This window comes from Citrus sinensis, chromosome 8 (genome assembly GCF_022201045.2).
Source record: "Citrus sinensis cultivar Valencia sweet orange chromosome 8, DVS_A1.0, whole genome shotgun sequence".
In the NCBI taxonomy this organism is placed as follows: Eukaryota; Viridiplantae; Streptophyta; class Magnoliopsida; order Sapindales; family Rutaceae; genus Citrus; species Citrus sinensis.
In genome coordinates this window covers 14,064,389-14,131,369 of record NC_068563.1, presented here as the reverse complement: position 1 = coordinate 14,131,369, position 66,981 = coordinate 14,064,389, and the positions used below count along the sequence as shown (strand labels likewise).

General features: G+C 31.8%; 1 protein-coding gene and 1 pseudogene across 1 annotated transcript; one reads left to right on the top strand and one right to left on the bottom strand.

The window, feature by feature from the left end:
- The first annotated feature begins 12,252 nt into the window (after nucleotides 1–12,252).
- On the top strand, nucleotides 12,253–48,862 carry LOC102626075 (uncharacterized; annotated as a pseudogene).
- A 4,889-nt stretch (nucleotides 48,863–53,751) lies between these two features.
- Nucleotides 53,752–55,859, bottom strand: LOC102628432 (hypothetical protein). The gene is made up of 2 exons (XM_006478515.4): nucleotides 55,276–55,859; nucleotides 53,752–54,515 (listed from the first exon to the last, which is right to left on the bottom strand). The coding sequence occupies exons 1-2, from the start codon at nucleotides 55,587–55,589 to the stop codon at nucleotides 54,053–54,055; spliced, it is 777 nt and encodes a 258-aa protein (XP_006478578.2). The 5' UTR covers nucleotides 55,590–55,859; the 3' UTR covers nucleotides 53,752–54,052.
- Between the last annotated feature and the right edge of the window lie 11,122 nt (nucleotides 55,860–66,981).

Here is a 66,981-nt window from a genome sequence, read left to right as displayed (position 1 = left end):
AATTAAAAAATATTTGAAAAGATCAGTGCTTGAGAGAAAAAAGAAAGTATAACAATATTTTAGGATTGAATAAAAATTATAATGTATGATTTTCTTTTAATTATAACCTACCGATATTAGGTAAAAAAAAAATTATTAACCAACATCATAATTGACAAAATAAAAATTATTGAATAAAAATTAAAAAATATTTATATATAATGGAGATTGAGGTGGGGATGGGTGGAGTACAAAACCAAATCTCACCCAATTAAGAATTTGAAAATTATTTTTCTCTCATTCCCCACCTCATTCTCTAAAAATTATTTAAAATTTACCTCATTTGTGGTAAGGACCTATGGGGCTCTAAACCCGTGAAGGATTTCGTCATTCCTATATTGCACTATTGTCATTATGATTGATGTTATTATTATTATTAAAAATTAATTAGTTTTATTGTTTAATTATTATTATTATCATTAATATCACTATTATTATTAATAAAATTATTAATTTTATTATTATTATTATTTTTAACAACAATTATTTTAAATAAATAATAATAATAATAATCACAATTATTATAATAAATAATGACAATAATCAATTAAGGTTATTTTAGTAACTTGTCCTAATTCATTCTGATTTCAAGACAAAGTAAACACATCAATAATATGATTTATTTTGAATATGATTACTACCAATAAAGTAACTAATGCATTTTGATTCTTAATATATGTTCTGATTCCAGCCTATTCTGATTCCATTCCACTCTGATTTCAGTTTATTCCAATTACTGATTAGTAACCGCACCATTAATTTATATTTATTAATTTTTTTCTATGGGTGTTAACAACAACGTATCTAGCTAGTATGCCGTAGCAATAACAATTTTGGCCTAACGACAACATTTTCTAAATAATTTTTAAGATATTTATTGATTACATAATGGAGTGATTAAATAAGTTAAATAAAAATAAAAATAATTTACCATTAATAGGTGAATGATATAAAAGATGAAATTTTTTAACTCTATGCTGATATGCTTTAAAAATCTAAAGCCATAATAAGTTAGAGTTACTTTCAAATATTTGGACAAAAAACACAAGGGAAATTTACAAAAATAACCCTAAAATTTTTCCATTTTTTGAATTTAGCCTCCAAACGTTTTCCTATTATAACTAGCCAATTACTAGTTTTTTGGACAAATAGTCCTCATCACTTTAAACAAATTTACAAACAAATGCCATTCTTGCAATCCACTCACACTCTCAACAAATCACCAAATCCCATTAAATAAGTGTCGTATAACTAAAGATATAATCATCAATTGAGAATTGTGAAGCTTCTTGAGGTTAGTGTTTATTCTTGCACAATATGAACTTTTTATGTAAAGATTAATGTTACAAGATTCAAAATTGATATGTTTTTGTTGCACATGTTGTTATTTTTCATTTATTTTTTTATATATATTATTTTTCATTTATAAAACAATGGAATTTGTTATAGTTCATAGTTTGAGTAGAGAAATAAAAAAAAAATCATTGAAAATGCCTAAAATTCAACGTAAAAACAAAACCCAAATTTAGCGAGATAGGCTAATTTAGTGAGACAGTTAGTGTGACAGGTACCTATCGCACATAATTAGCTCTAAGTTTATGTGAGACAGGCACCTGTCCCACTGCCTGTTTCACTAAACTAGTTTGTCTCACTAAATTCTAGATATTTTCCAAAAGTCAAAACTTAGGCTACATGGGTCCGTTTTAAGCGTATTATATATTGTTTCAAATCTTGTGACGATACGAATCAAATCCAAAACCATATACTCTATTCTATGACATGGTCGAACAAAAAATTTGTTTGAATATAAGTAACACAGGCACTTATTGCACTATTGCGTATAATCATAGTATATGGAACATCCATATAAATTTGCCGCATATTCATTTTATCGTATTTTGTAGAGTAATCTTATTTCTTTTATTTTTTTAATGATTTTCAGGCTTAATGGATTCAATTATGCTTCAATTGTGTTACGACGGTTGCTGGGAGTCATTGGCAAATGACCATATGGAGTACGTGAATGCCAAGACTACAACTTTTTTGGTTCAGAAAGATTGTACGTTTGATAATTTTCTGGCAAGAGTGTATGAAGTTTTACCGATAAATACTAATGAATATAGTATGACGATGAAACAAGCTTTAAAGTCTAGTAATATAATCTATTGTGCATGTTCACTACCTATAGACATATTTAATGATGAAATGGTCAAGGTTGTGTTACATATAGCCTCTGATGTGGTCAACTACAGATGCATCTCTATATTTGTTACCATAACTCCTCAAGTTCCGACCCAAGATCTTGAGCCACTTGTAAAAACTAAAACTTCTTTTAGAGGTGTTACCACACTCGATGTCATTGCATCAACATTACACTCTACCCCAAAAAAATAATGACATCATTGATGATAACAACATTACATTAATTGATGTTGAAAAAGAGGTGTTACCACTAACGACATCGTTAGAGCAACAATACTCTTCATTCCATAAAAATAATTTTTGCAGTAATGATGATCATGTTGATGACACCAACAACACATAAGCTGATAATGCTTGTGTGAAACTATATAATAATATAAGGGGCACTAACTCCAATAGTCCAATTAATGATAAGGGCATCAGTCATTTCGATATTCCTATCAATAATGAGGATGAGCATTAATATGATATTCTTATTAATAATAGAGATAACTGACCTATTCCTCCAATAGCTCGTTTTAGAAGGAGGATAACAGTTAATCCCCTTATAAGTCTTGCTCTAATTTTGCCTTCAAACTTGATCACTCTAGACTTAGTTAGAAGTTGTAATTCTACTGATATTGGTGTTGGTAAGTTGTTTACTAAGAAAAATGAGTTAATACTTGAACTGCGCATAGTTGCCTTGAAGGATAAGTTTGATTTCAAGATTGCATGGTCCACAACGACACGATTTGAAGCCCATTGTTCTTTAGAATCATGTAAATAGCGTATTCGAGCAACGAGAGGTTCAAATGAGCAAAATGTTCCTTGGGTTGTAAGAAGAGTTGACAATGTACCCATTTTATTTTAATGAGCTGTTGTCTAGTGGTCTTCGTCAAGTAAGAAGTCAGGTTGTTGGTCATATTATCGTGGATAAAGTTTTCTGGAGTAAATGGATATACACTTCGAATCACATCAAAGCAGACATGCGGCAGGAATATGGTATCCAGTTAACATATCAGCAGGCATATCGGGCCAAAGAAGTTGGTCTTGAAATAGTACGAGGAAACTCTGCAGAGTCATACAACTTACTTCCCAAATACTCTTACGTTTTGACCAAAACAAATGAGGGTAAAGTTACTCACCTCGAGCGAGAGGGAAATGATAATTTTTTATGGTACTTTGTAGCTCTTGGATCTTCCATCAAGTGTTTCATGCAGTACATCAGGCTAGTGACTGCTGTAGATGGTACTCATCTAAAGGGGATATATTATGGAATCATGTTTGTGGCAACATGTCTAAATAGAAATAATTAACTGCATCCGTTAGCCATTAGGGTCATGGATTTAGATGCTCGGTAATGGTTTATCATGAAGTTACATGGAGTGAGTGGCAATAAGCCAAAGTTAGTAATTATCTCTATTGATGCATTGCCATTAAGAGAGCCATTCTGAAAGTATTTTGCATTGCTGCCCATGGTGTTTATTTTTACCATGTCAAAAGTAACACAAAGTCAAAATTAAATATGTCCAAAACTGTTTAAGATAATTTGAGCTTACCTTTATTAATATCGCGAAAGCATATGGGCTCGAAGAATTTAAAAAACAACTAGAGGGTTTGTGGATGCTCCACTCGGGTGTGGCTGATTACTTAGAGAATAATGTGGGTATGTGTGATTGGGCAAGGTCTGAGTTTGAAGCTAGGAGCTACAATATACTTACCACTATTATAGGAGAAAGCGTGAATTCTTTTATGAGGAAACAACAAAATTTTCTATTACTCATCTTGTTAATCACTTTAGAAAAAACATTGTAGCAATGATTTTATGATAGAAAAATTGTGGCCAAATTGATGAGTAATCGTCTAACAACATGGGCAGATGAGATAGTCACTGAGAAGAGAATTCTGGTTGAGAGAATGATCATTCGTCCTATGTCCCAGCATCAATTCCATGTTTTGGGTGGTGTTATTAAGGAAGGAATAATTGACATACATAACAAGACTTGCTCCTGTAGAGTATTCCAACTTGATCAACTTGTCTGTGCACATGGAATTGTTGTCTATCCGATCGTTCAAGTGGATTACATAAGCCTTTGTTCTAATTTTTACTTCAAAGAATTATTGGTCATGGCATATACACAACAAGTAGAGCCAGTTTGTGACATGGCAGACTGGAAAATTCCAGCAGAAATTCGGGATGTGAAGGTTAACCTACTGGTCGAAGCACCACCACCTGGTCATTATCTAAAGCTCAAAATACCTTCTATGAGGATGTAAACCAGAGGACTGTGAAATGTGGGCGGTGCAATAAATCAGGCCATAACAACAAGGGATGTAAGAATCCTATTGCGTCGAATCCAAATTGGTTGCATCATTCCAACTAATTATGTATTTTAAACTCTTATTTTTGGTGTATTGTACAATTATATATAATGAAGTATTTTATTTTATGTATAATTGCATATTAGCTAGTAAAATAGATCAAGAATTACTTATGACTAAACATATCAGTATAACAAAAAATTATATCTATTAGAATATATTATATCCATACATCAACATTCGAATGACTATAATGACTTATAATCTAACATCGCCATTAAATATATCCACAACAATTTTCTTCCTAAAGTACTGCCAGTGGTTATTATCAAAACCAAATATGAGCCCAAACATTAAATACCTTATAAACATCAACATAAAAGCGCCACAATCGTCATTTCTATGGTACATCCTTAACTATTCTGACTTTCCAAGAGTTGGCACTCTGCAGCTCATGTTAGATGTTGCAGAATCCAACATCTTGAAGACATAGAAAGAATCCAACATCTTAAAGTCATCAAAGGAAGATGACTTTAAATGGCTTGAATTGACATAAGTACATTTTATCGTCGCGAAATGTTCCTAACGAGTCATAAATCAACACCCTCTTCACGTGAAGGTCCGCTCGAGGTAGTATTTATTGATCGCCACCCAGGTTCACAAGAATGAATATCTACATATAAATAATATCATAAATTTATCATATTTGTTATGTCTAAAATCGTTTAAAAAATAAAGTCCATTGGATTGAGTAGTAATACGCACCACATCGATGTCAATGAACTATTTCGACATGATATCTTCTGCCCATCAATATAACTATTTAAGTTGTTGCTATATTGTAATGAATGGATATCACAATTACCGTTGTTCCATAATTGCTTCAAGAACATTAGTAGATATATTACACGAGGATTAAAACAAGACTTCAAGATATTAAGAGATAAGAAATTAAATCAATGATTATTAAGTTTCGCAAACTTATTACCTAAAAAAAGTGTCACTGATCAAGCAAAAATATGCGGTTTAGGAATAGAAACATGTCAATTTAGAACAAAGTAGAGTATAGAAGAAAGATGAATAATACTTCAAGAAATAACAACAATACTTTCCTCATCACTAAGCCACCCCTATTGAAGCATTGCTAAAGAGTGTTTCAAAGAATTTTTGCAATTGTTGGACGGGGGGATCCATGGTGATTCTACCAGCAGATCCCTAATCAAACTCTTGAAATAGCCTTAGATCTTCTAATCCCCTACGAGGATTTATATCCACACTCGTTTTTTCATCAATCTCATGGTCCGTTATTTCGAGTGTCGGTGGAGGCCTAACGTTTCTTACGCTCTTGAAAGGATAAGTAAAGACTACTAAAGACATATGATGATCTGTACAGACGTTCAAACTTACTTACGCCAGGAGGTGCCTTTATGAGAATTTGCACGCTGCCACCACTTATGTCCCTATAGAAACTATACATCGATATGAGGGTGTGATCATTATGATTGCCAGCATCAGTGTACAGTTCATAGTCATCCAGGGTTTGTTGATTTGCCAAGATGAACATATTAAACTAATATCAAATTTAAAACAAAAGAACACAACTATTGCATGTTAAATTTGCTCACTGTATACGAGCCTCCAATTGAAGAATCACCATATGAGTGTTGGAAGAACCATAATTAAATAAAGCCATAAATCTCATGACTGCTTCTTTATACTGTTGTTGTTCTTAGTGCTTCGCCTGAAAATCCGACCTAAGTTCATAAATGGAACACTCAATCTTGTCTATCTGTTGAATAAGATAATCATAACGGAACTTTGTCCTCAACTATTACTATAAAATAAAAAAATAATGAGAGAGCACTAAAATCAATTATATATGATGAAAGAAAATGATCTTTTAAATCAGAAAGTAACCTTTGAATCTTGTATGTCATCAGAATCGTGTTCGAATTCGTGATGGTCATCAGCGCAGCAAGCTCATTTTCAACAAGATTCAGTTGCATCTGTGTTGGGCTTATGATGTCATGATCTTCTTCTTTTGTCCTTGTAATGGGTGGCACATTGATTGAAGGTTGATGCTGCACAAAGTAACATTGAGAATGAGTAAATACCAAGGCAAAAAATTTCAAGTTTTGATTATCTTTTAAATTGTGATATGATGCATTAAAGGATACCCACATTACAGACCCAACTTCGAATATATGGAAAATAATCATCTACACTCTTCTTATTTTTTAAGGCTTTCTTCTTTGCATCCGTTTTAATGGCTTGTAAAATGTTTCCCTACTGCAAAGAATACCAAATTTTAAGTTAGTATAATCATCTAGTATTTAGTAATATGAAAAGTAGCTATATACATATATACATATATATTACTTTTATCATTGAAATATGAATACACTTCAGCAAAGTTTATCTTAGAAGAAGCCATGGGCTTCCACTACACAATCTGAGGAATCTTTTTTCTAGTTTTCACGGCTCACTCTGATGGCAATCCTCCGATCACTTCAAAAATCAATGCTTGCAATAAGGAAATATATAGAGTCATAAAACATGTCGTTAAATATTCATTATTGCAAAACTAAGTAATCAACAAGAAATTTTCTCCACACACCTACACTGTAGATGTAAAGTATAAACATTGTATTTTTCAATTGTATGCTTGGGTTTTTTGCAAGAGCCTTCTTAATTTCTTAGCTTTGCTGTTCACTGCATTGTTAAGACTTTGTTAGCCTAAAGGGCTACACATATTGTAATTTTGATGATAACAAACATGTGTCTTAAGTTATATGATAAATATTGTATTTCACATTTTCACTAGTTCTTGAAGTAAAATATTTATGCAAGTGAATCAAGTGAAATCAAGATCAAGACATTCAATGGACAACAGCTTGATCAAGAACAAAGTTTAGCCCAACGGAGTCATTATTGCGATAAATTCTTGTAAAGCTGGTATGATTTAATATATGCATGGTCTAGAATTTCTGAAGCTCAAGATTTTATTTAATAAATTATTACTTTTTATAAACCAAAAGGTTTTATATTTATAAGACAAGTTTTTTGTGGATTTGAGTGTTTTTAAAATCTTGGATTAAATTGAAAAAGTTTCAAGAACTTTGAAATTAGTGAGAATTATGAAAAGAACCTCTTTTGTAAAGTATGATAAAGTTTTGGGGCCACAACATAATTTTAGAAAGTTTTGGGCAATAACAAGTATTATTTAGAGATTCTGAAATTGGATTTGTTTGCAATTTTTATAACGGGCCATAGTCCAATTATCGAAATTTTTGGGTAAAAGCATTATTTGGGAAAATAAACTTACTGTAGCAAAATTCAAATTGCAATGGTAACTTGCACTGTACTTAGCGGTGAGCTGGCTAATCAAGAGGCTAGCCGCTTGCTTGCTGATTTTTTCCATAACGACTAATTTTTATGTCAAAACTATATAATTTTAAATCTAATTCATTTTTAAAGATTTTTGCAAGCATAAACAAGTGTAAACTACATATTTTGAGCTTCCAATTTACAAATCATGATAGATTAAATCTTCATTGAGCTATTATTTATATATCTATTCTAAAAGAGAGTACTTGTTGTAATTCTTGAATTCATTGTAAAATTTGTGAGTTTATAAGTGTGGGAAATACTTGAGTGAAGAGATTGATGATAATCTCTTGTTGTTAAGATCCATTGACACCTTGAAAGTCAATTGCAAACATTTGAAGCCTTGGGAAGTTTGGATAATAAAATCCTCAAGCTTGTTTTGCTTGGAGGCGTGGAATAGGTGGAGATTGTAGAACCACGTAAAATTCTTTGTGTTTGCTCTCTCTTCCGTTACTCTTTTATTTTTTAGTATTGTTAAATTTATTGTTTTTGATTTCATTAAGGCATTAGATTAAATTCTTGTGTAGTTTAATTAACTTAATTTTTAGAAACCCAATTCATGTCTCTTGGGTTGTTTAACTACTATTTCATTTAGTATCACAGCTTGGTTCTCTTATTAGGACTTAACCGTCTAGAGTAAAAGATTCATTGCAACCCAAAATGACTCAATCTTTAGGGAAGGATAGTCCACAACTAGACCACTATTTTTTTATGGTAATGACTATCCATATTGGAAAACTAAGATGAGAATTTATTTGCAAGCTTTCGATTATGAAATTTGGGAAGTTGTTTGTGACGGTCCATTCATGTCTATGACTAAAAATAAAGTAGGAGATGATATTCTAAAACCTTCAAGTCAATGGAGTGAGTTAGAAAAGAAAAATATATCTTTAAACTCTAAAGCAATGAATGCTTTGTTTTGTCCTCTTGATCATAAAGAATTTTAATAAAGTGTCTAGTTGTAAGAGTGCTAAGGAAATATGGAACAGTTGTCTATGAAGGGACAAATCAAATTAAAGAGTCTAAGATTAATAGATACACTCGACAATATGAATTGTTCCAAATGGAACAAAATGAGAGTGTGTATTCTATGTATACTAGGTTTACAGATATTGTGAGCACATTAGGAGCCCTAGGAAAAACGTTTTCGAACAACGACAAAGTTAAGAAAATTATTAAGAGAACTGTCATAGAGGAAGCTAAAGATTTAAACACTTTGCCTATTGATGATTTAATTAGTTCTCTTATTTCATATGAGGAAGATTTGTCAGTAGAAAAAGGCAATGAGGAAAAGAAGAAGAAAAACATTGCATTCAAAGCACTAAAACATGAGAGTGATGAAGACATGGTTATGATGGCCAGGAGGTTCAGAAAATTCTTTAAAAAAGCCGGTGAGAGGAAAAGATTCAGAAACTACAAGAACCAAAAGGACAAAAAGGAGTCAATTACTTATTATGAGTGCAAGAAGCCTGGACATATATGATCGGAATGTCCTCTTCTCAACAAGCTTAAGAAGAAGGCTATGGTAGCCACATAGGATGATAGCGATGGGAAAATAAGTGATGATGAAGAGGAACATGAGATGTCAAATCTAGCTCTCATGGCAATTGGAGATGAATTGTTTAACGAACTTGATGAAGTAAGTGATCCTACCTATGATGAATTATATGATACTTTTAAGGAATTGCACGATGATTGGATAAAAATTAGTAAAAAGAATGCATGCCTTAAAAAGAAAATACTAGAACTTTCAAATGAAAAGGATGCCCTAAAAAATGCAATGATTCATTAAATGAAAAGATCAAAGGATTGAAATTAGATAATGAAATGTTATTGATTGACACTAAAAAGTGTACATTTAATAAAGATAAAATTATTAGTTTTTCACTTATTGTGTCGATTAATGCGTTTATTATTTCTAAATTATTTTAATACTCCCCAAATATATTTTATGTTAAATTAATTCGTAATTTGTTAATTTTTATCTTGTAAATATTTTTCAGGAATAAAGATGGAATTGGAATTGAAAGCGAGAACAAAGAAGAACTACTGGAACACAATTGAGAAGATCTAATAATAAAAAAATTAAAAATTAAAAATTAAAAAAAGAACAAAAAGAGAAAAGAGTAAAAGCAACCAAAACATTGGTTGCCTGTGATGGTTAGGAGGCCATCACGCCTCCTGGCAATCACACTTCTCAACATTTATTTAAATTATAAAAAATAAAATAATAAAATAATAATAAATTAAATAAGAATCAAAAGAATAAAGATGAGGCAATTGTTGCCTATAAAAGCTGGAGAGCTATTTTGAGAGCTGAAGCCGAGAGAGAATAGAGTGCAGTTGAAGAATTTCTTTATTTTTTTATTTCTTTTCTTTTCTTGTTTCCGTTTGTATCAATTTTCTTTGTAATATATTTCAAAAAGTTTATCAAATAAAAAGAGTGTTATTTTTTCTTTCAATATGAGTAGCTAATTTTATTAAGCTGAGGTGAATGGTGAAACTCAATATTTTAAACTATTAATTATTATTATTTTCTCAAATGAGGTTTTAAGTTTATTTAATTCTTTTCTAATTATTTTTATATCATGTTAATGTATAAATCTCACTGAATTTTATGGTATTTTGACATAATGTCGACACATTATTATAGTGTGGCACATTAGATACTTTATTCTATATTTATCCACACACATAGAATTAAATGATATAATAATTAATTGGTATAAGTGAGGCAAAATATAAATAAGAGAGTATTAAAATTATAGTTTGAATACAGAGAGTGGATCCTAAACTTTAGCTTATTTTTAAATTGATTTCAAATAATTCATTTTTCCCACAATTAATTTGCTTAGTTTTACTAGATTTAAAACTCCCTGTGGTTCGACCCCGGTCTCACCGGGTTATATTATAACTGGACACTCTTATACTTGAGAGTAATACACTTTTGAGTCGTATTAAGTTTTTGGCGCCGTTGCCGGAGAGTTTTCTAAATTTGGTGTTAGTTTGTCTTTATTTTATTTTTATTTTATTTTTTTTTGTTTTGTCTTTACCATCTTTCCGTTATTCTATTTTATTCTCTTTTTGTAAAACTACAGTTAGCACCCCTCTTCTTTTCAAACCTTAACATTGTCCATAAAATTTGTGAGAAACTTCATCTTAGCCCAAAAACCCTTACAAATCAGTCCCCAAATCAAATTTATTTTTTTAAATTTCTGCAATTTACTTTCTGCATTTATTTTAAATGGTCGGTTCTACCACCTGACTGTTATTTAAATTTTGTTAATTTATGTATTTTTGTTTATATGGTTGGTTCTACCGCCTAACATTTTAATTTCACTTTGCTAATTTATTTACATGGTCGGTTCTATCGCCTATCATTTTAATTTTAGTTTATTTATTTTTGTACATTAATTTATTTAATTTTATGTTTTATTATATGGCTGGTTTTAAAATACTGCCTAAACTGTTTCTTTTAATTTCTTTGTTTATGGCTGGTTTCACTGCCTAATTTATTTATTTTATTTATCTTCAATTTGTTTATTTTTATTTTGCATTTTTTTTGCTTATTTAATTTCCAGTTTATTTTATTTCCACAATTTTCATTTAGTGTTTTTGCATCACTAGTCTAGCACACATCATTAGCATTGCATGCATCGTTGGTCTCGTACAAATAGTGGTAGATTAATTAGAAAATCACATTCACCACCCTTAAATATGACTGACATAGGAGCTGAAAATTTTTCGGAGCACGAAAATGACCAAGCCTTGCAAAATCTTCATGAACAACCTAGGACCCTTAGAGACTTCATGGATCTTACTAGAACAGGGTCACCATCATGCATAGTTTTCCCTCCTGATGCATCACGTTTTAATTTCAAACCTGGTATCATTCAACTTCTTCCTACTTTTCATGGTTTTGAGTCTGAAAATCCATATTTGCATTTAAGGGAATTTGAGGAAGTCTGTAACACATGTACTAATCAAAATTGTAGCATGAATATAATCAGGCTTAAGTTTTTTCCTTTCTCACTTAAGGATAAAGCTAAAACTTAGCTACAAAATCTTAGGTCAGAATCCATCAGAACTTGGGATGAAATGCAAGCACAATTTTTGAAAAAATTCTTCCCACCCCACAGAACAAATTCTTTCAAAAGACAAATCACCACTTTCACTCAAAAACCAGGAGAAACTCTCTACCAATGTTTGGATAGGTTTAAAGAACTACTTAACATTTGCCTACATCACGGTTTTGAAACATGGAGATTAGTGTCTTATTTTTACGAGGGATTAACATCACAAGGTAGACAAGTCGTTGAAATGATGTGTAATGGTGAGTTTAAGGATAAAAGTCTTGAAGATGCATTAGACTATCTTGACTATATAGCAGAAAATGCACAACACTGGGATACAATTGGGTCTTATGAGTCATCAAGTAAACCTCAGTCATCTCCATCTGGTGGAGGCATGCATAACCTTAGGGAAGACCATGATTTTCAAGCCAAATTTTCATCATTAGCTAGAAAAGTCGAAGCATTAAAGTCGAAAAAGAATGATCATGTAAAGTCTATTCAAAATATTTCATGTTATGTTTGCGATTCTACTGACCATTCTACGCAGGACTGTCTAACTTTGCCAACTCTGAGAGAAAGCTTACATGAACAAGTAAATGTCGTTTACAATTTCAAAAGGCTAAATCCAAATCCATACTCTCAAACTTACAACTCTGGTTGGAGAAACCACCCAAATTTCAGTTGGAGAAATGACAATCATGCATAACCTTCACAACCAGTTCCTCCACGTCAAAATTTTCAAAACTCCCAAAGTTACCCACCATATGTCCCACCACCAAGAAAAACTCTGGAAGACACATTGCGTTCGTTTATTGAAAAACAAGAGCCAATCAATAACCAAACGATGCAAACCTTAACCAATTTGACAGAAACTATCTCCAAACTTATATCTGCTCTGACCATACATGATAAAGGAAAGTTTCCTGCTCAACCTAAACCAAACCCCAAGAGTCAACAACATCCTCAAATGGGAAATTCAGGAAACCAAAATATGAGTCAAGTCAAATTAGTTATAACCCTTTATGGTGGTAAAGTGGTCGAAAAACACATTGTGGACCCTCGTGAAACTAGTAAAGATTCAATTTCAGAAAATAGGGAAGAGTCTATCAAACCTTTAACCCATGAAGAAATAACCAACTCTCCTCCTGTACCCCTATTTCCTCAAGCACTAATCAAGCCAAAGAAATCAATCCACAGTCCAGAAATTTATGAAGTTTTTAAACAAGTTAAGGTCAACATTCCTCTGCTGGATGTCATTAAACAGGTGCCTTCTTATGCTAAATTTTTGAAAGATCTGTGCACGGTGAAAAGGAAACATAAGGTGCAAAAGGGAGCTTTTCTAGCAGAACAGATAAGTTCTATTCTCTCAACCAATAGTGCTTTGAAATACAAGGATCCTGGTTGTCCAACTATTTCTTGCACTATTGGGGATCATAAAATTGGACATGCTTTACTTGATCTTGGTGCCAGTGTTAATTTGCTTCCTTACTCAGTGTACCAACAACTCAATCTCGGTCAGTTTAAACTAACTTCTACCACTCTTTTACTTGTTGATAGATCGATTAAGGTTCCAAAAGGAATAATTGAAGATGTATTAGTCCATGTCGATAAATTCATATATCATGTGGATTTTATTGTTTTGGAAACGGAACCAATTGCTAATGAATGCAAACAAATTCCTGTTATTTTGGGTCGACCATTTTTAGCTACTGCTAATGCTTTGATAAATTGCAGGAATGGATTAATGAATTTATCTTTCGGCAACATGACACTGGAACTCAATGTGTTCAACATGTGTAAACAACCTCACCACCAAGAAGATGATGATAATGAGAATGAGGAAATTGATCTTATCGAGCCAATCATTGAGGAACACATTCAGGATGAGAATTTTACAAACTTTGCTGAAATTTGTTTTGCTGATTCTTTTGAATCAAGTAAAGAATTAGATTGTGATACTGTTAACACATGCCCTACACTTGATTCTATGCAGGTACCTATAGACGACGATGACCAATCGAACTTTGAAGATACGGTGCAACCTGAAGAACCAAACGAAGAGGAAGCACCAGAGCTCGAATTAAAGTCCTTACCAAAAAAATTGAAGTATGCCTATCTTGGAGAGCAGCAGACATATCCGGTGGTAATTTCTTCTCAACTCACGCATGATCAAGAAGGTAAGTTGTTATCTGTACTGAAAAGGCACAAAACTGCATTTGGTTGGACCTTAAAAGACATAAAAGGCATTAATCATTTAATATGCACACACCGAATACACTTAGAGGAAAATGCCAAAATAACCCGTCAACCACAAAGAAGACTAAACCCTCATATGAAAGAAGTGGTAAAGAATGAGGTCCTTAAACTACTAGATGTAGGAATTATCTACCCTATCTCTAATAGTAAATGGGTAAGTCCAAGTCAAGCAGTACCAAAGAAATTTAGAATAACTGTTGTAGAAAATGAAAAAGGTGATGCAATCCCAACATGAATTCCATCTAGTTGGCGCATGTGCATTGATTACAGAAAATTAAATGATGCCACTAGAAAAGATCATTTTCCCCTTCCATTTCTAGACCAAATTCTCGAAAGAGTAGCTGGACATCCCTACTACTACTTTCTTGATGGCTACTCTGGTTATTATCAAATCCCTATAGCCTTAGAAGACCAGGAAAAGACCACATTCACATGCCCATTTGGAACATTTGCATTTAGGAGAATGCCCTTTGGACTTTGTAATGCTCTTGTAACATTTCAAAGGTGCATGCTAAGCATTTTTAGTGACATGGTTGAAAATTGTCTAGAGGTTTTTATGGATGATTTAACTGTATTTGGTAATTCTTTTGATACATGTCTTGATAATCGAGAAAACGTTTTGAAAAGGTGCAAAGAAAAAGGACTAGTTTTAAATTGGGAAAAATGTCATTTCATGACCACTTCTGGAATTGTCTTGGGCCATATTATGTCTTCAAAAGGAATCAAAGTTGATAAAGCCAAAGTTGAAGTCATTTTGAAATTTCCCTCACCAAAGACAATTAGAGAAGTCTGTTCTTTTTTAGGACATGCAGGATTTTATAGGAGGTTTATAAAAGACTTTAGTGCCTTATCTAGATCAATTTGTAACCTCCTAATAAAAGACACACAATTTGAATGGACTAATGATTGTCAACAAGCTTTTAAAAAAATAACTACCCTTTTGACATCAGCCCCAATAATGCAACCCCCTGATTGGTCTTTGCCTTTTAAGCTAATGTGTGATGCTAGTGATTATGCCGTTGGCGCTGTTCTGGGCTAAAAAAAGGAAGGTAAGCCCTCTGTCATCTATTATGCAAGTAGAACTTTAAATAGTGCTAAAATGAATTACACTACAACTGAGAAAGAACTACTTGCTGTAATATTTGCATTGGATAAATTTCGTTCGTATTTAATTGGTTCATCTACTGTTGTTTACTCTGATCATGCTGCTGTGAGATATTTAATGTCAAAACTGGATGCCAAACCAAGGTTGATACGATGGATCTTGCTACTTCAAGAATTTAATTTGACAATCAAGGAAAAAAATGGCGCTGAAAATGTTGTTGCAGATCGTCTTTCAAGGCTTACAAATGAGTCTTCAATTGAAACAACACCCATCAATGATTCTTTCCCTGATGAATTTTTGTTTTCTATAAACAAAGTGCCTTGGTATGCTAATATTGTTAATTATCTTGCAACAGGTGAAATGTCATGTGACTGGAGTTCCCAAGATAAGAAGAAATTCTTAGCAGAAGTAAAATGTTTTTACTGGGATGAACCATACTTGTTCAAGTACTGCTCCGATCAAATTTTTTGAAGATGCATACCAGACGACGAGGTAAGTAGGATCATTCAATTTTTCGAAGATGCATACCAGACGACGAGGTAAGTAAGATCATTCAATTTTTCAAAGATGCATATCAGACGACGAGGTAAGTAGGATCATTCAATTTTGTCATTCTGAAGCATGCGGTGGCCATTTTTCTTCAAAAAAGAAAGCTGTAAAAATATTACAGTGTGGATTTTATTGGCCTACATTATTTAAAGATTCACATGCGTTCTGTAAAATGTGTAAGAATTATCAAATGGTAGGGTCTATTTCAAAGCGGAACATGATGCCTTTAAACCCCATCCTTATCATTGAAATATTTGATTGTTGGGGAATTGATTTTATGGGCCCTTTTCCATCATCATTTGGATTTGTATACATTTTGGTTGCTGTTGATTATGTTTCAAAATGGATTGAGGCGATTCCTTGTCGGCACAATGATCACAAGATTGTGATCCGCTTTTTAAAAGAAAATATTTTGAGCAGATTTGGAATACATCGAGCCATTATCAGTGATGGAGGTAAGCATTTTTGTAATAAGCCATTTGAGTCTTTAATGAAGAAATATGGAATTACACATAAGGTTGCTACCCCTTATCACCCTCAAACAAGTGGTCAAGTTGAATTAGCAAATGGGAGATAAAACAAATTTTAGAAAAGACAGTTAATCCAAACCGTAAAGATTGGTCTCTTCGACTAATTGATGCACTTTGGGCATATCGCACTGCTTTTAAAACATCTTTAGGAATGTCACCCTATCGGCTTGTTTATGGAAAATCTTGCCACTTACCAGTAGAACTTGAACATAAATCATTTTGGGCCATTAAAGCTTTTAATTCAAATCTTGATAATGCTGGCAATGTGCGTAAATTGCAAATAAATGAACTTGAGGAATTAATGAATGATGCATATGAGAATTCCAGAATTCTTAAGGCAAGAACAAAATTTTTTCATGACAAAAGAATTTTTCCGAAAACATTTGAAATTGGTCAAAAAGTGTTGCTTTATAATTCTCGTCTTCATTTATTTCCAGGGAAGTTAAAGTCAAAGTGGAATGGTCCATTTGTTGTAAAATATGTCTATCCATATGGAGCCGTAGAAATTGAGAATCCAAAGGATGGTGTCACATTTAAAGTTAATGGCCAAAGATTGAAACCATATCTGGAATACCAACCACATAAAGCAGATACCGAAATCCATTTGAGTGACCCACCAAAATTTTGATTAAGCCTTTTTATTTTAACATTTTGTGAATTTGATTTACTGTTACTTTATCGTTTGAATTATTTGATTTTTTTCTTTTTCCTTTTCCCTATGTCTTGAATGGAGTGCATTGCATTGTTTTAATTGTGTGTTGTTTGAAAATTGTGATTTAGCTCACCAAATTTTTATACTTGTCATGAGTACCTCCAAGAAAAATTTCCTTTTCGATCTTAAAACACTTTTTCATGTAAAATTTCACATGAGCAAATTACTTCGATTTTGTAAATTACATCCCATTTGGGATCCGCAACCACCAGCGTTAGTATTTCACGTGAAAGATCTAGAAAGACAACTAAAGGAAATAGAGGATGGTATTTATAATCTGCAATTGGAACTGGATTCAATAAAAGGAGGAATGTGAGTTATATTCCTTGTGTGTTTTTGTTGTTCTTTTACACTTTTGATTTGATTTTGTAGATTTGATTCGTTTTGTTTTGATTCACTCTCCCGTATAAATGGCGGATAACGGTACTCCGTGACTGTTTAAGTCGGTATTCTCAGTTTCCCATAATAACTGAAACCTCAATGTCAAGCATGGAAGAAATACAATAAAATTTGCATTAATATTTTCCTTCTCTCCCTCAAAATGCTCTTAAGAAGATTTACAAAACTCGTTGTGAACGACTGCGTTTGTTAATGATCAATGGGATTCCTGCTGACATTCGCTGGTTAATTGAAGCAAAGTTCCTATTGGCAGGTGAGTTTTCTGATCCATTCATTTCCTACATGCCTGGTTTTGGTAAAAGTACATTTGCTAAGAAAAGAAGAGCTAAGCGACTTGGCTCTGAATGTTCTCACTGTGTAAGACTTGCTTGCAAAAATCCACGCTGTAAAGCTTTAGGAATGGTTTCTGTAAATCGTGAAGATAAAATCAAATTCGTTAAGGAAGGCATGAGTAAAGAATCATTGGATGATATCTTACGATCTCTTGAGACGCATCCGAACGGATATGTTCAACTGAAATTCAAAATTTGTAAAAGCTGTTCAAAAAGGAAAGTGCGCAGTTTAGTCTTGGGAATCTGACTCTAAAAGACCTTGTTTGCCAGTTTATAAGAAAACTGGATGGGAAGCCTATCCTCGACCCATAGAGGGCGTTCAAGCCGTTACTGGACGTAAAACCAGAGGAAGATGTGAGCCACAATCACATCTACCAGTAAATATCCTTTTATTTTACTGTTCTTTTATCTTTTGCATTATTATTATTATTATTATTATTATTTCTTTATTCTATCTAATCATTGTTTGCTTTTTCTTTTTACTATTTGCCTTTGAATTATTAAGCTAAAAGCTTCACGCGTCATTTGACAAACACACCACCCCATTTACAGATGTGTATCATTATGTCCGCCACCAAGATCCTTAAATAAGAACTTCTTTTCAAGCACTCACAAATTGTTTCTTTTTAGAATTGTTCTAATGGCAGCAACTTCAAGCAGTCAACTTAAAAACATTTGTGTGCTTTCTGGATTTCGCTATGGAAAGTATAAGGAGTTCGTTCAGGCAGCCATAGATCTTGGTCGCGCTATAACAAAGAGAAAACTACATCTTGTATATGGAGGAGATGACCGAGGGTTATCAAAGCTTGTCTCTAAAACTGCTTTTGTTCGAGGAAGCCAAGTGCTAGGCATCATTCCAAAAGCCTTAAAACCTTTAGGATGTCTACCAAACCCTCCAACTGGAGAAGAGTTAGTTGTCTCAGGTATGCAAGAAAGAATATCTGAAATGTTGAATCATGCTGACGCTTTTATTTTCTTGCTAGGAGACCTTGCAACTTTGGAAGCGCTAATTACATTTGCTTCTTGGGCCCATTTGAATATCCATAAAAAACACATCGGTTTGTTAAATGTTAATAACTTTTATGATGGCTTAATAACAATTCTCAATCATGCAATAAAAAATTATTTTATTCCATCCTCAGCGAAAAAACTCTTCATTTGTGCTTCTACTGCTAATGAGTTACTTGATCTTTTGCAAGCTTACAAACCAGAGCCAGATCCCATGACTTTAGCGTTGGATTGGGCAACTAATGATGATGGCAGTAACTCTCGTAAAAAGTGTAAATTAGATTTAACTCTCCGTCTGTAAATATTTCCAGCACTGGCCAGGTGATATCTTTTAAACTCTACTTTTTTCTTTAGACATTGAGGACAATGTCTCCTTCAGGTTGGGGGGAGGGAATAGTTGATAATTGTGGAATGTCTCAGTCCTAGTGATGTTTTTACTAATTTTTGTTGTAAAGACTAATTTTAGATAAAAATTTGAGTCGAAGATGGCAGAATATAGAATGTAGTGTCTCTAGAAATGCATCTTCTTAATTTTTGTGTTTTCTTCCAAAAAAAATAAAAAATTAAAAAAAATGTTTCTAACCTTTTGTTTTCGGTCTTTTTCTCTTTTTCTCTTAATCATCTCCCTTAAGTTTCTACAATCGGTCCCAATTTTTTTTAGTGTTTCTTTAAAAAAAAATAAAAGAGTTTTCTTTTTCGGTGTGATTTTTTAACATTGGATAACATGACGATTTTCAAATTTTGGTATTTGTATTATCTTTGGCCTTGAGTTATGTTACACTATGTTTTTCCTTATGTTGAAACGCAAATTGAGAAATTGGATGAGTGAAATTGATTGAGCCATTTGGAGGAATGTACATGTTATGAAAAGACCAAGCGAGTTTTTAAGCCTATTATCCTTGGAGAGTAACCTTGTTTGCCTATACAGCTTCACAATTTATTGTACAAGATCTCAATATTAAAAAAAAAAATTTGTGGAGCCGCATCTAAAAGTCCATTGAACTAGTGGATATGAAAGATTATATAGAACCCTAAAAGATGACAGAATGCCATCTTTGATCCATTTGAGCCTTTCTAGCCAACCCTATTATAAAGAATCCATAGTTAACCCCTTTGAGCCTTTGAAAAAAAAAAAACTTTTTCTTTGGTAACCTATCATATTTTCCTACTCCAATGAGGAGTATCCCCTTATGTTTTATGTTTTTCATCACCCAATTATGTTTAAAAATAGGGATGATTATGTATTCCTAATAATGGTGCTATATAAAAAAGAAAAAGAAAAAAAAAGAAAGATGATATGTATATATCAATTAATAAAAAAAAAGAAAAAAAATCCAAGCAAAAAGAAAAAAAAAGTACATTATAATCTCCAAAAAGTCCCCTATTTTTCAAACATATATTTTTGTTTTTCCTATTACTTTTTTTTGTTAGCCATAACCCTAGCCTACGTTACGTCCTAATAAAAGTCCTTCTCGATTTTTTGGAACTACAGTCTGAAGCAAAAACTGGTAATATGGACTAAAAGATGTGGTGATGCATAAAAATAAAAATAAATTTTGCTAGTAATTCATTGGATTGGATAAAAATTGGTAAAAAGAATGCATGCCTTAAAAAGAAAATACTAGAACTTTCAAATGAAAAGGATGCCCTAAAAAATGCAATGATTCATTCAATGAAAAGATCAAGGGATTGGAATTAGATAATGAAATGTTATTGATTGACACTAAAAAGTATACATTTAATAAAGATAAAATTATTAGTTTTTCACTTATTATGTCGATTAATGCATTCGTTATTTCTAAATTATTTTAATACTCCCCAAATATATTTTATGTTAAATTAATTCGTAATTTGTTAATTTTTATCTTGTAAATATTTTTCAAGAATAAAGATGGAATTGGAATTGAAAGCGGAAACAAAGAAGAACTACTGGAACACAATTGAGGAGATCTAATAATAAAAAATAAAAAATAAAAAAAAGAACAAAAAGACAAAAGAGTAAAAGGCAACCCATGTTGGTCAGGAGGCGATCACGCCTCCTGGCCATCACACTTCTCAACATTTATTTAAATTATAAAAAATAAAATAATAAAATAATAATAAATTAAATAAGAATCAAAAGAATGAAGATGAGGCAATTGATGCCTATAAAAGCTGGAGAGCTATTTTGAGAGCTGAAGTCGAGAGAGAATAGAGTGCAGCTGAAGAATTTCTTTCTTTCTTTGTTTCTTTTCTTTTCTTTTCTTGTTTCCATTTGTATCAATTTTCTTTGTAACATATTTCAAAAAGTTTATCAAATAAAAAGAGTATTATGTTTTCTTTCAATATGAGTAGCTAATTTTATTAAGCTGAGGTTAACGGTGAAACTCAATGTTTTAAACTATTAATTATTATTATTTTCTCAAATGAGTTTTTAAGTTTATTTAATTCTTTTCTAATTATTTTTATATCATGTTAATGTATAAATCTCACTGGATTTTATGGTATTTTGACATAATGTCGACACATTATTATAGTGTGGCACATTAGATACTTTATTCTATATTTATCCACACACATAGAATTAAATGATATAATAATTAATTGGTAAAAGTGAGGCAAAATATAAATGAGAGAGTATTAAAATTATAGTTTGAATACAGAGAGTGGATCCTAAACCTTAGCTTATTTTTAAATTGATTTCAAATAATTTCTTTTCCCCACAATCAATTTTCTTAGTTTTACTAGATTTAAAACTCCCTGTAGTTCGACCCCGGTTTCACCGGGTTATATTATAACTAGACACTCTTATACTTGAGAGTAATACACTTTTGAGTCGTATCAGTTACATATATGATTGCATCATTTAAAGGTAAACAAAGTACTTCATATGAGCATGAAAAATCAGATGTTGATGAATTGATAAAAGAAAATGAAGTGCTTAAGAAAAAGAGTAATGTGCTCAACGAAATTGTGTTAAAATTCAAAAGTTGTCAAAAGAACTTAAAAAAATTGATGAACTCTGAAAAATGTGTATTTGATCAAGGATGACTTGGATATAAGCTTAGTTTGAAGTAAAAGTATTATAAGAATTACTTTGTTAAAGCTACCTTCACTAGTGATCATAAAATTATTTTTCATTATTGCAATTAAAATGGTCATATCGAATATAAATGTCCAGTGAAAAGAAATGCATATCATGGAGTCAAATGTGTTTGGGTTCTAAAAAGAACCATTACTAACACTGAAAGACCCAAAACGATTTGGGTACCCAAGACTTAAAATTTCCTCTGCAAGGTTTGAAGAAGAAAAAGAAGAACAAATGGTACATGGACAATGGTTGCTCAAGGCATATGATTGGAAATCATTCTTGGTTTTCAAGCTTTACCAAGATAAAAAATGCTGGAGATGTATCCTTTGGAGATAATTCAAAAAGAAAGATCATTGGTATTAGTATTGTCGGTAACGTATCCTCTACTCTTATTGAAATGTGTGTTTGGTTGAAAACTTGAAACACAACTTGCTTAGCATTAATCAATTGTGTGATAAAGGTTATAGAGTTATCTTTGATAAATCGAAATGTGTTATTGAGAATGCATGTGATGGCAAGATTTTGTTTATAGGAAATAGATGTATTAATGTTTAGACCATTGATATAGATTGTGCATCTACTAATGATAAATATTTCTTCGCATTACATGATGATGGTTGGTTATGGCATAGAAGATTAGGTCATGCAAGCATGTATTTGATTTCAAAAATTTTGAAAAATGATTTGGTTAAAGACTTTTCAAAAATCAGTTTTCAAAAAGATAGAATTTCTGAAGCTTGCTAATTTGGAAAACAAATAAAAAGTTCTTTAAAAAACAAGAACCATGTCTTTACTACAAAACCACTTCAATTACTTCACATAAATTTGTTTGGACTTTCTAGATATGTTAGTTTAAGTGGTAAATATTATGCATTTGTGATTGTGGATGATTATTTTAGATACACATAAGTATTATTATTAGCTAAAAAAGATGATGCTTTTGATGTATTTAGGGTTTTCTATAAAAAAAAGGTTCAAAATGAAAAAAAGTTATTATATTACATGTATTAGAAGTGATCATCATGGATAATTTAAAAATCATGCATTTAAAATTTTTTGTAATGATTTTGGTATTGAACATTAATTTTCATCACCTAGAACTCCACAACAGAATAGAGTTGTTGAAAGAAAGAATATGTCTATTCAAGAAATGTCTAGGACTATGTTGAATGAAAATACTTTACCTAAGTATTTTTGGGCCGAAGCCGTCAACATCGCTTGTTATGTTTTAGATCGTATGTTGATTAGATCTTATCTCAATAAGATTCCCTATGAGCTTTGAAAAGATAGAAACCCCAACATTGATTATTTCAAAGTTTTTCGATGGAAATATTTTATTTTGAAAACAAAAGATAATCTTCACAAATTTGATCCAAAATTTGATGTTGATATTTTTCTTGGTTATTCAAACATAAGTAAAGCTTATAGAATGCATAATAAAAGAACTTTGGTTGTGGAAGAATCTATTCATATTACATTTGATGAGTCCATTCCTCTATGGAGAAAGTTGTTGTTAATGATGATGCAGATGAAGAGTAATAAGAAGAATTATCAAAAGATAAACAAGAGGATGAACCACATAAAAATCAAGAGAACAGACAAAAAGGACAAACAAATGTGGAGCAACAATAAAGTACTTCTCAAACACTCCCTAAGGAGTGGAGGTATGTTTTCTCTCAACTTAAGGATTTAATTTTAGGTGATCCTTCAAGAGGTGTTACCACTAGATCATCATTTAGAAATACTTGTGAGCATGCTGCATTCATATATCAAATTGAACCAAAATCCTTTACGGATGCGGAAAATTATGAATCTTGGATTATGGCAATGTAAGAGGAGTTAAATCAATTTGAGAGAAATAATGTGTGGAAATTAGTTCCTAAACCCGAACATCAATCCATTATAACCACTAAATGGGTATTTAGAAATAAAATGGATAAATTCGATGTGGTTGTAAGGAATAAAGATAGATTAGTGGTTCAAGGGTACAACCAAGAAGAGGGAATTGATTTTGATGAAACATTTGCACATGTTGCAAGATTAGAATGCATTATGATGCTCTTAGTATTTGCATGTCATAAAGATTTCATTTTATATTAAATGGATGTCAAAAGTGCATTGTTAAATGGTTATATTATGGAAAAAGTGTATGTGAAACAACCTCCTAGTTTTGAAAATGAAAAATTTTCAAATCATGTTTATAAGTTGTCAAAAGTATTGTATGGATTGAAACACGCATCTAGAGCATGGTATGACAGACTTAAAAATTTCTTGTTGGATAATGGTTTTTCAATGGGAAAAATGGATACTACTCTCTTTGTTAAGCATAAGAACCAAGATATACTTGTTCAAATTTATGTTAATGATATTATCTTTGGTTCTGCTAATAAGTCTTTGTGTAATGAGTTTTCATTTTGTATGAGTAAGGAATTTGAGATGAGCATGATAAGAGAATTGAAGTATTTTCTTGGACTTCAAATCAAACAAAACAACAAGGGAATCTTCACTAACTAAGCTAAATATGTCAAAGACCTACTCTAGAGATTTGGCATTGATAACTCAAAAACCAAGAGCGCTCTAATGAGCACAACAATCAAGCTTGACAAAAATGAAAAAGGTAAAGAGGTTGATATCAAAATGTATCGGGATATGATCGGTTCTTTACTTTACTTAACCGCAAATATACCCGATATCATATTTAATGTATGTTTGTGTGCAAGATTTCAATCACGTCCCAAGGAATCCCATTCAGCACTCTAGAAACAAGCATATAGAGATTAGACATCATTTCTTGAGAGATCATGTTCAAAAGGGAGATATTGAATTAGAATTTATCTCCATGGAAAAACAACTTGCTGATATTTTTATAAAACCTTTTTGCAAAGAACAATTTTCAAAAATTTGGCATGAACTTGGGATATTGAAATTTTCGCATTAACATCTCTAACCATGTTATTGAGATTATTAAAATTGATTGATTGATGATTCTTGATGATTATGTCATGCCTATGCATGATAAATGAGTAATATGCTTAAATTTTTAATCCTCAAGTGCTTACAATGTCTCATGATTGCTCAATGTATATGCATGATAGATGAATTATGTGTGAATTTATGATCTTTTGAATGTTAATTATCATGCATCATAATTAAAAATGGCTTTTGAAATGTTTTGGAATGACGAAATGGTCTTAGGATTGCTCAAAACTAAGTCGAACAGTAAACTAGTGCAGAAAAGTAGAGAATAGCAGGCTAGCTGCTTGCAAACCCAAGAGCAAGCGGCTAGCCGCCTGGGCTCGGGTTTAATGGATTTTTGCTCGGTTTTTGCTTTTTTTTCTTCATTGTTTCTTCAACCTCTCATCACTCTCTCTCTACCTATGACCTCTTCTCCATTTCCACTAAACAATTCTTCATTTCTTATTCATTTTCTTGCCAAAATCAATCATCAAACCATTACCCATCCATTTAACCTTAATTAAACACTTCCCAATCGTCATTTCATCACTTGTTTCTCCAAATCTCAAAATCAAAATCTAAGCTTGCTCATTTCTCTCTCCTCCATCTTAAGCCATTTCTATCTCATCGTTGATCAAATTAATACAATATATTGTATTAAATCATCTCTAGGATTAAGTTTATTGGCTCAAACACTTCCATTTAATAGAAAATCTTGAAATTCCAAATTTGGGTATTTAAGCTTGTTCTTGTTTTCAATAATGGTTGGTGGTGAAAAATCCATTGGAAAACATGTGGCCAAGATGCGCAAAGAAGATCATAGAGATAATCTGGAGTTCATATAAACTCATTTTCCACATCCACCTCTTCAGAAACGTTTTCACGACAAATTTATGTCGAGGTCGGTACTTGCCCCCTATTTTGTCAATCTTCGTAATATGGAGAAGTTAGCAATTTATGAGAAATCTCTTAGTGATTTTATTATTGATATGGGCTGGAAAAATGTTTTTGTTATTAAGGAACGATATTATGAAAATTTAGTCAAAGTATTTTATTCGAATATGGCTATTTTTTCGCAAATTACAAATAGAATTGTTACAAGTGTTGAGGAAATTCATATTGAGTTTGATGTTGCAAATTTAAATTAAATTCTTAGAACTCTAAATGAAGGGTTGAAACTTATATTGCGAGAAGCAAAATAGATTATTTGTGGTATTTAGTTAAAGATGTTGTTCTAAAAATTTGTAGACGTTCCGATTTGTTCTGTTTTGTCAACCTGCCTTGAAATCTCAAGCCTTACCCTTTCAACTTAGGATCCTTCATTATGTCTTCAACATATCATAAATCCTAGGTCTGGACATGGGGATGAAGTTACCCATTTGGATGTGACCTTATTGGATAGCATTCTAGAGGGTAGGGTGTTAAATGTCGGTTATATCATTCTTCATCATATGCTTAGCACTCCATGTATAGCAAAATAGTCCCTTCCTTATGGAACCATTATCACCCGTATTCTTAAACATTTCTGGATACCCAAAACCGAACCAACCTTTTTGATTTCTAATTAATTAAGAGATGAAACTATAGCTAATTTGGGGTTTATATAGGCAGAAGGTAAATGGTGTAAATGAAATACTAACTAGGCAACCCAAGAGGGGGGGTGAATTGAGATTTTAAAAATTATGCTAAACAAACCACACAACAATCCAATCTAATGCCTTAATAAATTCGGAAACAATAAATTCAATGAAAGCACAATAATAAATGAGTAAGGGAAGAGAAAGCAAACTCAAGGATTTTTACGTGGTTCGGCAATCCCCGCCTACGTCCACACCTCCAACCACACCGGGCTTGAGAATTTCACTATTCAAGCATTTCCAAGGCTTCAAACATTTACAATTGACTTCAAGGTGTCAATGAACCTTTACAACAAGAGATTATCTCTCCAATCTCTTCACCCCATGTTTCTCACACTTGTACACTCACAATTTGATGAGAAATAAAAATTACAACAATGAAACTCTCTTTAAGAGTGGATATACAAATTGAAAAACAAAGATGATTTAATAAATGATGATTTATGAAATTGCAGCTCAATATATGTTGTGTGCACTTGTTTTTGCTTGCCAAGATATCCAAAAATGAATTGGTTTTGAGTTTATATAGTTTGAACTCAAAAACTAGCCGTTATGCACTTTTTGGTCATAACCGGCTTACTGTTTATGAAATCCAGTTAGCCGCTTTTATATTACCGTTTAGGCAAAAATTTGAATTTCAGAATATCCGACATGCCGCTTTTCATATCCGGTTAGCCGCTTTTGAAATCCGAATAACCGTTTATGCTTCAAAAGCTTACTGCCCAAAATTCGGATTGCTGTTTACCATATCTGGTTAGCCGCTTGCTACAGTAATGGCTACAGTGAAATATTTTCTAAATTTATAGTTTGACCTCAAAACTTTATAAAACTATATTATGGCCCAAAACATTATAAAAGCTTTCAAATAGGTCAAATTTCAGAATTTCTAACTAATACTTTGTCAATCCCAAAACTTTCTGAAATTATGATTTCACCCAAACTATGTGAGTGAAATTATAGAATAACCCAAAATATTTAAATATTTTCAAATAGGTCCAAATCCGAAATTTTAAAACAATATCAAAGGTTTTATAATACTTTCATTTTAATCCAAAACACTTTAATTCCATAACATCATTTTTCCATTAAATATGAAACCTTTATAATGTGAAAATAATGATTTATTTAAAAAGAAAATAATTTGAGCTTAAAAGATTAATCATTCTTAATCTTGTTTGTTATCATCAAAATCAACATTATGGAAACATATATGTTAACAATCTCATTTTTTTTTATGATGACAAACATTTCATGTATTTAAATAATGATTCCACAAATTGTTCCCCCTAAATATAATCTTCTCTTACAATTTGCCAATTAGCTAAATTAACAGATTTAAATACATGGATTTTTCTCCCCCTTCATCATCAAAAAGAAAACTTAAAGGAAAAGAATAAGAGTAGCAAATTTATTACTCATGTTTGTCCGAGTAGAAATTTCAACACATTCTCCCCCTAACAACAAGCATTACCTCAAATACAAGTTTATTAATATTACTCCCAATTATTATAAATCATGATACAAGCCAACTCCATACACAAATCATCACACCAAAATATCATGAACCATTATTCCATTAATTACCAAATCAACAACTCATAACATAAAATTATCATATAAAACAACTATGTAATCAAATCATCATTATCTCAAAATCATCAAAATCATCATCATAATCAAATATCAATCATTAAAAGAATACTCAAAGTGCATATTATTCTCCTCCTTTTAACAACATCAAAATGATATATTACTTTGTCTCCCCCTTTGGACAATAAAAAAGTTCAAAATGCATATTATCCAAAATCATAGCAAACATCCATATAATCCAAATGAAAAATAAAAGAAAAATAAAATAGTAAATGTTGGTGTGTTCAAATACAAGTATAAAAGATTTGAAGTGAAAAAGGATGAGATTGATGGATTTTAGAGAGATATTGCGTGAAAGAGGAAGCGGTTTTTAGTGAGAGAGTAACCGATTGACCGAATGAAGGAGAAGAGGATGAACAAAATATGAATGCCCGAATCCGACTTACCGGATTTCACTAACCGGTTAGCCGGTTGTGGTCCAGTGAGTGTGCAACGTGAATTCGGGTTTCCAGTTTACATAACCGATAATCTAGTTAAGTCTAGTGATGAATGGTCACGAATCCGGTTATCCGGATATTCCTAACATGTTAACCGGTTGGAGGCAGCAAGTAAGCAACGCGAATCCGGTTTGTCGGATCTCATAACCGCTATCCGGTTGTGTCCAGCAAGCATCAAACTAAATCCGATTTTTCGGATTTCATAACCAGCTGGCCGGTTCTTTCCAGAAACCAAATTCTCTTTAAACGGTTTACTGGTTTTCCAATCCGGTTATCCGGAATATGACTTAGAGAATAATCAATAAGAAGAATGGTTTTCTGGTTGATTAGAAGAGGTTTATCGATTAAAATATGGAGAGTATTTTTGAAGTTTAGTAAACTCTTAGACTTGTATTACACACATCAATTTATTTTTAGCTTAAAAATTGATCAATTTTTGAATCATTTTGAGATTCAAAATTTTTCAATAAGCCATTTAATGCATGAGACATAAATGTATACAAGACCAAACATATGAAATCGTATCAAATAATGATGTAAATTTTATAAATGAATGATGATGTAACACAATTAATGGCATATGAATTCACACATATATAAGAGATGGACAATGATGACAGACAATTAAGAAGATGAAATCAAAGACCATACAATCATCAAAATCAAACAAAGACATCATGATAAATCACTCAATGTTATACACAATGATAATTCCATCATGTAAACATACAAGCATACTTTCGCAAATTCATTTATCATAATTCATTCAAAAAAATTAATATGGCAAGAATTGTTACCAAAACAATTAAATCATCTTGCCTCATCTTTTTCTCCTAGATCATACTCAAGTGATTATCCTCACAAGCTTTCATCAAGGAACTTCTCCACCATTCCTTGATTGTAGTACCTACAAAGAAAACATTCACGTTGTGCCCTTTGGTACCCAAATACTATTGGGTCCTTGAGTGTTAGCAACGGTTCCTTTTGGAACCCAAACACATTTTACTCCATAATATACTTTTCTTTTAATAGGACAACCAAACTTCATGTGACTATTTTGATTACAATAATGACATACAACTTGATTGTTAATAGATGTACTCTTCACAAAGTAGTTCTTATAATACTTTTGTTTCAAATTTGGCTTATAACCAAGTCCTCCTTTATCAAACACATATTTTGGTGAATTAATCAAGTTATCCAACATCTTTTGTTCATTTGTAAATTTTAAAACAATCTCATTTAACTCATTGTTCTTCTTCTTAAGCATTTCATTTTCCTTTTTCAAATCATCTATGTGATATTCTAGATGCTCATGTGAAGTGCTAGGTTTCTCATTTGATAATGCAACTCTATCATGCAATGTTTTATTCTCTAATTTTAGGCATGTAATCTTTGCACATAGAGATTCATTTTCATTTTTGAGCTCTACCATTTTCTTTTTAAGACATGCATTCTTTTTACCAATTTTCATCCACTCATCATGCAATTCTTTAAAAGCATCATGTAATTCATCATAAGTAGGAAGATCATTTACCTCATCAAGTTCATCATCCGATTCATCTCCAATTGCCATAAGAGCTAGATTTGTCATTTCTTGATGCTCTTCATCATCACTTGTTTCCTCATCACTATCATCCCATGTGGCTACCATTACTTTCTTCTTGAGCTTGTTGAGAAGAGGGCATTCCGATCTTATATGGCCAGGTTTCTTGTACTCATAACATTTGATTACTTCCTTCTTCTCCTTTCAATTCTTGAGGTCTCCAAATTTTCTTCGCTCACTGGATTTCTTAAAAACATTCTGAACTTCCTAGCCAGCATATCTATCTCCTCCTCATCCAGCTCGTTTTCCTCATCACTCTCATATTTCGAGACTTTGAGAGCAATGATTTTCTTCTTCTCCTCATTGCCTTTTTCGACTGCTAGGTCTTCCTCATAAGAAATAAGAGAACCAACTAAATCATCAATAGGTAAGATATTTAAATCTTTGGCTTCCTCAATGGCAGTCCTTTTTGTCTCCATTCCTTAGGTAGCGACTAATAATTTTATGAACTTTCTCACTATTTGAAAAAGTATTTCCTAGGGCTCCTAGAGTGTTCACTATGTCCGTAAATCTAGTATACATAGAATACACACTCTCATTTTGTTCCATTTGGAACAATTCATATTGCCGAGTGTACCTACTAATTTTAGACTCTTTCACTTGATTCGTGCCTTTATAAACAACTTCAAGTTTGTGCCAAATTTCATTATCACTCTCACAACTAGATACTCTATGAAATTCTTTCTTACCTAGTGCACAAAACAAGGCATTCATAGCTTTGGAATTTAGAGTAGCTTTTCTCTTTTCCAATTCATTCCATTCTCGTGAAGGTTTTAGAATATCTTCCCCGACTTCATTTTTAGTCAAAGGCATAAAAGGACCATCACAAACAACTTCCCAAATTTCATAATCTAGTGCTTGTAAATAAATTCTCATCCTAGTTTTCCAGTACGGGTAGTCATTTCCGTCAAAGAACGGTGGTCTAATTGTGGACTGTCCTTCTCTAAATGTTGAGTCATATTAGGTTGCCATTGATCTTTAGCTCTAGACGGTTAAGTCTAAACAAGAGCACCTCACTCTGATACCAAATAAAATACTAACTAGGCAACCCAAGAGGGGGTGAATTGGGATTTTAAAAATTAAGTTAAGCAAACCACACAACAATCTAATCTAATGCCTTAATAAATTCGAAAACAATAAATTCAACGAAAACACAATAATAAATGAGCAAGGGAAGAGAAAGCAAACTCAAGGATTTTTACGTGGTTCGGCAATCCTCGTCTACGTCCATGCCGCCAAGCACACCGGGCTTGAGGATTTCACTATCCGAGCCTTTCCAAGACTTCAAACGTTTACAATTGACTTCAAAGTGTCAATGAACCTTTACAACAAGAGATTATCTCTCCAATCTCTTCATCCCAAGTGTTTCTCACACTTGTACACTCACAATTTGATGAGAAATGAAAATTACAACAATGAAGGGCCTGTTTGGTACCATTTTCAAGGCTTTGTTTTCATTTTTGTTTCCAGAGTACAAACATAATACATGTTTGGTGGGATGAATCCAAAAAATAAATTATAAAATAGAGAATTCATATTCGCATTTACAGTTATAAAATTGAGAACGTCTTAAACACGTTCTCAAACGAATTACAAATTAAATTAAAAAATGAACCCCAAAACAAAATCTAAAAGTTATCTTCCTCTCCCGAAATCTTATCCCCTCCCTCTCGTCATCTCTTCACAGCTCTCCCTTCTTCGTGGCTGTCATACTTCTCCTTCAACCACAACCCACCTGAACTGTGTACAGATCTCTCTGTCTCCTCCCTCTTCATCCAAGTCTACTTTATAGCTCTCTCACTCTCGGTGGCTTTTACTCATTCGTCAACCGCAATCCACCGTCACCACTCTCTCTCTCTCCGTGCCCAAAATCGATTGCTGCTCCATCTCCGCTACTATTGTTGCTCCGTCTCCGCTGTTGTTGCACCGTCTCTACTCAATTTGGACTACTGCTCATGCTACTCTTTGCTTCGTCTCTGTTACCATCTCTACTCGCTGGTACTAGTCTTCAATTTTTCGATTTGAGTAAATTGTGGGTGTGTTCTTTTTGTTTCTTTTAGATCCAAATCATATTCATTTAATTTTTTAGACAAATAGGATGGTCGTTTCTTGAGCTCTACATTTGTATCTTATTTAAGGAATGTTAGAGAAAGGAATGATTTGCTATTGGCTCGATTTGTGAGAAAAGAAACACATATATATTTAGATGCCCATATGAGAAATATGAGAAAGAAAGAAATTAGGATACTTGTCCAGTGAATTACAAAATTCTGTACTTGGTGGCTCCATAAAAGTAGTTCAAATTGAAATTTGATAGGAAAGCCTTTAATGGGAATTGTGCGACAGAGGAAATAACTTTTTTCTTAGAGTTTTTGATTTTTTTTTTACTCAAAAGTCTATTAATTCTTATTTCCTATATGAATTGCAGACAACTTTGTTTAGTTCTCTTACTTGTATTTTTATTGATTAAAAGGGTATGAATATGATTGAGAAGTGTTTGGCTAAAGTGAATCTTGGATGTATTTATTAAGTTTAATGGAACAATCCTAGTTAATTTTGATGATTTATACATGCATTTAATGTCATTTTTAATAATTCGTGTGCAGGAAATATGGATTCTTGGCTTTGCTTGGACTTATGGTTTTCACAATTTCATTTGGGATCAATAAGCTTCAAGGATAAGCACTTGTAGTTCATCCTTTTTTTTTTTTTGGATGGGACTTGCTTTTCTTCCATCTATCTTTTTAATTCTCTATTTATGTGGTAGCAGTTTTATGTTTTGTGTTGTTCTGGAAAGTACATGTTGAAATTTTGTCAAACCCTGTTGGCGTACTCTAATCACTTAGCTGCATGGCGCAAGCATAAACATTGTTGTTGTTAGAGCTTGTTTACACAAAATAAGTGTAACTTGAAAGTACATTGTACACTATTAAATTTGATTTATCTCCAGCAAGTATTAACGTATGATGTCTATCATGTAATTTTTTTATAATTATTTTGTTTAATTTATTTGTGTTGTAATATGTAACTTAAGTATACTGTAAAAATAATGATAATGTCAAACTTTTCCCTATTAATGTTAATACTAAAACTTGATCATTATGTGATTTTTTATAATTATTTTGTTTAAATTATTTATGGTATGTATGTATATGTATTAATTAAACAATTATTTTTTTACTATGACTTAAATGTTTAGTAAAAACTGTTTTTGAAAAAAGTATTACCAAACGCATATTCTCTGTTTTTATTATTTTCAACTGTGTCTACCAAACGCATATTACTGTTTTCAGTTTTAAAATACAGGATACAAAAAATGATACCAGACGTATATTTAAATTCGAAATACAGCAACTACAAAACACCATTTTCATTTTTATTTTTATTCTCAGAAAATATAAATTCAGAAACAATACCAAATAGGCCCTCAATGAAACTCTCTTTAAGAGTGGATATACAAATTGAAGAACAAAGATGATTTAATAAATGATGATTTACGAAATTAAAGCTCAATATATGTTGTGTGCACTTGTTTTTGCTTGCCAAGATATCCAAAAATGAATTGGTTTTGAGTTTATATAGTTTGAACTCAAAAACTAGCCGTTATGCACTTTTTGGTCATAACCGACTTACTGTTTATGGAATTCGGGTAGCCGCTTTTATGTTACTATTAAGGCAAAAATTTAAATTTCAGAATATCCAGCATGCCGCTTTTCATATCCGGTTAGCCGCTTTTGAAATCCGGATTGTCGCTTGCGAAATCCAGATAACCGTTTATGCTCCAGAAGCTTACTGCCCAAAATCTGGATTACTGTTTACCATATCTGGTTATCCGCTTGCTACAGTAACAGCTACAGTGAAATATTTTCTAAATTTATAGTTTGACCTCAAAACTTTATAAAGCTGTATTATGGCCCAAAACGTTATGAAAGCTTTCAAATAGGTCTAATTTCATAATTTCTAAATAATGCTTTGTCAATCCCAAAACTTTCTGAAATTATGATTTCGCCCAAACTATGTGAGTGAAATTATAGAATGACCCAAAATATTTAAATATTTTCAAACAGGTCCAAATCTGAAATTTTAAAACAATATCAAAGGTTTTAAAATACTTTCATTTTAGTCCAAAACACTTTAATTCCATAACATCATTTTTCCATTAAATATGAAACCTTTATAATGTGAAAATAATGATTTATTTAAAAAGAAAATAATTTGAGCTTAAAAGATTAATTATTCTTAATCTTGTTTGTTATCATCAAAATCAACATTATGGAAACATATATGTTAACAGTAAAGACTAGAGATACAAAAACAAGGGTACTGCACTAGCCTCTTTGACCAGCAACAACACTTTTTTGATCAACAACATCGCCTCTTTGCTCAATAACAACAACTTTTTGATGGCCAACAGCAACTTTTCGCTGCTCTTGGGTTTCCACCACCATCCTCCTCATCACATCCACCATCTCTATAGTATTATGTTCTTCTTCATTTTGATTTCAGTACTCGGTTTTATTTTGCAATACATTTTCATAGGGATTGTTGTTTTAATTGTGAATTGAGGATGATTGTTGTTTGGTATTTGAATGCTTTATTTTATAATATATTTTCTAAATTCTTGGATAACTCTTTGGTTACATTCATGCTTGATTTTTATATGTCTCTTGATTAACCATTGAGATGTTATTTTTTTATCTAAGCATGGATTTATAGTAATTTTGATGATAATGAGGGAGAAGTCATGTATTTTGAATTCCCAGAGACAGGTAACATGTATTTTGATCTTGTAGTATTGATGCATGTTTTTGAAAGATTTAGGGGGAGCTTATATTTATTAAAGATCATGTATTCAGGAGGCGTTCATAGTTGATTTATACGTTGAATCATGTATGTCATATGCTAAGGGGGTGTAAATGTCAAAATACATGAGATGTTTGTCCTAATAAAAAATGGGGAGATTGTTAGCCTAAAGAGCTACATATGTTGTAATTTTGATGATAACAAACATGTGTTTTAAGTGATATGATAAATATTTATGCAAGTGAATCAAGTGAAATCAAGCTCAAGACACTCAATGGACAGCGACTCGATCAAGAACAAAGTTTAGCTCAACGGAGTCATTATTACGACAAATTCTTCTAAAGCCGGTATGATTTAATATATGCATGGTTTAACATTTGAGAAGTTCAAGATTTTGTTTAATAAATTATTACTTTTATAAACCAAAAGGTTTTATATTTATAATCCAAGTATTTTTTGGATTTGACTGTTTTTCAAATCTTGGATTAAATTGAAAACGTTTTGAGAACTTTGAAATTAGTAAAAATTATTAAAGGAACCTCTTTTGTAAAGTATGATAAAGTTTTGGGCCATAAAATAATTTTAAAAATTTTTGTCCAATAACGAGTATTATTTAGAGATTTTGAAATTGGATATGTGTGTAATTTTTATAATGTTTTGGGCCATAGTTTAAGTACTGAAAATTTGAGGCAAAAAAAATTTTGGAAAATAGTGTTACTATAGCAAAATTCAAATTGCAACAGTAACTTGAAATGCAAGTTACACAACCCAAGAGGGGGGTGAATTGAGTTTTTAAATTTTATGCTAAACAATTCTCGCAGCAATTCAATCTAATGCCTTAATAGAATTGAAAAACAATAAATTCAATATAGCACAATAATACAAGAGTAAGGGAAGAGAAAACAAACACAAGGATTTTTATCCCTGCCTAGGTCTACCCCTCCAAGCTCACCCGGCTTGAGGATTTCACTATCCAAACCTCCCAAGACTTCAAATGTTTACAACTAACTTCCAAGGTGTCAATGGACCTTTACAATCAAGAGATTAACTCCCCAATCTCTTTACCCCAAGTGTTTCTAACACTTGTACACTCACAAATTGATGAGAATTGAAAATTACAACAATGAAACTCTCTTTTTGAGTGAATAAACAAATATAGCTCAATGATGATTCAATCTATGATGATTTTGCGATTTCGCAGCTCAATATATGTTATAAGATGTTGTTTATACTTGCATTAATTCTTAAAATAAAGTTGGAGTTGAGTTTTTATAGATAAATCCCGAAAACTAGTCGTTATAGATAAATTCTCACAACCAAGTGGTTAGCCGCTCATAACAGTGATATTACCGTTAAATTTGAATTTGCTACAACAATACTGTTCATCAAAATTACACTTTGGCCCTAAAACTTTTTATAATTATAATATAGCCAAAATGTCATAAAACTTTACAAATATGTCCAATTTCAGAATTTTTAAATAATATTTATTATTCTCTAGACTTTCTGAAATTATGATGTGGCCCTAAATATAATGGTATTTTTCAAAGAGGTCCTTTTTCAAAAATTAGCATAATACCCATATTTTTTAAAGTTCTCAAAACTTTCACTTTAGTCCAAAATTTGAAAATATGTGATTTTCCTCAGGTGGCTAGCCACTAGCCTCAGGCTGTTAGCCGCTCACTCTCTGTCCAATTTTGGATTTCAAATATTTGGATTACATTCGGGTCCTCAAACTTTCATAAATTATAGTATGGCTCAAAACATTTCAAATATTTGCAAAAAGGTCCAACTCCTGAATTCCAAATAATACTTATTAAATTCAAAGATTGTAAAACTTTTCATTTAAGTCCAAATTACTTAAATCCACAAAATACTCTATCTTATAAAAATAAAACATTTTAGTTTATGAAAAGTAATTATTTAAATTAATCTCTTGAGTTTCTCAAATGCTAAATCATGCATCAATTAAATTATACCGGCTTTATAAGAATTTATCGCAATAATTTTTCTATTAAACTCTATTCTTGATTTCATCATTGTCCGTTGAGTGTCTTCAACTTGATTTCACTTGCATAAATATTATCCTTCAAAAACTAGTGAAAATGTGAAATACAATATTTATTAAATCACTTAAAACACATGTTTGTTATCATCAAAATTACATTATGTGTAGCTCTTTAGGCTAACATAACTTGTACTGTACTTAGCGGTGAACCAGCTAATCAAGAGGCTTGTCGTTTGCTTGCTGGTTTTGTCCATAACGACTAATTTTTGCATCAAAACTACATAAACTCAAATCCAATTCATTTTTGAGGACTTTTGCAAGCATAAACAAGTGTAACAACAGATTTTGAGCTTTCAATTCGCAAATCATCATAGATTAAATCTTCATTGAGCTATTATTTGTATATCTACTCTGAAAGAGAGTACTTGTTGTAATTTTTGAATTCATTGTAAAATTTGTGAGTTTTGTAAGTGTAGGAAACATTTGAGTGAAGAGATTAAGGATAATCTCTTGTTGTAAAGGTTCATTGACACCTTGGAAGTCAATTGTAAATATTTGAAGTTTTGGGAGGTTTGGATAGTGAAATCCTCAAGCTTGGTTCTTGGAGACATAGACGTAGGCGGAGATTGCCGAACCACATAAAATGATAATCTTTGATTTCATTAAAGCATTAGGTTAAATTGTTGTGTAGTTTGATTAGCTTAATATTTAGAAACCAAATTCACCGCCTCTCTAGGGTTGCATAACTAGTAGTTCAGACTTTTATATATCGTTTCCCACAAAAAACGACCCCACAAATGATTTTGAAAGTGATCTATCTCATCTACCTCATTAAGCAGCGATAAATTTGTTTGACAATTATCTTTTTTTCGATTTAGTACTATGTCTGTAAAGTATAACAACACGATCTTTAGTGCATCATTGTCATCCATAGCCTCGAAGTCTAAGTCTATAAATTTTGACTCAAAATGTCCAAGATTTATCTTGTGAAACAAACCGCCAAAATACTTGTTAAGTAACCTGTGCATTATTTTATGCTTTTTCAACACAACATCTTTACCATAGCAAAGTCCCGTAACTAAGCATCATTCTCTAATTGATAAACGTATTAAATCCTCACCAATTTAAAACCATAACTGATCTTTTTTCTTACTTTCTCCATGGGCCACTTGCCTAAGCAACACATTATGCACAATTACACCATTGAATGGAAAGCCTTGGCACTTGATGATATGCCCATATATGTTATCCTTGAACAGTTTCAACTGTCGTTTTGTTAATTTTTCTCTGATGGATTTTACAATTGTATCTAATTTACACATATTCATGATACGTTTGGGAAACTGATTGCCATAAGGTACTTTCATCAATCTGGGTAGATTATGCTTTGCTATTTTTTATTTCATCATTTATCTTATACAAGTTACAAATAAAATTGTTATATTACATAATTACATGTCAATAAACCATAACAAACAACAACAACAACAAAAAAGAAAATTGTCATTTAGATAGTGTCTCATGGTGCGACAGTCACCTTGTTGTCGCACCGAGAGACACTGTTGTGCAAATTTTATTGAACTCGCAAGTGCACGAATCTATTGTAGAATAGATTAATGGTGACGAGTGTCAATCTCATGAGGAGGTGGATTTTAATTATATGTAGGGTTAATTTTGTATGAGGGTGGTTGGATTTGTGGTGAAAGTGACTTAGATTATCCTAAAATTAGAATTGAAATGGCGAGAATAAATTGAAGAGAAATCTATTGAAATGACGTACTTGGGTATCTGGATCTGCATTAACATGCACCATGGGCTAAATATTCCTTATAAATGCCAATTAAATCATGAGGGGGGAATCCACACCTTATGAACCACACTCTAATCAATATGGTGCTAAGGGCTTATCGTGCCAAATAATAATAACCTTGTACTAGGGAGCCGGTGAAACCAGGGCGGTATCTAGACAAGATTATTATTATTTGTCAACGAGAAGTCAAAACATCCACAAAAACTAGAGGGGAAGAGAAAATAAATTTACCAAATAAAGCCCATGACACATGTTGAGACTTCACCTTCAACCCAAGCTTGAAAGAAAATTAGCTACTCATAATTGAACTAGGGGCAAAATAAGAATTTATTAAAATACATAGAAAATATAAGATGGAGAAGAAATTACAGACAATGGAGCCCAAAAATGGATTCAGAGATATCTAATTAGGAGGGAGGCCCCCTTTTTATAGATACATTGAGTAAATCATGGCAATCGGATTAAAAATAGTTTGGACGCTCAGGATTTTGCCACGTTATCAGTCAACAGTACGCGGTTTGACCATACGGTTTGACCATGCGGTTTGAACAGTCAACCGACTTAAACAGTGATGCGGTTTTGTTGAAAATAATCCTATGTATATGCATGTACCGTACGTGCGATTTTTGGTCTACTAACATGCTGCCACGTCACCAATCAATAGTGTATATAAATTTTGTCCAATAGAATCATGACACCTCATCAGTCAATGCCATATCATCGGTCAATGCCACGTCATCGTTCCGTATGTGTGAACAGTATCATGGACAGTAACATGGACAGTATCGTACATGTGAATCATGACACCTCATCAGTCAATGCCACGTCATCGTTCCGTATGTGTGAACAATATCATGGACATTAACATGGACAATATCATACATGTGAATAGTGACGTACATGTGAACAGTGTCATTTTTCCTTTTATGCTCCTCTTAAGGTTTTTGACTATCCTGAGTTCAAAAGTGATGTCCGTTTTGCAGTCTGATTTCTCGTTCATTGTGAAATGACCATGATGCCCCTAAAATATATAAAATACTTAATTAAAATAAAACACACGTAATTAAATCACAAGAAGCTTAAATACATAAAAGTAAGGGTGTTAGTAAGACTTGAAATGTAAAATGACGATTTTCTCCTTTATAAATATATATTTTCTAACACTCAACAGACACATTGTGTCTTGGTTCGACAAGGAGTTTATCGTGCACCTGCGCGCGCTGCGTGTGATAGTCGAGCATTCCATTCTTTCATCAATCACTAAATTTACTCTCCATCACACTTGGTATACTTAAAACAATGCACAAAACTCAACAACCCCCCCCCCCCCAAGTACACCTTCATTATACAAAAACTAAACATAAATTATCTAAGAGAAATTTCATCAAACACCTAATATGCAATAGTTATAACTCATCATTTTAGCTAAATTTTGTTTCATTGCATCACTCCAACAACCTATAATCGTCTAGAATCCTAATCGCATTCACTTAAGTCATTAAAAAATGTTGAAGCTTGCTTTATCTTGGGTTTGGACTGTTTTCAATTTATTAGAATTATTTCTGATTCGTATAGATTATGGTGGATTCGGTTGGATTTTAGTTCGTTGTTGCCGTCACCGTTGCTATAGCCATTGTCATCGCCATTCACTACTCATTGTTCGTCGTTCAAGAGCAAAAGTTTGGAGTGTGGAAATGTGGAGGGTAATTTGGGGCAAATTTTTTTTTGACTACTTATGATGAGGAAAAATTTTAAGGGGTTAAATTAAAAAAAATGCAAAAGGTTTAAGGTTATTTCTGTAAATTTTCCAAAACATAATCCGCTCTTAACCATGACGCTGGGGTTACTACTTAATCTCAACCAATAAAATGATCTACAATTTTTATTAAATTACTAAAAAGATATTTATTATAATAATAATTTTTATAATTTTTTACATGTAAGTTCAAAAAAAGAGAAAAAGGACACTTCTTTCCAAGGTTTGGGGAACGACTCCATTAATTAGCCATAAGCAGGATTATTTGGGATAAATTGTATATTAAATCTATTTTCACACTCTGCAGCTAGGTGATTACCCTATAGACAGATTCCAGAAATAATGTTTGAGCCAAATCCTCTTCCATTTCCTGGTCCACGTTTGCCATAAGCATTATTGAATCCACCACCTCTGCAAAAAGCATCATTAAAACCACTAACTCTTCTTTGATTTCCTTGGCTATTTCCACTCCAGTTACAGTTCCAATTTCCCTTATATTGGCTAGGAAAACCTCTATTACCATTATTATCCTTATTACAGCTACCTCCTCCATTCTTGTTCTAGTTAGCTTGCTTACCGTTCGATCCACTAACCATCCCATCCACTACCATTACCATCATTTTTCTTTTGACTAGATTCAACTTGAGCAATAATAAGAGCAAAGTTGCTTTTGACTTTTGTACCAGCATCGAGATGATTACTCACAAGTCTAGCCTCATGAGTTAACAACATAAAATTCACCTCATTTATAGTCAGTCAACACATTGCCTTAATATAAACTACAATAGGATAATATGGCTAAACTAGACCAATGATCAAATGAGAGATAAAATCTAAATTGCTAACAGTACAAACCACCTAAAGCCAAACCATCAGTAATAAATTTTAGATTAGTGATGAATTCAGTCGTAGTCATTGATGCTTTCTTCCAACGACTAAGAATCATTTTCTAGTGAAATTTTATAGCATCAGACTCAAATCCAAATATTTTTCAAATCAGAAGAAGTACCAGAAGATTAATAATTTTCATGCTCATTGTGTTAGCCTAAAGGGCTACACATAATGTAATTTTGATGATAACAAACATGTGTATTAAGTGATTTAATAAATATTGTATTTCAAATTTTCACTAGTTTTTGAAGGGTAATATTTATGCAAGTGAATCTAGTGAAATCAAGCTCAAGACACGCAACAAACAACGGGGAAGTCAAGAATAAAGTTTAGAGCTTAATGGATAAATTATTGCGATAAATTCTTGTAAAGCCGGTATGATTTAATTGATGCATGATTTGACATTTGAAAAGCTCAAGAGATTTATTTAAATAATTACTTTTCATAAACTAAAAGGTTTTATTTTTATAAGGTAAAGTATTTTGTGGATTTGAGTAATTTGGACTTAAATGAAAAGTTTTTCAATCTTTGATTTTAATAGGTATTATTATTGAATTTCGGAGTTGGACCCTTTTGCAAATATTTGAAATGCTTTGGGCCATACCATAATTTATGAACATTTTGAACTAAAGTGAAAGATTTTGAGAACTTTGAAAAATATGGGTATTATGTTAAATTTGAAAAGGACCTCTTTGAGAAATAATAATATACTTGGGGCCATATCATAATTTTAAAAAGTTTTGGAATGACAAACATTATAAGGAAATTTTGAAATTGGACTTATTTATAAAGTTTTATGACGTTTTGGGTTATAGTATAATTATAAAAAATTTTGAGCCAAAGTGTAATGTTCGTGAACAGTATTACTGTAGCAAAATTCAAAAATAACGGTAATATCACAGTTACAAGCGGCTAGCCAGATAAATCAAGCGGCTAACTGCTTGGTTGCGGGAATTTGTCTATAACGGCTAGTTTTCGGGCTTTAACTATAAAAACTCAACTTCAACTTCATTTTAAGGACTAATGCAAGTATAAATAAGATCATATAACATATATTGAGTTTCCAAATCGTAAATCATCATAGATTGAATCATTATTGTGCTATTATTTGCATATCCACTCTTAAAGAGAGTTTTTGTTGTAATTTTCATTTCTTATCAAATTGTGAGTGTACAAGTGTGAGAAGCACTTGGAGTGAAGAGATTGGGGAGATAATCTCTTGATTGTAAAGGTTCATTGACACCTTAGAAGTCAATTGTAAGAACTTGAAGCCTTGGAAGGCTTGGATAGTGAAATCATCGAGCTTGGTTGGCTTGGAGGCGTGGACGTAGGCGGGGATTATCGAACCACGTAAAAATCCGTGTGTTTATTTTTCTCTTCCCTTACTCTTTTATTATTATGCTTGTTTGAATTTATTGTTTTCTATTCCATTAAGGCGTTAGATTGATTTGTTGTGCAAATTGTATTGCATAAATTATAAAATCCCAATTCACCCCCCCTCTTGGGTTGCGTAACTTGCATTTCACATTGAAGACATAAGCCAACTCAAGAGCAACTGATTTTACTAGTTCAACACTTTATAATCTGGATTCTCACAAGCTCTTGCATCTGAATTTCCAGCCTAATTAGGAAGAACTTATTTAGACAAGGTTTGGATCCACCAATACAACCTTAAATGCCACTAGCTTTTATGGAAGAAAGAATTGAGATTTCTAAATTGCAATGTGCATGATTCAACTTGATTGGAGGGGTGAAATTAAAAGAAGAAGCTAATATAGGTTTTGGAGCAAAAATTGAGCTAGAAGAGGCCATCAGATCAACTTTAATACCAAATTAAGTTTTATCAAGTATCAAGAAAGTGTTTGTTTGATGAGAAAATGCAAGAAAATAAAAGGAAATTGAAGAATCTAAGGAGATGATTTGAGAGAAATATGTCCAGATTCATAACTATTGAATTGTGATTATAAATGTTTATATATGTCTGGTAGCTTCTATACACAACAAAGTTGCGTGCTAAACTAGAGGGAAATGGGAAAAAGTTGCATAACAAACATAACAAACATGCTAATTCATCATCCACATCAGCAGCTATGTAACAAATCAAAAGATTAAACTAAGCTCAGCTTAACTAAGCTAAGCTCAATTAATTAGTTAATCCTAACAAATCTTCTTTCTATTTCTTCTTTGAAACAATCATCAATCATAATCTTCCTAACATAATGTTCACAGAATCAAGAAAAATGAGTTATTCGGATTTGATAACTTACTTGAGAGTAACAATCATTGTCTTTCTTTTTTTAGTACACAAAATTTCAATCTAATTTGATTTTTATGGTTCGGTTATTTGTGAGAGAGAGGGAGAGAGTGAAAGAAATTTTGAATTTTGAATTGTTGTTGTTTTTAATTATGTAAATGTCGTTAGTTGTTACAATTTTTTAAAAATATGAATCTTTGCATTATTAAAGGTGGGGCTCTGATTTTGCCATGTGGCTAATATCATATTAGGGGAGCAGACACCCAGTGATAGAAGCACCAATTTCTAGACCATTTACAGATATTACAAGCACCAATGTGTGGTAATAATTGACTCAAAATTAATTTCATTCATTGTAGAAATAAAAAATTACATTGGCTTACTGTTCAAAAAGAAACAATTATAAATTGCATTAACTAATTGTTATTCAGAATAAGCTATAATTGAAATGGGTTAGAATCGAAACAAATAATAGGAATCAACATTAGGTGTTTACTTAAACTATAAGAATTAGAATTCCGATGGGATGTATTCTCATTAATGTGTTTACTTTATCTTAGAATCAGAATAGATTGTTTCAAAATACTAAAATGATGTTAGTTACTTATATTCATTTTTTTAATTATTTATTACAATAATTTTAATTATCATTATTCAAAAAATTATTTTTTAATAAGAAATAATAACAACAATAACTACAACAACAATGATTATAATAATAATGAATTTTAAATATTATTATTATTAACAATAGCAAGAATAAGAATAATATAATAATATTTTAATTGAGGCCAAAAGTGAAAATTTTTTAAATTTAGGTGGGTTAAAATTGTGAGTTTAAGAAATTTTAGAACTTGATTTCCATCCTCTATGAAAATCAAGTTCTCATTCCTTACCATGGTGATATTTCCACCCCACAAATTTTACAAATCCACCCCACTTTTAAAAAATAATTACAAAAAATTCTCATTATTTTTAAAAATTTTAAATAAAAAAGAATTCAGAAGAATTAATCAATTAAATCTATCTTAATTTATTTTGATGTGACTTATTTTTTTTTATCATATTTGACTAATAAGATTTCTTTAACCTAAATTTAAATTGACTATTTTATCCTTAAAGGATAAAAATACCAAAACTTTAATTTAACTTCAACAATTTTTTAATTTTATACAAAATTCATTGTTTCAAAATAGTTAATTCTACTTTATTAGTATGATTATTAATTTTTAATTAAACTAATATAACTTCTTTATGAGAAAATAGTCATTAAATTATTAGGCTGTCAAATTATGTCATTTACATGTAAAATATTGAAAATTATTAGACTTCATTTAAAAAGTTAGATTATAAGTCACAAAACTAAGTACCTAAAATATTGGATACAAGAACACATTTTTTTCAGGCAAGCGAGTCATTTTATGTCATAAAGAAAAATAATTAAATAGAACTTATATTAAAACTACTTTAATAGTAAAAAAAACGAAGCAAGAAAAAAATATAAGAATGATTTAATTGATTAATTGTAAAATTTGTTTTGCTGATTTGTATTTAATTGATTAATTACATAATTTTTTTTTGTTTTGTATTTATTAGAAAAAATGTGTATTTATTGTAAATATTTTTCTAGAAGTAAGGTGGGTTTACACAAATAATGGGGTGGAAATATCCCTACCCCATTCCTTATTGTCATATATTAATTATATGGGGCTCACCATTTTCACTACATTCCCCCTATTTTCACAAGTAAATAATATTAATGATTCTTATTCGAAATTTTTATTTCTTAATCCCATACGTAAATACACCAGTAATATAATATTAATACAATTTAAAACAGAAGCAAGTAAATTAAAAGTTAAATAAAATAAATAACATTTTGGTGTTTTAACATATGTGGGACCCATAAGAATGCCTAATGCAATCCAACAAATCAACTATTTCTCTTTTAATTACCGAGTTTCCATTTTAATTGATCTAAGACATTTAAGCCATATAGGATTATGATTTGATTTAGATTCTTTCCCATTTGCTTAGATTAAGATTCTAATTTGGTTTAAATTCTTTCCTATTTGTTTAGATTCAGATTCATATTTAATTTTGTTTTAGGATTTATTTCTAAAAATTCTTGTAACCAACCTTATATAATGTACTCGCATCCAATAAACAGAGACATATCAGTTTTGATGCAATTGGTGAGAGAGTTAATTCTCTTTGGTTCTTAAAAAAACTTTTTGAACTTGTCAAATTTTCGTGACGTTCAAAGTCTTAACTTATCAATCAGATCATCTATAGCTGATTGTGGCATCCTCACATACTAAGGTTCGTGCTTTCATTGAGTATTGGGTCGTTGTTCCATTCAATTTTATATTTAGATTCGATCTTGAAGACTAAATTGATTAGAGCCGCATCAATTCTTGGCAGGGTTTATATTATGTTGGTATCAGAACTTAGGTTCTAAGGTCAGATTCATTTATCTTTATTGTTTTTCATTCTTATTTGAGATTTTTCATTCTTGTTCTAGTATTAAAGAACAAAAAAAATCATGAATAGTGATGCGTGAACAATACTATGTGAATAGTATGGCAAGAACAGTGCCGCCTGAACAATATTTTTGGTTTCTTTTTATTAAATTTGCAACTTTGTGGTTTAATTCTCCCTAAATCCATAAATTTTATATATTCCTTTCCCTTAAAAAAAAAAAAAGTCCCCGACCTCCACTTAAAAATCTTTTGTTCATTTTTCATTATTAGTGTCTTAAAGAGTCCAAAATTAGTTTTACCCCATAGATGAATTTTTTTTTTGCCCTACATTTTCGTAATTTGTGCTTCCAAAACCTAATCAAACGTACACATTGTATTCTTGCTTTTGAAATTCGAGTCTCCTTAGTGTAATCTTGTGAATTGCTATTAAAATCTTGATATTGGTTTGATTAGTTTGATAAGAACCAAGTGAGAATTACTACGAGTGGAAAAAGGTAAGAGAGTGTGAGCATATTAGAGGGTAAAAGCCAATAAATTTGAGTGAAACACGAGTGGAATTGAGTGAATCATTTTCTTGAGTGAAAACACGTAAGGGGAATGAGGTGAGGTCCTTTCTACATTATCTCTAACTTTCTTTTACAGATGTTAGTCATGTCTCACAACCTAGAACGAAACACCAATTAAGAGGATCAATCCACAACTACTCAGAATTTGCAAATTCAAGCATTGATGGGTGAGATGAGAAGGATGATGAGGGCTGAATTGAGCACATATACGAGCGTTTGGATAAAGTAGAGAACACACGTGCAGGGCAACCACAACCCATTCCCCAAGCACTTAGGAGGCAGAGACTCCGGCTAGATGAGAGATCAATGACAATTATAGGGATGAGTATGAAGAAAGGGAGGACTTAGTGGGTAGCTATAGGAGAGATGAACGAGGTAGGAGACCTAGGAATAGAGATGATGGTTTGAGTGGCATAAAGATAAAGATCCCGTGTTTTCAAGGTAAAACCGACCTAGAGCCATACGTTGAATGAGAGAAGAAAACGGAGTTCGTATTTGTTTGGCACAATTATTCAGAGACAAAAAAAGTAAAAATTGGCTGCGATTGATTTTTTTGACTATATTATTATTTGGTGGGATCAACTTGCTCTAAACAGGAGGCGGAATAAGGAACGTCCAGTTGAGACATGAGATGAAATGAAATCATTGATGAGAAGAAATAGAGATTGCCATGATTAGAGCAAATGTGGAAGAAGATAGAGAAGCTACCATGACACAATTCTTAAATGGCCTTAATTGGGAGATTGCAAATATGGTTGAGTTGCAACATTATGTAGAGATTAAGGAGATGGTCTACAAAGCCATCAAGATTGAGTAACAACTCAAGAGGAGGTGTAACATCCGTGAAGCCCCAAGCTCAAGTTCTATTCCTTGGAAGCCGAGTTATATGAAGCGACATGAGAGACCACAAGCATCTGCTGCACCTAAACCGAGATTCGAACCCTCCAAGCACCATTCACAAGGTAACACCGCGACTCCCACTATTAGCAATTGTGACATTAGGTGTTTTAAATGTCAAGGTAAAGGGACACAGAGCAAGTGAATGCGTGAATAAAAGAGTTATGGTGTTGCGGGACAATGGTGAGATTGTGACTGAAGATGAAACAAAAGAAAATGAGATGCCACCATTGGAGGACGTCGAAGATGAAGAATATTCAGTCCCTGAGGAATTGATTTTAGTAAATAAGAGAGTTTTGAGTGTGCAAGTAAAGGAAGATGAAGCAGTACAATGGGAAAATATTTTCCATACTAGGTACTATGTTCAAGACAAAATATGTAGTATGATTATTGATAGAGGAAGTTGTACTAATGCTGCTAGTACTATCACGGTGGAAAAGTTAGGGCTTCCAACACTAAAACACCCACGGCCGTACAAACTACAATGGTTAAATGACAATGGTGAGGTAAAAGTGAACAAGCAGGTGCTAGTGACTTTTCGGATTGGTAAATATAAAGATAAGGTGTTATGTGATGTAGTACCAATGTTGGCTGAACACTTGCTACTTGGGCGGCCTTGGCAATTTGATAAACGTGTAAAGCAAGATGGGTTCACTAACAAATATCCATTTGTGTTTAATCAACACAACATCACTATTATTCTATTGACACTAAAGTAGGTTTATGGAGACTGAGTGAGCCTACAGAGAGAGAGTGAGCAAAAGAAAAAGAGAGAAAAATGAGAGTGAAAGTTAGAAAGAGGCCAAAAATATGAGAGAAAAAAAATGTGGTCTTTGAGAGAAAATCATAGGGAAAACAAAAAAATTTCTATGCGAGAGCTAGTGAGATAAGAAAGTTTTATTTTGCATCCACTAACGATTTGTACTTTTGTCCTTGCAAGAATATGAGGATGACTTTCTTAAGGAAACACCATATGGTTTACCTTCAATCCGAGGGATTGAGCATCAGATTGATTTCGTACCCAGTGTAATTATTCCAAATCGACTAGCCTATAGGAGCAACCCGGAGGAAAAAAAGGAACTTCAAAGGCAGATTAATGAATTGATGGAAAAAAGTATACGTGAAAGAAAGCATGAGTCCATGTGAAGTTCCGGTTTTATCAGTTCCTGAGAAGCATGGACCGTGGAGGATATGTTTTGACTGTCGAGCCATCAACAACATAACGGTAAAGTATCGACATCTCATTCCTAAGCTAGATGAAATGCTTGATGAATTTCATGGGTCTTGTATATTTTCTAAAATTGATCTGAAAAGTAGATATCATCATATTAAAATGAAAGAAGCAAATGGATGGAAAACTACCTTTAAAACAAAATATTGTTTGTATGAATGGTTAGCCATGCCTTTTGGTTTGACTAATGCCCCAAGCACTTTTATGAGACTTATGAATAATGTTTTGCGAGCTTTTATTATTAAGCTTGTTGTTGTTTATTTTGATAATATCCTCATTTATAGCAAAAATGTAGATGATCATGTAGTACATTTAAAATCTATTTTAGAGGTGCTTAAAAAAAATTGTTTGCTAATCTCAATAAGCATACCTTTTGCACCAATAAACTTGTGTTTTTAGGATTTGTTATGAGTACACAGAGTGGTATACAAGTTGATGAGGAGTAGGTATGTGCAATCCAAGAGTGGCCAAGTCCTACAAGCGTAAGTGATGTGAGAAGCTTTCACGGGCTCGCTAGTTTCTACTGACGATTTGTGCAAGACATTAACACATCGACCGCACCACTTACTGAAGTAATCAAAAAAGACTTTGGATTCAAGTGGGAAGAAGAACAAGAGAAGGTGTTTCAAATAATTAAACAAAAGCTAACTAATGCTCTCTTATTATCCTTACCTAACTTTAATAAAATATTCGAAATTAAATGTGATGCCTCAAGTATTGGTACTGGCGCAGTCCTAATGCTGAAGGGACGACCAATTGCTTACTCTAGTGAGAAACTAAATAGGGTAGTCTTAAACTACCCTACTTACGATAAGGAGTTGTATGCGTTGGTTCAAATGTTAAAAACGTATCAGCACTACCTACGGCCTAAGGAATTCGTGATTCACACCGATCATGAGTCTTTGAAACACCTTAAAAGCCAACACAAGCTGAGCAAGAGGCATGCTTGATGGGTAGAATTCATGGAGACATTTTTATATGTCATTCGTTACAAGTAAAGTAAGGAAAACGTTGTTGCAGATACGCTTTCTCGCATGTATGTCTTAATCTCGACATTTAATGTTAAATTGCATCATAGAGACATTTCCATATATCATTTGTTACAAACAAAGTAAGAAAAACGTTGTTGCAGATACGCTTTCCCGTAGGTATGTCTTAATCTCAATACTTAATGCTAAACTACTTGGTTTTAAAGATATTAAGGAATTGTATCCTGATGACCGCGATTTTAATGTTGAATACCAAGCTTGTGAAAAGACCGCAGTTGGTAAGTACTTTAAGTATGATGGTTACTTATTTCGGGAGAATAAACTATGTGTCTAATTATTCTTTGAGAGATTTGTTAATGAAAGAATCCCAAGGAGGGTTGATGGGACGTTTTGGAGTTGTAAAAACCTTTAGCAGTTTTGCAAGAACACTTCTATTGCCCACATATGAAATGAGATGTCGAGAGACTTTATAGTAGATGTGTCACCTTTAAGTAAGCCAAATCGAAAGTGCAGCCCTATGGCTTATACACCCCGTTGCCAATACCCAGTATGCCTCAGAATGATGTTTTGATGGATTTTGTACTAGAGTTATCTAAGTCTAAACGAGGGAGAGACTCAATTTTTGTGGTTGTGGATAGATTTTCAAGAATACACCTTTTGTTCAATGCCACAAAACAGATGATACTTCTAATGTCGCTGACCTGTTCTTTATGGAAATTGTGAGGTTGCATGGTATGCCCATAACAATTTTTTTTTACAGGGATGCTAATTTATTATTTTCAACTACTGGTCACGCTCAAAATGATGGTCAAATAGAAGTTGGAAATATAACTTTATCGACCTTGTTGCGGGCTACCATTAGAAAGAATATCAAAACTTAGAAGATTGTTTGTCATCTGTTGAGTTTGCCTATAATCATTCTGTTCATTCTACTATTAAGTATTCACCGTTTGAAATTGTTCATGTTTTTAATCTTTTAACTCCATTAGATTTAACTCCACTACGTGTTTCTGAGGTGTTAACTAAGATGAAAAAAAAATGCTGAAGTTGTTAAACAGATACACGATATGGCGAAGTTCAATATTAAGCGGAGAATTGAGCAATATGCTAAACAAACCAATAAAGGGCGACATAAACTAGTCTTTAAACCTAGCGATTAGGTGTGGTTACACATGCACAATGAACAATTTCTAAAACGAAGGAAATCTAAGTTATTACCTCAAGGGGATGGTCATTTCCAAGTTTCAGAACATATCAATGACTATGCATACAAGTTGGATTTGCCTGGTTAGTACGACGTAAAAGCTACTTTTAATGTTTCTTATTTAAGTCTTTTGATGCAAATGATGAATTGAGGAAAAATCATCTTCAAAAGGAAAGGAATGATGAGATTGAGGACAAAATTGTCACGAGCACGTGAGATGAGGCATATTCAAATCTTATTCAAGTTTCCGTCGAACCCGTCACAGGAGCTCGAGCAAAGAAATTCAAAAAAGCATTTAATGAGTTGATTCAAGCAACTTTGACTCAATCAAATTCGCAGAGGCCCGTTGAAGGAATCGCACATGATAAATACATTATTCAGGCTTTTGAAGTTTTCAAATAATTATTTCCATGAAATAGGAATTTGGTTTGCACTTTTATAGTGGGAACATATATTATTTTCCTTTTTTGGATATTTTCCTATTTAGAAAATAAACTACTTTCCTTTTTAGATACTTTCTCGTTTTTTGAGGAGGTTAGTGGAAAAACAAATCAATTATATCTCTTTTACTTACCGAGTTTCCATTTTATTTTGTGTAAAATGTTTAAGCCGATAAAGATTCTAATTTGATTTAAATTCTTTCTTATATGTTTAGATTCCAAGTCTGATTGCGATTTGATTTTGGTTTAGGATCTATTTCTAAAAATTCTTGTAACTAACCCTATATAATATACTCGCATCCAATAAATAGAGACATATTAGTTTTGATGTAATTAGTGAGAGAATTAATTCTCTTTGGTTCTTAAACAAATTTTTTGAACTTATTAGATTTCGGTGGCGTTTAAACTCTTGACTTATCAATTAGATCATCCATACATGATTGTAGCGTCCTCACATACCAAGATTCGTGCTTTCATTGAGCATTGGGTCGTGGTTCCATTCAATTCTAGGTTTAGATTTGTTCTTGGAGACTAAATTGATTAGGATCACGTCAGTTGTTGGTGAGGTTTGTATCAATTTCTTATTCAGAAAAAAGATGGAGACAATTTGGTAGCCAATATCTTATCTAAGGGGACGAAGGTTCAATGAAATCTCCATCCCCAACTCATTTCCCCATGTCTATTTTTTTATTTTATTTCTCTAAATTTTTTAGTGAATACACTTAAAATTTAAATTGTAATGGTATGGATGTAAATAATAAGTATCATAATGTTAACAATATAAATAATAGCTAATATAAGCATTTAAAAATTGGCGAAATTTTTTTACTAATGATTTATACCATACAACTTTTATGATGTGCTCAACTTTGAAACTATACTTTTACTTTGTTTTATAAATTATCTTATAAATTTGATGACATTGACTTATAAGTTAATACAAATAATTTTAATACTTTAATTTTGTTTTGACATATACTTTAATTTATTTTGATGTTTTGTGTTGGAAATATGATTTTATACTTATCCTCATCCCGTCCCCACAAACAATTTTGAAAGAAACAGCAATGGTTCCAGGATATAAGCAGAGTATCGGGGATGGACGCAGGGATGTTGATCCTATCGACTCACCTCCCCATTCCCAGTAATTTGTTTTAGTGTTGTTTCCACCCCGACCATTTTTATAAACCCACCCAAGGTCTAGATAATAATTACAAAAAATTAACGCCATTTTTAAAATTTCACTTAAAAAATTAGAGAAATAATTAATTAAATCTATCTTAATTTATTTTTTTATGATTTATGTTTTTTTAATTAAATTTAACTACTAAGATTACTTTAGCCTAAATTTAGATTTAATGCTTTACCCTTAGGTAAAGCGTACCAAAAATTTACTTTTAACTTCATCTTCTTTTATTTCCGTGTACAAATTCATTGTTTCTAAATGATATGTCAATTCTACTTTATTAGTATGATTATCAATCTTTAATTTAAACTGACACAATGTCAATACTCATGCAAAATATTGACCTATCAAATTTATCTTATTTGCATGTAATGTATTGAAAATTATTAGATTTCATTTAAAAAAGTTAGATTATATGGGTTACAAAATTAAATACCTAAATTCTAAACTATTAAATATAAGAACACTTATTTCTCAGAGCAATTGGGTCAATTTTGTGTTATAAGGATAAAATAATTAAATAAAACTTATGATAAAGCAAACTTAATAGTCAAAGAGGGTAAAAACAAATTACAAGGATTGTACAAATTTTCTGTTGATTTGTATTTGTTAAAAATAAATATGAACTTATAGTAAATACTTTTAGAAGAATATTTTTTTTAGAAGTGGGGAGGGTTTACACAAATAGCTAATAAATTATTTTTAGGAGCAAAAAGATGTTAAAGCAATTAAAAATTTCAAACTCACAGCAATGTACGTATAGAATCAGTTGTCACAAGTTATTTATCAGCAGCAAATATTTGAATAAACAAAAATTCAGGAGTTACATAAAGATGCAATTAGTGCTAACTCTCCCATCAGTGCAATTTGTCATACATCAAAAATCAAGTTGTCATCAAAATGGTAATTACAATATGCAAAGTCTTACTTCAAAATTGGTATTTAGCAATATAATAATACGTAATTATAATATGCAAAGTCTTACTTCAAAATTGGTATTTAGCAATATAATAATACCAGACGATTTGTTGATTACCACTATAAAGCATTCTTCCTCCGCACAAACTTGTTGATTACATATTTGACCTTCATAAAGACTGAAGTATAACTGAATGGTTAAGAGAAAAATAAACTGGAAAGAATTGCCCAACTCTGAACCTTTAAAGAGAGTACCACACAGAAAAGATCGAAATGTAAAATTGACTCTCAATGAAAATTCGTGATGTATAACTTTGTATTCAACCATAACAATAATCAAAGAAGAAAATTAATGTTGATTAATTCTATTATTGACTTTTCTTCAGACCCTCTCTTCCTGTTTTACCATGAGATGAGTCTGCAACAATATCGCTAGGAGATTCAGCCACTGTGATATCAGTGGAGTACTTTTTTATCCTAAAAGAAATCAGAATGCTTGATACAATCCCAAGTAGGGGAAAGAGGTAGGACCAAACCTGGGATTTCCAAGAGCTGGATGTTGAAGCAACAGCAGCACCAGCAAGGCTACCAATGGATGTGTTCTGCAAAATCATTGGTAGGCAGCCAATAATTGTTGGGAGCAGAAAATCCACTACAAACCCAACATTTGTGGCAGCTAAGGCATAGTTAATGACATACGAGGGCATTGGTGAAAAGCGTGCTAACACCACAAATTTCCAACCATCTTTTTCAACTCCTCTAGAAAGGATATGGAAGTACTTGTTTCTCTGAGCCCACTCCATTGCTGAATTCGAACTCTTGAAAACTAACCTGAATCCACAGAGTCAAAATCATTCTTAAAAGTAATTATAAAATAAACATAAAGAAAAACAAATAAATAAAAAATAAAAATAACAACAAAAAACTAGGGAAATTTGGGGAATGGAACAACGAATGGAAAATCCTGAGAGCAAGTATGTAGGCGTCATCAAATGCAGACAAGTTCAGTAATGTTACAGTCAATCTGCTTTTGTTTCCTGGTTCAAACTGGCATGTCTTTGAAAACCATTGAGTACTTGAATTACTCTGTAATTTTCATTCTCTTCAAGACTTCAAAATATTATTTTGAAGAGAAACAAAAACAATCATGCCCAGATGAAAATAACCCAATTCAAACAGACAATTATTTTATTTGAGAAAAGCTTCCATCATGTCATGTATCCAAGTGATGTTCTATCATCAACTATTTTAGGGTATTCAATGTTTTAACAGGTCTATATGGCGCAGACCAACAAAACCTTAAGTAACTATAGGCCCAACAATTCCTAGGGTTCCTTAGAAAAAGTGGCTCTCCAAATCCAATTAACATAACCAGTCAAATCTCAGCTGATTAGCAACTAGTGAATGCAATGCATAATTGAACTATATTTCACCACACATCATGGGGTGGATGGATCAATCCACCTAAATGCTAGACTTAAGACTAATTAGATTTCGGATCTCTTATTTAAAGGCATCGATTCAGTGGGGTGTAAGACAAAAACAAACAAATAATTAATTTGTAGGAGTAATAGGGATTTTATTATAAAACCTGCCGATCCAGAAGGAGAGGGAAGCTCCAAGAAGCTTAGCGGAAAAGACGCAAAGAACAGCAGGGAAGAAACCGAAGAGAAGAGAAGCGGCGGCTTCGAAGAAGACAGCGTAGGGCAAGCAAAGAGCGATAGTGAGTGTGTGAAATCCCACGAAAACAGGAATCGCCCAAACACCCAACCGATCCGACCATTCTCTAATAGCTTTAATACCAGTGTCTTTATCAAATCCAAATCCGTAATGTTTGCTTACTTCCCTTATTATCGCTATCACCCCCACTACCATTCCGATTTTCAACCATTTCCCCATTCCCATTTCTCTCTCGTCTTTTTACTTCTTTTTTCCCCCCTCCTTCCAAGTCAACCTAATAATATGCTTTTCTTTGCGTGGTGATGCCAGCAATGTCAGTGTCTCACGCTCACACGCTACGAGTACGACCACCCTTCTTTCTTCGAGCATTTTCTCAAACACATAGGCGGCGTCTCTGGGCCCATTTAACAGAAGCCTTATTCAACTATTTCATTCATATTGGGCCACCCATCCAATATGACTAGGCTGCAATTGCCAATTGTGCAACACCATGCGTGCTTCATTGAATTTGAGCGACTACTAACGAGGCAACGACAATAATGAAGAATTGATTGGAATTCTGAATTTAGAAGAATAATCACTTTAAAAGCTTTTAAATTGAACAACCAGTATTTATTATGGTGATATTTACACGCACACTTTTTGTAAATCCGGACTTTTTAAAGAAAATAATGAAAAAATTCACATAATTTTCAAAAATTTCAAATAAAAAAAAAGAATTTTAGATAATTAATTAATTAAATCTCTTTTAATTTATTTTATGTGACTTAAATTTTTATTATATTTGACAACTAAGACATCCTTAGTGTAAGTTTAAATTTATTATTTTACTCTTATAAGGTAAAAGTATTAAGGCCATATTCGGTTGCAGGAAAGAAGGAGTGAGAAGTGGAGAAGAAAAGAGAAAAAAGGGTAGGGAATTCAATTTTCCTTATTTGGTTTAGAATAGAATTATTAGAGAAAAGGAATTTAGTAATTTTATTGGAACAAATTTACCCTTATATTAGATTTTTATTACTTATTAGTAAATTAATTAAAGAACTACAAATATGTTTAACTATCTAAAAGTTAGCCTCAAGGTTAATGTTTTATTCTCAATGTCCTAGCTACATTTATGGTGCTTTTATTAAAAGTGCTTTTGTTTATCATTATCATAAGTGCTTTTACCAACTATTATCCATGTGAATTTTAAAAAAATAAGAAACATTAATATTATTTCAAAAATAGCCATAATATTACTACAAAAATATTAAATTTCAAATTCTCAAATGAAATAATAAAGACATAGCCCATAATATTACTAAAAAACAAGACGCTTTTTGTTGGTGACATTCATACTTCTTATGGAAACAACCCATAATAGCCCATAATATCAAATACATCCCAAAATATGAAAAAACAAAAACATAACAAAAAATACTTAGTCAAATTTCAAGTGCTCAAATGAGTTAAGCTATACATTAATAAACTATAACATCTAAGCATGAGTTAAATTTCACCATTAAGGGAAAGCTTAACTTATGTTTCTCTATCCTCATCACAAATATTATAAAAAACATTAAGCGTTGCAGTATCACAAGCAATTTGCGTGGTGGCTCTAAGTCGTTCTACCATTGTAAGACCACTAATTTTTTTCAACTCTTCACTCAATCCTACTTGTTTGTCATTGATTTCTTGTCCCATTGTTCGACTCATGACATTAAAAGAGTCTTTCATTTGTGCAAAAGATAAGAGTTGTTTAGCACTTTAAATTCTCCAAGCTCTTCTAAATCTTCGTTTCTTCTCCTTCTTTTTGATGAGTTATTCAAACATAAAAAATATTAGAAAGAGCGGAAATAACACAAGACAAATAAAAACAAGTTGCTAGATACATAGAGCAAGCGGATATATGATTGTGTTCATATTATTAATCTTTGGTGAAGTTTATGAGATATTCAAACATCCAACATGTGCAAAACATGACTACAAAGCTCATGATTCACGAACCTAATAGTTTATGGAAGTAAATAAAACATATAAGTAGATAATAAGACTAGAAGATCAACAAGCAAGAATCAAGCTCTTTTAATTCTGCCCGGTTTCATGTCATCAAAGGCCACTTAAGGAATTGTCAAATTGGTGCAGTGACCTATTCAATATAAGTGAATTCATTTTAATAAAATTTAAAGGTAATCTATCCAATCAAAAGCCAGAATTATTAAATATATTTAAAAAAATCCCCAACTTACAAATTGGTCAACAATTGTACAGCCATATTCACCAGAAATACAAACATAATGTAAAACTCTAAACGAATGAAGTTGAATGAACACAAATTGCATATTACAAATTATAAACAATAAAACACGAATGCGATAAATCAAATTAAATCTCCACTTGCAGCAAAGTCACCATTACATATGTGAAATTTAGTTTTAACAACAATATATGAGAATAATCTCATTTCTCATTCAAAAAGAAGGCTAAACCTTAAGTACTACTACTAACTAATATAGTAAGCTGCAAGAAGGCTAAATAAAGAACAGCAGATGTGATATAATATCTAATTCTTTTGCTAGATAAATTCCTATTAACAATAAATTACAAGACACTATCTCTACAACAATCGTATTAAGTGTCAAACCAGAAACACCATAAACTATAAACATACTAGCAATCCGAACAACATTTTCAATCAAATCAAGAATTGAATCAAATACCACCATTCACAAGCAAATTTGAAGCAACACAACAATGAAAAAGAACCATAACCCGTCTTGTAAGCTGGAATCAATCATCCAATGAATCGTAACACAACTTATAAATTGATTCCTATTAACCTTTCGGCATGAACAATTGCAACAGCCAAAAACATCCAAAATAGCCATAAATAAGAAATCAACAAGAACACCCAAATAGCCAAAATAACAAAATAATACATGGAAGAGATGAGAAAGAGTACCGAATATGAGAAACTTTAAAGCTAAAAAGTCATAAATTGCTACGATAACAGTGAAGCAAAACCAAGAACTGATGAAGCTCGCCAGTGAATGGTATTATTCAAACTCTAAATGATTTCTTAAAGGAAGATGGATGAGATACTATTGAAATTCCAGACGGTCTCTTGTGCTCAAACACCGTCGACAAATCTCTTTATCGTCAGTGAAAGCAACCGAAAGTTCATTAATGATTTTGTGCTATAGAGATTTTGACATTATATGAGTTGCGAAATCGAAAGGAAAATGAGAATTATGGTTGTTTGATTTGAACTTCTTGAAGGGTAAAATTGGAAATTAATAAATAAATGAGAGTAAGATAGAGAAATTGATCTTTTTAATTGGGTGGAATGCAAATTTCTGCACTCATTATAGAGGAAAGTGAATTCTCAACTCACGGAAATTAAAGTAAAGTCAGAATTTGATTTTCGATCAAATTTAGCCAATCGAACAATGGAAAACTAGCAGAAACTCAAAATACTCTCCTCTCCAACTTTCTCTAATGCCAACTGAACATGACCTAAAAGATGTATTTTAACTTCAGTTTTCTTTTTAATTTTTATATAAAATTCGATGTTTCTAAATAATGTGTCAGTACCACTTTTATTAGTATGTATATTATTAATCTTTAATTAAACTAACATAATATCTTTATGGTACAATATTTATGTAAATTATTGGACTATTAATTTATGCCATTTACATGTTGATATTGAAAGTTGTTAGATTTCATTGAAAAAGAAGTTAGATTTTAGGATACAAAATTAAATATCCAAAAAATTAATTACAAGATCACATATTTTGTTGAGGCAATTTGGTTATTTTATGTCATAAGAGTAAAATAATCAAAATAAAACTTATGCTAGAGCAATCTTGAATGATCAAAGAATGATTAAGAAATCCAAGTAATTGAGTGTTTATGAAATTGGATTGATTGGATGTTTATAAATTAGGATGTAGGGTAATTTGTGGATTATGTTTGATTATATAAATTTGAGAAGAAAAATTAGATTTTTTAATTGAGAGAGAAATTAGAGTGTTAAGTGTATTTAATTGAATATTAGTTATAAGAATATTTTTTTTATCTCTATACTTTAAACTATTACTTTACTTTTTATTTTGTATGTTAAATGTCTAAATTATCGTTGTATCGCCATCAATTGTAAATTGATAGTTAACATTTTGGTGGATGGTTTGAAACAAATTAGAGATTTAAGGTAGAAAATTTAAATTTAAATTTTTTGCAGTATTTTTTATAACAAAAAAGACTTAATATAGATGAATGATAATTTTTCAATATTTCACACATTAAATGTTTAAGTTACCTTTGTGACATCGTCAATTATGAATGGTAGTTAACGTTTTGGCAGATGATTGATACAAATTGTAAACTCATGGTGAAAATTGAACAAATTCAAAGTTTTATAATATGTTGTATAACAGTATAAAATTAATGTAAATGACTAATAATTTACCTTATATTATTTTTATAATAATTTCACTAGGAAAAAAACTTACATAAGACAAGCCTATGAGTTGGTAGAATCATACAATAAAGCTATGTCAGTGTAACGATTTTTTTCCTCTGTTTTTCAAGATTTTAAACCCATCAAGTCCAGCCAAATACTTAACACTCATAACATCTCATATCATATAAAGCGGGAAGAAAAGGAGAGAACGAGGGAAAGAACAGAAAAAGAAAAAGAAAGAAAGTCTTCATTTTAGAGAAAGAAATCTCAAGCTGCTTGAGTTTGGTGGATTGGGTGTGTTGGAGTAACATTGGGTCTAGCTAAAACATCATCATTTTTGCCCTAGAAGGCCAAATCCCTGTACGTTTTTAGCATGCATGCTTTAGAATTTGGTTTAATTAGCTGTCGGTTTTGTTAAAACTATGGTTACTACTGAATTTGCACAAATTCTTCACTCTTAATGGAGTTTGGATAGCGCTTTTTTATGCATCTACTAATTTCGAAATTACAACTCATTGAAATATACCATTACCGATTGATTCAAATTTTTAACACATGCAATAGCTAATAATCGCTCAAAGCCAGCTTTCATAATAATTTTTATACCCTTGGCAGGATTTGAATGATTCAATTGAATGCATGTTTTGACTTCACTTTTATAAAGTTGGAGTATTAAATTGAAATTGAGGCTAATGTTTTGCTTTAAACTAAAGCTGGATTTGATTTTCATCATACTCATCTTCTTTAATTGCTTGTGTAATATTAGAGGTCTTTCAGAGGTCAATCATTATATTCTTAATTCGTTTAGGAAGTGGATATGCAAAGAGGAAGGAAAAATCTTTGGAGGCTTGAATTTGAGATGTCTTCATTGAGGTGTATTTGCTTTTGGGAGTTTTCGACTTTTAAAACTGAAAAGCAAGATCGTTTCGGATCTAGAATAATGATTGTCAGATGGCTTTTGTTTGGCCTGTACTCAGTGTATTGACCATAATTGTTAAGGGGATTTTGCTAGCTTAGAGCCTATGTAAGATACGGCCCCTTATAAAATGAGTAATTGGCCCACCTCTAGTTGCTTCGTGGCCCATCTCTGGTTGCTTGTTTTAGCTTGGATGTACCTTACATAAACTGTAAGGTAGCAAGACGCTTATAAAGGATGTTAGCCATTGAAATATGTGATTTGACATTGAATAGCGACTGTTGGCTGATTAAATGCCGTTTAGGTGGCATGCATGTCTTTCAAGATTGCTTGTGTGCAAAAGCTGATTTACTGCGTAAATTGATTATTTGAATTAAATTTTATTAAAACCTCAATAGCGCGTATCTATATACCGGGCATTGGCTCTCCTCTGTCTTTCAGGTCTTGAGGATATTGACAATCCGATTGAAGAGAGTTATGCATTTTTCTGTAGCGAGAAGACTTATAGATTATGAGAGAAAGTCTGTGTAGATTAAATTTGTATAAGTTGTGTTCTTGTGGTGTAATCAAATGTATTTGAATGTATTCTATGTTTTGTAAAGAGATTCAGTAGACAAATGCTTTCAACAAATTTTTGCTAGAACCTGATTTAAACCAATTGGGTAGTTCTCATCGAATCCAACTCAAATTTGATTCAAACAAATAAATTTATATGTGAGAGAAACTTGTGCTAAGTTTAGGTTTAGGTGATTCTTTTTTTTTTTTTTGAATATTTGGGGCATGTGTTTTACCTGAAGTACACTAGGTGATGAGCTAAAATAATATGCATAATGAGCTGATGTGGTCATATTAGGAATAATAGGGAGAACTTAGTGGAGAATCATAGGAGTTGATATGGAAGGGTAATGTTTGCTTAGAATTAGCTCAAGTGTACTCAAGGAATAACTCAAGTTGTCTCACCTCAAGTAAGTTCATACATGAAACACAATCTCAACCACAAATTTAAAATATAGTAAAACAAATATAAATATAAAGAACACACAATTTTTACGTGATTTAGCTTTTGGCCTATGTCCATGAGAGCAAATAATCATCAATCTACTATATAAATGGGAGGTTACATAAGATTTTATATTATCTAAGACGAATAACACAAGTTAAAAGGCTATATAGAGATGTTTGGTATTGATAAAGATGAAGATGGTGAATAATGATATAGGGTGTGATAATATGATGGAGAAGATGATGAAGGCAGAAAATAGAAATGACCTCTTAAAAATAGAGAAGTGGGTGATTGGGGGGGGGGGGGAGAAAAAGAGAAAGAAGAGATAAAAAGAGAACAAGTGAGATACCCTAAATATTTTGTTGCATAAGACATTTATATAATAGAGGTTGGTGGTAAGGAGAGTGCATAAAAAGTTAGGGCTAGATGTCATCTTTAGGTTTAAAAGAGAGAATGTTTTTAGGGCGCTATGTGTCATATTTAGACAAAAGGGACAAGAAAATTCCTTCTAATTAGGCTTATTCTTTTCTATAAATATTTTGAAGTGTCCAATCTTGACCATTGATTTCTAAGTCCATCTAATATAGTAAATTCTTCCAAATGACATCTTTATACTACTTTAAGTATTGTGCTAATTTTGCCCTTATAGTTGTCCAGGTGTCGTTCATTTATTAGTCCAAAAGTATCATTCTAAATTTACATTCAAGCAAGATCCCTCTAGTTTTTTTGTGTTGAAAGAATTGAAGCATAAGAAACTCGAAGAGAAAATTTGGACTTGATGACACATGGTTGCTTTCAATTGTTGGATCACCTATCTCATAACCTTTTAAGAGCAAGCGAGGTAATTGAGGGAGCTCAGCCCTCTAGCAAAAAAAAAATTGGCGATAAATATCTTTCATGGCAACTTATCTTGGAGTTTCCTTAGCTCTCCAATCATAGCAATTCCTTCAAGCACTTTCTTATTCCTCTAATCATAGTGATTTATTCATAAGCTTGTTTAGCTCTTTGATCATGGAAATTTACTCAGACGATTTCTTAGCCTTCTAATCATGGCAATTTTATCAGGAGCTTTTTTGGTTATTTTATCATGGCTATTTACTCAGGAGCTTTCGTAGCTCTTTGATCATGGCAATTTACTTAGAAGCTATCTTAGCTATCTAATCATGGCGATTTCCTCAAGAGCTTTCTTAGCCCTTTGATCATGGCAATTATTCAGAAGCTTTCATAGCTATCTGATCATGGCGATTTACTCATGAGCTATCTTAACTCTTTGATCATGGCGATTTACTCAGGAGCTATCTTAGCTCCTTATCATGGTGATTTATTCAGAAGCTTTCTTAGCTCCTTAATCATGGCATTTTCGTTAAGAGCTTTCTCAGCTCTCTGATTATATGGCAATAAAAGTATGGCTATAAAGTATGGCGATAACTCCAGGTGATATACACGATTTTATAGGAGATGAATTTTCAATCCCATATGTAGGTAACCTTACTAAGGTACCCTTATGTTGGCGATTTGTTCATGTTCACAACTCTTTAGCAATAATCAATATAAGTAAGTTGAAACAATAATAAATCAAGATATCAAAAGCTATACTCTAAAAGTTGAACATGGTGAGTTATAAGTGGAGATAAATTACAATCAATAAATTATAATAAATAAGGGGTAAATCGTTTATTCACAACCACATGGTGATAAAGATAAATCATCCATATAAATTATCCATGTAAGATATATTAGAGAAGAGAAGTTATTAATCTCACTTCAATTACAGTGAAAATCTTAGTAAGGTGAGCTATACCCTTGGCGATAAAAATAAATCATCCATATAGAACATTCATGAGTGATAGTCGAAGAAAAAGAAGCTAATACATCATATATTATAACCTTTATCTAAAGATGAGTCATCCAATCATATTTTTGTGAGGACTTTGGATAGGTAAGTTATACGCTTTTAAATTTAAAGAGATAATATAATCTCTAAAAAAGAACGAGCAACCTTTGTGGGATATTCTAGAGGTCCCTACAAAGTTTTCACATAATATTTACAAACACACACTCACAAGTGGAATTGACCACTATAGGGTACCCTTGAGATCCCCATAAGATCTTCACATAAAATTTACAAACACATATCCGCAAGTGAAATGGATCGCTAAAGGGTACCCCTGAGGTCCCCACAAGGTCTTCACACAACACTCTGGTTCTTTCTCATGACTTTTCTCACAAAACTCCTCCGAAGCTTTACCGCCCCAAAGTAACTGGCGAAATTAGATACGGAGTCGGTGATGACTTGACTTCGGAGAGCTAAGCAAGATCTGATATCTCTTGGATACTGAAATTGAACCCTTGATCTAATAGGTAGAACTCCACTTGTCTGTTGTTGGCATATCTCAGGCACCTTCACTTGGCGGTGTTTGCATATGAGGGTACCTTTGTTGTTTTTTTATTTAAACACAACCTAACTAAACTAGTTGTTGCTATTAAAAGCTTTTTTATAATGTTCCCACAGAATCCAGCTCAAATACAATTTAAACAAATAAATTTTGTATTTGAGGTGAGCTTTTGCTAAGTTTGGATTTAGTTTTTTTTTTTTTAATTTTTGGGGCGGGTGGTTTTATTTGAGATTTACTAGGTGGTGAGCTAAAATAATATGCATAGTGAGCTGAAGTGGCCATTTGAAGAATAATAGGAAAAGTTCAGTGGAGCCCTGTAGGGGTTAAGATAGAGAGCTAATGTGTGCTTAAAACTAACTCAGGTGGTCTCACAAAATACCTAATATAAATGGGTTGCTTCAGGTAAGCTCATACAAAAAAAGAAAAAAAACAATATTGATCTCAAATTGAAAATATAGTAAAACAAATATAATTATAAATAACATAATATTTTTACGTGGTTCGGCCTTTGGCCTACATCCATAGGAGCAAATCATCACCAATCTAATATATAAATGAGATGTTGCATAAGATCTTTTATTATCTAAGATGAATAACACAAGATAGATAACTATATAGAGATGTGTTGGTATTGATGAAAATGATGATGATGAATAAAGATATGGAGAGTGACAATATGGTAAAGAAGATGGTGAAGGTGGAAAATAGAAATGGCTTCCCAAAAAAGGGAGGAATGAGTAATAACCTAAAACGTGGAAAGAAAAAGAGAGAGAGAGAGAAAGAGAGGAGAGCAAGTGAGTGGCTCCCAGTATTTGATTGAATAAGACATTTATATAGTAGAAGGTAGTAATAAGGGGAGTGCATAAAAATTTAGAATTGGATGTCATCTTTAGGTTTAGAGGATAAAATATCTTTAGTGATATCTAGGGAAAAGAGGCAATTTTTTTCCTTTTGCATTAGGTTTATTCCTTCTCGTAAATATCTTGAACTTTCTAACTTTGACCATTAATTTCCAAGTCCATCCAATGTAATAAGTTCTTCCAGATAGCATCTTTATACTGCTCCTAAGTATTGTGCCCATTTTGTCTTTGTAGTTGTCCACATGTCATTCATTTATTGGTTTAAAAATATCGTTCTAAATTTACTCCAAAAATCAAATTTCCCAAATATTTGTTTTCCCAAATATTCAACAGATAAATTATTATTTTTTTAATTCTACGTGCTTGGGGTCAGGTGATAACCAGTGGGTTCTATTTAAAATTAAAAAATAATCTCATTTTTGGAATCCCTACTTTGCCAAAATGATAGGTGGGATGGGTTGAGGTGATAGGATTGTCCGATGCAGAGACGTATCTAACTCATGATCAATGGGGATCTACTTCCACTAGAGAAAATAAATTTCACAAAATTGAAAAGAAAACTGCTTAAGTTATTAATTAGTCCTGTTAGATCTATTAAAATAGTTCTCAAAAAGTCATAAATTCATAAAATTTAAGCGTTATAACAAGCCTTTTACACTCTTCAAAGTTTCTTATAAATTTCCTTTAAATTGAAATTGCTTAATTAACTTAACACAAATTAATTCATTTATTGTTTTGAATAGAAATTCAATTAAACACTTAAATAAATTATTCTTTTAACAAACTTTTTACATCCACTCCATTTAATAAGTTATATTTATATGTTAAATTTTAACTCTCTCTCTCTCTCTCTCTATATATATATAAGAAAAATTTAAGATAAATTCAATATTTTAAGATTTATGTACAACTTAAAAATAAATATTTTTGGGGTAAAATTTTATGAGAAGTTGGTTAATTTTAATTTATGGATTTTGTATTTTATCAATTAAATTGAGGGTATTGTTACAAGTATTTCAAAAGGGTGTTGAAAGCTCCCCTCTAACTTTAATAATTTTAAAAGACACCTCTTTAAATTTTTAAAAAAGAAAAAGCCCACAATAACCAATATAGGTGGTTTTGTTATTATATAATTTGAATTAGGATTTTCTCATAATTTGATCTTTTCCTAAGTAAAAATAAAATATGTGTGGGTGATTGATGGTTAATAAATAAAAAAATAAAGAAGTTCAATTTTATCTATGAACTATCACTAAAAAAACACATGGCATAATATCTTTAAAACCTTATGGAAGCTTCGATCGAAAGAGAATTTTAATTCATTTAATTTAGTCCCTCATTAAATCTACTAAATTACCTCCACAAATTCATAAACCGATAAAAGTTTAATTTTCATAATTTCCACAATTTATTGTTATATAATTTACTCTCTACTAAACTTATTTTTCTATATCTCCAACTAGATTTATTACAAGTCATTTGTCGGTAAATTAGGTGGTGAAAAATGTTTTATATAGTAAAAGTAGAAGCATTTTGTTTGAGAATTTAACTTACAAATTGGCTTAAAAGTTCATATCGATGAACTTGAGTTTCATCAGTAAAATTTGTAAATTTGTGTGTGACTTGAGAAAATGTAACTTCAAATGTAAATATTTTAGATCTCGCCAAAAGGCGAATATTGAGTCAGATTTTTAATTTTGAGTTTATAGTATGTTGCTCATCATTGCATAGATTGGTGGATAGGCTTACAAAGAGTGGAGCTATTGGCACCCTTTTATTAAACTTATAGAACACTAGTTTTTTGCAACTACATTTAAGGACAAAGGAACCAATAAGTGGCCTCCTAAAAATAATCTTAAGTTTACACTTATTAATGTCTTTTAGATTTAAGTTGCTTCAATGGATGAGATTTATTGAAATTTAATATTCAAGATTTTTAATATTTTCTCTCTCCATGTGGATCCTACACCAAGTGTTTCTCCTCTTATATTTTATCTC

Excerpts from the sequence above, each read along its gene's own strand:
- LOC102628432 (XM_006478515.4), bottom strand. The coding sequence starts at position 55,589 with ATGGGAATGGGGAAATGGTTGAAAATCGGAATGGTAGTGGGGGTGATA. Across the intron at positions 54,516-55,275 it reads CTCTCCTTCTGGATCGGCAG|GTTAGTTTTCAAGAGTTCGA; the intron begins GTTTTATAATAA and ends CTGTGGATTCAG.